This window comes from Leucoraja erinacea, chromosome 28 (assembly GCF_028641065.1).
Source record: "Leucoraja erinacea ecotype New England chromosome 28, Leri_hhj_1, whole genome shotgun sequence".
Classification (NCBI taxonomy): Eukaryota; Metazoa; Chordata; class Chondrichthyes; order Rajiformes; family Rajidae; genus Leucoraja; species Leucoraja erinaceus.
Window position 1 is genome coordinate 20958882 of NC_073404.1, and position 72089 is coordinate 21030970.

A 72089-nucleotide genomic window follows, 5' to 3' on the forward strand; every position below is an offset into this window, starting at 1 on the left:
CCGGCAGGTGACGTAATGTATTTTGGGTTGTCAAATACTAACTAGACTTACACAGTAAATGCCAGTGACCTCAATAATGTTGTTGTAACAGTGAGATCTGGGGTGCAATTCCATAGCTCTTTGAAAAGGGAAACACAGGTAGATATGGTGATTAAAAACACATTTGGTATGCTTGTCTTCATAGGCTTAGGCATTAAGTATAAGATTTTGGATGCCATGTTGCAGCTGCACAAAACATTGTTCAGGTCATACTTGGAGCATTGTGTGCAGTTCTGGTTACCTCACTGCAAGAAGTATTTGCTCGTATTAGAAAGAGTGCAGAAGAATTGAATGTTGTCTGGAATGGAAGGCTTTACTTATATGGAGAGACTTTGTTTATTCCCTCAGGCAATAGAAAGTGTTACTGAGCTTCAGGAAGGTGGTCAAAGCAAAGATTCAGCCTAAAAGTGGGGGTGAATGGCAGGGCAAGCAGACAGCCAATGCAGAAGTCACCTGTGGCTATTCCCGGGGGGGGGGGGGGGGGGGGGGGCTGGGGGATGATTCTATAGAGGTTTGTAAAATTTTGAGGGACACAAATAGGGTAGATAGAATGTAGGCACAAAATGCTGGAGTAACAGTGGGACAGGTAGCATCTCTGGAGAGAAGGAATGGGTGTCGTTTCCAGTCAAGACCCTTTTTTTTCCGTTGGCAAGGAAGTCAAAAATTAGAGTTCATAGGTCTATAATGTGAGAAGGGAAAGATGTAAAGGGGTTCTGTGGGTCAGATTTTCACAGAGAGGGTGGTGGGTATATGGAACTAGCCGCAACGAGAAGTGGTAGAGGCAGATACAATTACAATGTTTAAAAGGCATCTGGACAAGTAGTTGGATAGGGAAGATAGTTCCAAGGAGAGCAATCAGCCAAGGAGAGCAAATGGGATTAAACATCATATTCAGCATGGAAAAATTGGGCCTAAGGGCCCATTTCTGTGCTGACTCCATGATACTACATCTCCACATTTCACTTGCCAAAGTCAACCAATTAAGTATGACGGACACTTTAAAAAAAAATTGAGAATGATCCTAACAAGCCTATATTTTATATTTTGGGGAATTTACAACCCACAGTATAATCACTGAATGCTCCAATATTAGGTTTACGTCTAACAACCCTAACCTCCCCTTTCATCCCTCACCCCCTCTTTCTCCATCCACCCCTCAACAATACCGTGCCCCACCTGAACTTACACCTATTTCTCCCCTCTCCCTTCACATCTGTTCCTTCCTCAGGCTTCACAATTTGCAACTCTTCAATCAGTCTGTCACACACCTTCTGCTTTAATCTCTGCCCTTTGTTCCAACTATCTGCTATCAATAACCCCCTCCTCCCCCCTATCCTCTCTGCCAGCTTTCTTACCCCCCCCAACCCCCCCCCCCCCAATCAGTCTGAAGAAGGATCCCGAACCAAAACATCACCTATCCATGTTTTCCAGAGATGCTCCAGAGGTGCCGAGTTACTCCAACACATTGTATCCCTTTGTATAAACCAGCATCTGGAGTTTGTATCTTGTCTGACCATTTTAGATATCAATATGAAAATCAAATTGGGTTTGTAGTAAATACAAATCCTTGAAATAGTTAATTAGATCATGATTTTTTTTACAGATGGTAAAAGAATACCATTTTGTTTTGTTGACATTGAACAGGTTTAAATATTCACAGGTCTTGGACTTAATCTCATGTTATTACTTTCCATATATACATAAACCAGCATAAAAAATTGAATCAATTTATGACCTGCCAATGCATAGTTTTATTGGACCGATTTATGCTGGATTTAGCCTGTACCCAGACTCACTGTCTGTGGGCCCCACCCATTTGTGCATACTATGGCTCAATGGCGAGGACTAATCAAGCTGACTTTCCATAGCCAGGAGGCATGTAACATGGCTCAGTGAGGCCCCAGTGGCGAGTAGCCCATAGTGCTGAGGTCATACGCCCAAAACACTTTAACAGGACTTAAAGATTAGGGTAAATTTCATCCCCTGCTGAAACCCAAGGCTTTCTTCCCATTAGTTACAAACCTCTAGCATTCATAGATTTTAAGGCTGGGCATTTCTAAGTAATTATTTAAAATTGTTAAAATAAATAAATAATGACTTTAATTTAAGACACGTTTAATTCCAGGAAGTAATTTAAAACAATAAATAAGTAAAAGATATAGAAATGTTAACTTTTTTCCTTCTATTCTCCAGGATCAACCATTGAAATGAATCAATGAATCGACTCTGATCATGGCATAGGATTGCTGTTAGATTTGCAGAGTAGTGTTTGCACATTACTCCAAGATTGGTTTCACCACTGGACTGTATGCAAAATGCAGCAACAGGAATGGAGTCACCTCTCAACGTCTGCGATTTATAAAAGGTCAGCACTTTTTGTTTGATAACAGGTAAAATTGATGGTAAGAATGTAGAGTCCACATGGACTCTCAGAAGGTGGTTGATCAAGTCCTACACATAAGGCTGGTTGTCAAAATTAAGACCAAAGGAATTAAAGGGTCTCCTCCAGTCTAAATATGAAATTAGCATAAAGGCAGAAATCAGAAAATGATACAGTGGCTGCTTTTCTGATTGGAGGATAGCCGAAACTAATATTCCCCAGGAGTCAATGCTTGAGCCACTGCTTGTATATTTTATATGGCTTTTACATAACTGAACTGAACAAAATTCCTAAATCTGAAGTTAATGGAAAGCTTGGAAGTGTGGTAAAAAGTAAAGATTATAATTGACTACTAGAAAACATTGATAAGCCAGAGGAATAAGCAGGCAAATGGCAGTGAAATCCAATACAAGGAAATATGATGTGATGCATTTTTCTGAATATAGAGAAACAATATAGAATAAATGGTACAGTTCCAGAATGTGCAATTACAGTGGAACCTGGGTGTATGTATGCGCAGGTACACAAAATTGCTGGAGAAACTCAGCGGGTGCAGCAGCATCTATGGAGCGAAGGAAATAGGCAACGTTTCGGGCCGAAACCCTTCTTCAGACTGATGGGGCATATGCATGTATGTATGTGCAAATGCTTGGAAGTGTAGGTTCTATTAAAGGAGTGGTTAGTAAAGCATAAATTGCTGTTTTTTTTTCCCTTTTTCCTTCCGCCCACTATATTTAATATGTAAGAGAATATGTGATCCTGTTTGTAGTTTGTTTGTTTTTTGCACAAAGTCCGCGAGCATTGCCACTTTTCATTTCACTGCACATCTCGAATGTGTATGTGACGAATAAACTTGACTTGATATGAGATCCTGTGATTCATGAACAGAACTAGAAAGCACAAAACGACACCAATTATGCTCACACTACTACAGCAACGTGTCAAATTATATGAAATATTTCTGCCTTTCTTCACCAGACTGATTTCTTCAACAGAAATCAGTCTGGTGAAGAAAGGCAGAAATATTTGCATGGTCATGGGGAAAAGAATGGTGGGTTGAGACTGATGCGATTGCTCTTTTAAGATTGCATCTGTGATAAATGTAGTTAAATATGCTAATGATAAATCCAAAATCAAAGAGTAAAAACGTGTTCAGCCTGCATCATTACATATCGAACAGATTGTATCAACCAATTAAAATGCACCCATGCACACTGGAGCAGATCAGGATCAAAGATCCTATAGCAAGCAGGATAGTGCATTCGACGAAAAAGACGTAGTACGGTCATGGGCAGTTTCATGGGTAATTTTCGGCCCCATTTCCATAACCGGCTTCCGTTTCTGCAATCCTATATTTGCTTGGGTCATGGCGTCCACATCTACTAGTGTTGCATTCTGCTCTGCTGTAAATTGCTTCAAGATCTTTGGAAGCGACAACGCTGAGGCGGCGGCGGTACCAGCGGCAAGGCTACGGCCCAGCACCGCTCCTCACCCCAGCCCCAACCCCAACCCTACCCGGCCCGGCCTCCGCCAGTGCTCACCACCGATCAGCGGCCCGCCTGCCTCCCACCCATGCAAAGTTGTCACTGGTCTGTGCTTTGAGTCCGAAATAAGTTTATCATTATACATAAAAATCAGGAGGAATATTAATATATATATATTCTATGTTACTAAAAGTCTGTTCTTGACCAGTTTTGGCCATCTGTGCTGCGATTTCCGCGAGATCGCCGCCATCTACGGCCGTCATTTTTGGCCACCTTGCTCATAGCCCCCCTCTGCCACATGTGTGCTGAGGATTTTTCCCGTCGATTAAAAATGACAGATATATTAATGTTTTTACAACATTCCCCATTCTCTCTGCTGTCCCCGCTGGCGGCAGGGCGGAGGGACTATAAAACCAGGAAGTGGTGTGCCACACAGTCTCTTCAAGATGGAGGAAGGCAGATGGTCACGTTTCTCTGAGCTGTGAATAACACTGAACACATGTCTACTCAAATGTAAGTGCCCTTAGAGGTTCTAAAATGCTTGCAGAATGTGTCTATTGGTTTTAAAGCTTGCAAAAAAATGTCTATTGGTTCTAAAGCTTGTACAAAAATGTCTATTGGTTCTAAAGCTTGCAAAAAAATGCCTATTGGTTCTAAAGCTTGCAAAAAAATGCCTATTGGTTCTAAAGCTTGCAAAAAATGTCTATTGGTTCTAAAGCTTGCAAAAATGGTCTCTATTGGTTCTAAAGCTTGCAAAGAAATGTCTATTGGTTCTAAAATGGTCCATACTAGTGCTCCAGAAAGCGCTATTACTGCAAATGGTGGCTTGGTTGCTTTGGTTTGCAGTTGAAAGGCACTACTTACTACAAATGGCGGATTGGTTGCTTTGGCTTGAAGTTGAAAGGCACTACTTACTGCAAATGATGGCTTGGGTGTGGCTTGAAGTTGAAAGGCACTACTTACTGCAAATGGTGAGCTTGGGTGCATTGGCTTGAAGTTGAAAAGCATCACTTACTGCAAATGGTGGCATGAAGTTGAAAGGCACTACTTACTGCAAATGGTGGCTTGGTTGCTTTGGCTTGAAGTTGAAGCACTACTTACTGTAAATGGTGGCTTGGGAGCTTTGACTTGAAGTTGAAAGGCACTACTTCCTGCAAATTATGGCTTGGGTGTGGCTTGAAGTTGAAAGGCATTATTTACTGCAAATGGGGGGTGTGGGTACATTGGCTTGAAGTTGAAAGGCACTACTTACTGCAAATGGTGGCATGGAGTTGAAAGACACTACACCCAAAATGGTGGCTTGGGTGCTTTGGCTTGAAGTTGAAAGGCACTGCTTACTGCAAATGGTGGTTTGGGTGTGGCTTGGGTGTAGCTTGAAGTTGAAAGGCACCACTTACTGCAAATGGTGGCATGAAGTTGAAAGGCACTACTTACTGCAAATGGGGGCGTGGGTGTGGCTTGAAGTTGAAGCACTACTTACTGCAAATTGTGGCTTGAAGTTGAATTATAAAACAAGGAAATGTGGGTGTGGCTCAGTCTCTGCAAGATGGAGGAGGGAGAGGTCACGACTCGCTGTCATTAGTGGCTTTGCAACCTACTTCAAATGGTATGAAACTGCACGAATTTGGTGGCCTTATACCCTGCTTGAAATAAAATTTCAAGGATTAGCCGTGAGTCAACTACCAGCCCACCAGCCGTGAGTGAGTGAGTTGCCAGCACAACAGGCTTGATTGACTGAGACGCCAGCCCAAGAATCCATTTGGCACACAATTTGCATACTAGCCCTCTGGAAACCAGTCCCTTCAGCCCACAACACCCATACTAGCGCTCCAGACCCCCCCCCCCCCCCCCCCCCCCCCCCCCCCAAACTGGCCACCAATATTAGAATTGGTGGAGAGATGGAATATTGCGTTGGATGACCAGCCCTCCTGTGTGATGCTGGGACGCAACGGGTCCCACTTAGTCTATAGGTATATAAAATAATGAGATGCATAGGTATATATAGGTATATAAAATTATTAGATGCATAGGTAGGGTAAATAATCAGAATCCTGTTCCATGGTATCTGTATGAAAAATAAATGAACATGGGTTTAAGGTGACAGACAGCATCATCATTAAGGTTTAAGAGAAAAATGAGAGGTTCATTACTGGAGTGTGCTGCTCTGCTCAATAATCTTTGGTGCTGCCAGTGCAAGTGGTGATGTCAGATACAAATAATACATTTAAGATACAAAGTTGCCTTCACCTTCAGCAGACCTACTGTTGTAACAGTGATGACCATGAAACAACAAAACTGTTATCTTAACCAATCTAATTCATTATGCTCTTATGGAGAAGAAGGACTGAGCCTTACTGGGCTGCCGCAGATATGACTCCAGTCAGGTGGCAATGACCTTTAAAATGATATCATATCCTGTTCAATTGTACCAAAAAGCACTTTGATGGAATAGTAGAGTGACCACCCAGTAAAAACAAGGCACCACATTCAGAAACAGGAAACACGCTTTCTGCCTGGTCACAAGTCCTCCTTGTGGAGTCTGGTGTCTAAATAAGTGAGTTCAGTATTCTGAAAAATGCAAGGAATCATGGGATTTGTCAAAGGTCATTTGTGAAAAAGAAAAATGAAGAAATCACTGGCTGTATAAACTGTGTATAAATGGTTAACTATTCTACCAATTAATTAATCTAGAATTCTGTCAACTCAATAGCTTCCTTCTTGTTCTGCTGTTCACACACTACTTACACAGTCCCAGTTCAAAGGTAGACAAAAATGGTGGATAAACTCAGCGGGTGAGGCAGCATCTATGGAGCGAAGAAATAGGCGACGTTTCAGGTCGAGATCGCTGTTGAATTGCTACTGGACCATCCCCGTCCCCTCCTGTGTGTCCCATCCCTGTCCCGGGGGTGGCCGGAGATGTCCGGGGTGACCCTGAACTGACGGGACTCTGGCCCGGAGAACACAATTCACGATAGAGTTTAACATAAACATCTACCACAGCGGAATCAACGTTTCCCACTGTGATGGAAGGCAATAAAGTTCAGTCATCTTCCTCTTTGTTCACCCGTGGTCGGGACCTTTGAACCTCCGCAGTTGCCACTACGGACGGCCTAATGTACAGGCCCTGTCGCCGGGAAGGTTACATATTTACAAGTCAGGATAATGTGTGGCTTGGAGGGCCACACACTATCCTTGGAAAGTGGAACTTGGTGTTCCAATGGAACTTGGCGTTCCAATGCTTTTTCTGCCCTTTTTCTTTTGCTGTTCTTAATCTAGCATTTATTTCAAGAGGGCCTGTATACAAAAACAGGGATGTAATGCTGAGGCTCTAAGGCGCTGGTAAGGCCGCATTTGGAACATTATGAGCAATTTTGGGCACCATATCTGAGGAAGGATGGGCTGGGTCTGGAGAGGGTCCAGAGGAGGTTTAAAAGAATGATCCCAGGAATGAGTAGACCAATGATGAACGTTTGTCGGCACTGGGCCTGTACTCACTGGAGTTTAGAAGAATGAGGGGACCTCATTGAAACATACAGAATAGTGAAAGGCTTGGATTGAGTAGATGTGGAGAGGAAGTTTCCACTAGTGGGAGAATCTAGGATTAGAGGTCATGGCCTCAGAATTAAAGGAAGTTATTTTAGGAAGCAGCTGAGGATAAATTTCTTCAGTCAGAGGGTGGTGAATCTGTAGAATTATTTGCCACAAAAGGCTGTGGAGGCCAAGTCAGTGGATATTTTTCAAGGCAGAGATAGATAGATTCTTGATTAATACTGGTGTCAGAGGTCATGGGGAGAAGGCAGGAGAATGGGGTTAGGAGGAAGAGATAGATCTGCCATGATTCAATGGCGGAGTAGACTTGATGGGCCAAATGCCCTCATTCTACTCCTATCACTTATGACCTTAATCTTTGTAGTCTTATGTTCTTATTTTATGCCATCCATCAGTCTTCTATATTCAAGAGAAAATGTTTCAGCTATTCATTTACAAATCTTCTCCACCTTTATTTTATCACTTTACGCCACTTAATCGCTGTTCTAAAACATTAACCTTTTCTCTCTAGAACACATACAGGGCATTTAAATCTATGGTCACAAATTTAAGGAACAACAAAAAAAAGGACATAGAGGTGATCATCAGAAAACTATGTCATTGTGTATTGAAAGATCATAGAGTCACAGCTTGATACAGAAACAGACCTTTCATTCAACTGAGTCCACACCGACCATCAACTATCTATTTACACTAATCCTACACCAAGCCCATTTATAACCTGCAGATCTTTGGGATATCTGAAGAAACCAGAGCACCCAGAGAACATACAGGCTCCACACAATGTTCAAGATTGAACCCTGGTCTCTACACGACTATGAATTCTAGCATCAAAATGTTCACAAAATAATGAGAATGTAAATATTTTCTCTAGTTATTTAGAACTAAATACAGTCTGCTGCTGTCTGCAATTTAATTTAGTCAATCATATCTGAGTGAGCCAGTAGTCTGCAAATTAATGATGTTTGGTATACTCCACTTATTTGTTTCTGAAATGGCAGGTGAGTGAATCAAATCTGACAGTCTGGAGTGGGCTGAGTGTGACCTGATCTGGAAGGGAATTTAGGCTGATAGTGGATGGAATGCAAATTGAATATGATACAGTGCAGGAGCAAATGATGACTGAAACAGTCCAGATGTGAATAGTTTTCAATAAAGTCTGGAAGCAAATGATGTCAAGAGTCTGAAATTAAATTGAATCCAATATGATCCGATACAACTTATTCCAATTGTGTCTGGAATTGAATTTAGTCCAATAAAAGTTTGATGGTAAACTGATTCAAGAATGATTTGGAAATTAATCAAATACATTATGGTCTGGGATTGAAATCTGCTGCTTTTAATTTGGTAAATTAAGTGGCATTACAACAGGGAGTAGCCAGAGGTGACTAGCGCAGACAGGTGCTTGATAACTGTGAGGCTAATAGTTGTAAAAATGCATTGCTTGAACAGAGGCAGTAACAAAACACAATTTCCCCAAATCTGCTTCAAGAAATATCTGTAAATATCTGTTTTAAATTCTGTGCATAAGCATTAAAATTCCAGGTTAGCAAAATGATAACTCGGATCAGCAAGAGAGATGCATGCCAAGGGCATTTAAACTATAAAGTGATGTTTTTGTTGATTTTAAAAGGTAAATAAAAATAAATCACATTTTAAATCCAAATTGGTGGTAAAACTCCCAATAATTAATAACGTTTTTCAGGTAATTCACAACGAGAAAAAAAAAACATGTGATCTTGTAGCCAGCATTTGTAGACACTACTTGAAAAAGCGTATATACTTGATAAAACTGGCCTTCAATTGAAATAAAGACTATCAGAGAAATTTGAACTGACCCTAAGGAACATTTGATTGGGAAAGGCCTGAGGAATGAAGGAAACTAGCCAGAGACAGTTGAAGTTGAGCCTTAAGGAAGAGAAGTCTGCCATAATCATTTGCATGTGTAAGAAAAGAAGCCTGCCAGACAAAATAGGACTGCTGGATGATAATTGACCACATGATAAGACTCCTTACATTTATTTGTCTCATTAATCTGTCACACATTTTACCCTTTCTGTTTTCATGCTTAACTAGTCAAGGTACTGCACCTGGGGTCAAGAATGCACAGAGTTATTTGGTGAAATGGGGTGGGGTTGGAGAGCAGAGGATAATTGGCTGTGGTGTACCGAGCTGATACGGTTCACATCTTAATGTCATATGACCTGACTTATTCTCAGAATTTATTTTTGCATTATTACTTCCAGTTATGTAGCAAAAACTAGGAAAATTTGGACATTAGAAAATAGGGTAAGATGGAGAGTTCTTGGTCTCATAGATTAAGCCACCGGTCTGCATAGCTGAAGTGTCACATTTAGTTATTTGGTGAAATGAACTGAATTGAATACATTTTATTAGCAAAGTATGTATACATACAAGGAATTTGCCTTGGTGCTTTGCTCGCAAATAACAACATGATATCCAGTAGACAATTAAAAATAAAACATTATAATTTAAACATGTGAAATTCAATGTGAAGAATGAAATAAAATACCAGAGCAAAAGGAGGCTACAGACTTTTGGCTATGGGGTAGAGCTACTGCTTGTGGAAAAAAGCTGTCTTTATGTCTGGCTGTGGCGGGGCTTTGACAGTCTGGAGTCGCCTTCCAGAGGGAGGTGCTTCAAGCAGTCTGTAACCAGGGTAAAAGTGGTCAGAGATGATCTTACCCGCTCTCTTCCTGGCCCTTGCCATGATCAATTCGTCGATGGGGGGAAGGTTGCAGCCAACAACCTACTCGGCTGATCGAACGATGCACTGCAGCCTCCAGATGTCATGCTTGGTGGCTGAGCCAAACCAGACCATGATGGAGAAGGCGAGGACAGACTCTACGATGGTCGTATAAAACTGGACCATCATTGCTTGTGGTAGATTGTCTTTCCTCAACTGCAAGAGGAAGTACATCCTCGTTGAGCCTTTTTGACTATGTCATCGATGGTGGCCACCCTTTTTAAGGTCCCTGGAGATAATGGTTCCAAGGAACTTAAATTACTCCACAGATGGGACTGTGATGTTGTTGATGGTGAGTGGGGTGGGGTGAGGGGAGGGGGAGCTCTCCTAAAGTCTACAATCAATTCTACCGTCTCAAGAGCATTGACCTCCAGGTTGTTGCAATGGCATCAGGATACCAGCTGTGTCACTTCCTGTCTGTAGGCAGATTCCTATCCATCCTGGATCAGTCCAATCAGGGTTGAGTCGTCCGCTACATGAGAAGCTTGACAGAGGAGTCTGTGGAGGTGCAGTTGTTGGTGTAGAGAGAATAAAGGAGAGGGGTGAGTACACAGCCTTGCTGTGCTCCTATGCTGAGGGTCAGCATGGCTGAGATGTGGTTTCCCAGCCTCACATGCTGCTTCCTGTCTGTCAGGAAGTCGGTGATCCACTGGTAGAGGGGTTCAGGCACAATCAACTGGGAGAGTTTGGAGTGCAGTAGCTCTGGCACAATTGTGTTGAATGCAGAGCTAAAATCCACAAACAAAATTACATAGGACTCCTGGCGGTCTAGGTGCTGGAGGATGAAGTACAGGCCCTGGTTGACTGCGTCATCCACTGATCTATTTGCCTGGTATGCAAACTGTAGGGGGTTTGTGATATTTTTCAGGTGGGCCAGCACAAGTCTTTCAAGGTTCTTCATGATTACAGAGGTCAGTGCGGCAGGCCTGTAGTCATTAAGACCAGTAATCCTTAGCTTTTTGGGTACGGGAACAATAGTGGAGACTTTGAAGCAGGCAGGGACAGTGCAGGTTTACAGGGACCGATTGAAAATGTCTGTGTAGACTGGTGCCAGTTGTTTGGAACAGAGCTTGAGGGTAGAGGAGGAAACATTGTCCGGTCCTGGAGATTTCTGCCTTTTCTGTCTCCTGAATAGTGTTTCCACCTACTCAATTGCTATTGTTAGTGATGGAGAAGTGGTCAGACTGATGTTTGGCAGCAAGGAGGGTGTGGGTGGTGGACAAGGGCCCAGTCTTTGCCGATTGGAGTCAGGCTGTAAATGGCTGTGAAGTGGTGATTGGGGATGAGTGGGTTGGGGAGGAGTGGGTGGGGGAGGGGATATCGGGGTTATGTTTCTGTCTAAATGGGGTGAGAGAGCAGAGGATAATTGGCCATGGTGTACTGAGTTGATACAGTTCACATCTTAAAATCTTATGACCTGACATTCTCAGAAATGTATTACTTCCAGCAAACCCTAGAATAATGTGGACATTATAAAATGGGGTTAGATGGAAAGTTCTTTGGTAGATTAAGCCACAGGTCTTGCATAGCTAAAGTGTCACATTTAGTCAAACATAGAAATTAGGTGCAGGAGTAGGCCCCGGCATTACTAATAATATCAAAATAGGCTGCAATACTAATATTGCCTACATAAGGTAATTGCAAATTAAACAATATGCTTATTATTAATTTGTCATATCCATTCTATTTTCATGCTTAATTAGTCAATCTTTCGAGATACTGCAAGGAGGTTGTACATCATAATCATTAACTAGCAAATCAGTCTCTGTCATTCTTGTAAGTTCTCCCAACACTGATCCCGTTGAGGTTAATAGCTATGAATGTTGGCATTGATTCAAAGGTCTGAAGATCATAATGCATTTGAAATAGAGAGGCATAATAAGCGAGTTCGGTATTCCGATAGTCCATGCCCAGGTCATAGGTCACTCACTATAAACATTCTCGGTAACTGTGAATCTGCATGGGTGCAGAACTGCGTTTCGTCCGTGGTCGGGGTCGGGCCCGGGTCTCCGGCACTGCGGGCACTGTTGAGTTGCTGCTGGGCTGTCCACATCCCCTCCCGGGTGTCCCGTCTCTGTCCGGCGGTGTCTGGGGTGGTCCTGGGCTGGCGTGGGGCGGTGGGTGCCCTGGATTTGCAGCCAGCGCGGGAGGGAGGTGCTCGCTCCGGCTCCTGGGGGCCTGTTCCCCGGCAGGTTGGGGAGCGTCGGCTACACCTTTTGCCTTGTTCAGTGGCTGTCGGTTGGCCCCCTCAGTGCCGGTCCGAGCGGAGCGCCGGTCATCGGCCACTGTCCCGTCAGTCCGGGGCTGTTGGTTGGCCCGGAGCGGCAGGAAGAGTTGAGCTGGGGTTGGTGCTTCTCCATGCGGGCTGTAGGCCTGTGGGTCGCCGCTCCTCCGGGCCATTGTCCAGCCGGTCCAGGGCTGTGTGTTGGCCCAGCGGGGCAGGTGTAGTTGAGCTGGGGTTGCTGCCTTTTCTGCGCTGGCTGTGGGCCCTGGGGCCGCTGCTCTGGGCAGGTGTCCTATCGGTCCGGACGTCTCTGGCCACCCCTCGCTTGGGGAAGGGACACTCGAGGGGGAGGGGGGGCACGGTCCAGTGGCGGTTCGGCATAGCTTGCGACGCCGGGGACCCGGGTTTGATCCTGTCTGTTGGATGAGGCACGGGTCTGTGTGTGCGCAGCTGCTGAGAATGTCTCTCTGCCGGTCCAGTCTCGCCCCCCCTCCCTATCTCCCACTTGCATCTGCCCCCTCTATCTCGCAGTTATGCCACGCTCTCCCGCTACCTGGCACCCCCCATTCCTCAGATTAATTATATATTTATACATAAATCATGAATAAAGATAAGAATTTATACACAGTTTATATAGTCAGCTGTTCGTTATCTTTTTCTTTACAGCGAGTGACCTTTGACAAATCCCATGATCCCTAAGCGATTATAAGCGAGTTCGGTATTTCAAATGCGCATGCCCAGGTCATAGGAGACTTTAAACTAGAACGGTTGGGGGGAGGGACTCAAATAGAGAAAGCTAGTAGACAGTGTGTGAGGCAGGAGGCAGAGAAGGGAAGCACTCAGACCCAACATGTAGGGGGGGAAAGAAGAAAAAGATAATAAACAGAGAATAAGAGGTGGTGGGTTTCTTAAATGTTTGAGCAGAGAGACAGAGGGGTGTAAAATTAGGGTAGAAGCAATAGGTAGCAAGGTGAAAAGTTAAAGTGGCAGGCAGACAAATCCAGGGCAAAATTCAAAAAGGGCCACTTTTCAACATAATTGTATAAGAGTGTTGTAAAAACAAGCCTGAAGGCTTTGTGTCTCAATGCAAGGCGCATTCGTAATAAGGTGGATGAGTTGAATGTGCAGATAGCTATTAATGACTATGATATAGTTGGGATCACGGAGACATGGCTCCAGGGTGACCAAGGCTGGGAGCTGAACATCCAGGGATATTCAATATTCAGGAGGGATAGACAGAAAGGAAAGGAGGTGGGGTAGCGTTGCTGGTTAGAGAGGAGATTAACGCAATAGAAAGGAAGGACATTAGCTTGGAGGATGTGGAATCGATATGGGTAGAGCTGCAAAACACTAAGGGGCAGAAAACGCTAGTGGGAGTTATGTACAGGCCACCTAACAGTAGTAGTGGAGTTGGGGATGGCATCAAACAGGAAATTAGAAATGCATGCAACAAAGGTAAAACAGTTATAATGGGTGACTTCAATCTCAGAGGGGATAGAGCCTTCTCTGTTGCTGCTCCGACATTATGGAACACTCTACCTTTGCACATTAGACAGGCCCCTTCACTGTCCATTTTCAAAACTAGTCTTAAAACCCTTTTCTATTCCTTGGCTTTCGCCCCTGCATGAAACTTTGCTCCTGTTTTAGTGTTTCTATTATTGTTTTTTTATTGTTTTTACTGTCTTTTAATGTTTTTATTGTTTTGTTTTATGTTTATGATTAGTCATGTACAGCACTTTGTTGTAACAGTGGTTGTTTTTAAAGTGCTCTATAAATAACGTTCAGTTCAGTACATATAGATTGGGTGAATCAAATTGGCTGGGGTGCTGAGGAAGAGGATTTCTTGGAATGTATGCGGGATAGTTTTCTAAACCAACATGTAGAGGAACCAACGAGAGAGCAGGTTATTCTAGACTGGGTATTGAGTAATGAGGAAAGGTTAGTTAGCAGTCTTGTTGTGCGTGGCCCCTTGGGCAAGAGTGACCATAATATGGTTGAATTCTTCATTAGGATGGAGAGTGACATAATTAATTCAGAAACAAGAGTTCTGAACTTAAAGGAAGGTAACTTTGAGGGTATTAGACGGGAATTGGCCAAGATTGACTGGCAATTGATTCTTAATGGGTTGACGGTCGATGTGCAATGGAAGGCATTTAAAGACTGCATGGATGAACTACAACAATTGTTCATCCCAGTTTGGCAAAATAATAAATCAGGGAAGGTAGTGCATCCGTGGATAACAAGGGAAATCAGGGATAGTATCAAAACAAAAGATGAAGCTTACAAATTAGCCAGAAAAAGCAGCCTACCAGATGACTGGGAGAAATTCCGTGTCCAGCAGAGGAGGACAAAGGGCTTAATTAGGACAGGGAAAATAGATTATGAATGAAAACTGGCAGGGAACATAAAAACTGACTGCAAATGTTTTTATAGATATGTGAAGAGAAAAAGATTAGTTAAAACAAATGTAGTTCCCTTGCAGTCAGAAACAAGTGAATTGATCATGGGGAACAAGGACATGACAGACCCATTGAATAACTACTTTGGTCCTGTCTTCACTAAGGAAGACTTAAATAATCTGCCGGAAATAGCAAGGGACCGGGGGTCAAATGAGATGGAGGAACTGAGTGAAATCCAGGTTAGCCAGGAAGTGGTGTTGGGTAAATTGAATGGATTAAAGGCTGATAAATCCCCAGGGCCAGATAGGCTGCATCCCAGAGAAATAGTGGATGCATTAGTGATAATTTTTCAAAACTCTTTAGAGTCTGGAGTAGTTCCTGAGGATTGGAGGGTAGCTAATATAACCCCACTTTTTACAAAGGGAGGGAGAGAGAAAACGGGGAATTACAGACCAGTTAGTCTAACATCGGTAGTGGGGAAACTGCTAGTCAGTTATTAAAGATGGGATAGCAGCACATTTGGAAAGTGGTGAAATCATTGGACAAAGTCAGCATGGATTTATGAAAGGTAAATCATGTCTGACGAATCTTATAGAATTTTTCGAGGATGTAACTAGTAGAGTGGATAAGGGCGAACCAGTGGATGTGTTATATCTGGACTTTCAGAAGGCTTTCAACAAGGTCCCACATAAGAGATTAGTATACAAACTTAAAGCACACGGCATTGGGGGTTCAGTATTGATGTGGATAGAGAACTGGCTGGCAGACAGGAAGCAAAGAGTAGGAGTAAACGGGTCATTTTCAGAATGGCAGGCAGTGACTAGTGGGGTACCGCAAGGCTCAGTGCTGGGACCCCAGCTATTTACAATATATATTAATGATTTGGACGAGGGAATTGAGTGCAACATCTCCAAGTTTGCGGATGACACAAAGCTGGGGGGCAGTGTTAGCTGTGAGGAGGATGCTAGGAGGCTGCAAGGTGACTTGGATCGGCTGGATGAGTGGGCAAATGCATGGCAGATGCAGTATAATGTGGATAAATGTGAGGTTATCCACTTTGGTGGCAAAAACAGGAAAGTAGACTATTATCTGAATGGTGGCCGATTAGAAAAAGGGGAGATGCAACGAGACCTGGGTGTTATGGTACACCAGTCATTGGTGCAGCAGGCAGTGAAGAAAGCGAATGGTATGTTAGCATTCATAGCAAAAGGATTTGAGTATAGGAGCATGGAGGTTCTACTGCAGTTGTACAGGTTCTTGGTGAGATCACACCTGGAGTATTGCGTACAGTTTTGGTCTCCTAATCTGAGGAAGGACATTCTTGCCATAGAGGGAGTACAGAGAAGGTTCACCAGACTGATTCCTGGGATGTCAGGACTTTCATATGAAGAAAGACTGGATAGACTGGCTTGTACTACTCGAATTTAGAAGATTGAGAGGGGATCTTATAGAAACTTACAACATTCTTAAGGGGTTGGACAGGCTAGATGCAGGAAGATTGTTCCTGTTGTTGGGGAAGTCCAGAACAAGGGGTCACAGTTTAAGGATAAGGGGGAAATCTTTTAGGACTGAGATGAGAAAAACAGTTTTCACACAGAGAGTGGTGAATCTCTGGAATCCTCTGCCACAGAATGTAGTTGAGGCCAGTTCATTGGCTATATTTAAGAGGGAGTTAGATGTGGCCCTTGTGGCTAAAGGGATCAGGGGGTATGGAGAGAAGGCAGGTACAGGATACCGAGTTGGATGATCAGCCATGATCATATTGAATGGCGGTGCAGGCTCAAAGGGCCGAATGGCCTACTCCTGCACCTATTTTCTGTCTCTGTTTTTCTATAGATCATTCGCGATATACATTCTCGCCAGCTGAGCTGCTATGGGTATACAGACCTGCGTTTCATCCGTATTTTCCAGTCTTGCTTCTTCGAGGTAAGAAAATACTGCTTTTAAAACTATTAACTAGGTGTATTTATGGTTCATTTGTACAAAACTATGATGATTTTGTTGGTTTTATTGCTTTATGCTTCGGAGCGTATAACTGTTAGACCAGTGCTTCAAACTAACTGCAATGTTCAGTAGACATAATATTGCTTTGCAGTTAGTTTGAGACACTGGTATAACAGTCATACACTCATTGCAGTTATTGGTGTGCCTGGTAAGAACTTCGGCAATCAAACCTTTACAGTTTTTTGTGATGTACTTGGATTCGTTCACTCCTTGCGGTATATTAATGTAACTTTATCAATGGCAGTAGGTAGGACATTAGTACTATGTGCGGTGTTCATTCAGGTCGCTTGTGTGTTATTTTGTTGACTCAGCTGAAAATAAACAAACTGTTGAAACAGACCCTCGCTCTCGCTCTCCCTACTGCCGTTGCAGTGCCAACCCGTACATTTACATGCTGCTGGAAATTAAATCACATTCCTCCACTCTCTCTGTCACACTCCTCACGAACAGGCAACCCACTACACGAACAGCCACCCACTGCAAGCATTGCCGAACCGCCACTGGACTGTCTCTCCCCCCCCCCCCCCCGAGTATCCCATCTTTAATTATTTGATTTTGATAATCCTGCCCGCAGTCTCTGATGGGGCCGGTTTCACAAACTTAACCGTGACCGGCCGCGTTTAACCCGGGCTCTGGGAACTCAGCATCTGATGGGGATGAGGAGGTTTCCAGAGGGAAGGCAAGGACAACTTAGAATCCGGCAGCAGAGTGGCTCTGTTAATGGATTCATTCCACAGTGAGTTCAGTTCAGAACAAAGAACAAACGCCGGTAGATCCGCGGCCACTGGGTCAGGAGCTCGATCCAATTATTGACCAACAGGCGGTGGAATCCGTCTGTGACAGACACACAGTGAGACGTGTCCACAGGAGCGGGTGTTCACTCTGATCAATAACTCAGGGATGTGACCTTCACAATGTAAAACCATCTCATTCAAAACTGTCCCGGAGAGCTGCCTTGCCCGAGCACTGGGACAAGTCCGGGCAGGGTCCCACTGAAGCCAAGAACAACATTCTAGTCACTAAAAAAATATGCCTGCGGGCTGGATGATTTCGGGTTACGGGCCAATACAGTCGCTGCCTGCCTCAGATTAAATATTTTTTACACATAAATTATGAATAAAGATAAGAAAATGTTTCAAACACGTAATATTTTCTTATTCCAGTAGCAAACACATTAAGGATTAAATGAAAATAATACATTCTTTAACTTTTTGAATATCTCATAATTGCAGATTAATGAAGTGAACTAGAACTGGGACTGTAAGTAGTGTGTGAACAGCAGAACAAGAAAGGAAACGATTGAGTTGATAGAATTCTAGATTAATTCATTGGTAGAATAGTTAATAATTTATACACAGTTTATACAGCACTGCGTTGGTTTTTTTCCGAATTACCTTTGACAAATCCCATGATTCCTTTTGTTTATCGGAATACCGAACTCGCTTATTCCGAAGCAAAGCAGACATTGTATTGCAATGACCCAACGAGTTGGGGTCATTCACGTATCGGAATTTGTAGCAGTGTACAGAATGGCACGTATGTATACAGAATAGTTTTCAGAATGTCAACAAAAAAAAATCAGTGTTGGAGTTCACAATCAAGAGGAGAAAAGCATTATTATCAACACCACATGCAGGTGATCAAGTTGTTGACTTAGTGGGCCACACAAACCAGAAATGTTTAGCCTAGCACTGAAGAGCAACATCACTGGAGTTAAGTTCGATCCCCAGAGAATGAAGTGCTGCCCATGTTTAAGACAAAGTGGAAGAACAGATCAGCTCCCTCCCACAATTCCTATTCAACCTTGCCATCCTATCAAAGACAATAACATACAATTTGATCAATTCCCATAATTTGCACTACATTTTGCCATCTGATCATCTACAGAACATAGAATAATCAGTACATTTTACCTGCCTGCGCCATGATATCATCGTAATAGCACAATACAGCACAAGAATAGGCCTTTAGCTCACAATGTCTGTACCAAACACGATGTCAAAACCATCTCTTATCTACCTGTGCATAATCCATATTCCTCCATCCCCTGCATATCCATATGCCTATCCATAAGTCTCTTAAATGCCACAATCATATCTGCCTCATCCACCATGCTGGCAGTGCATTCCATACATTCACCACTATCTGTGTAAAATAAAATTGCCTCACATATCTCCTTTAACCTTGCTCCTCTCATCTTAAAGCTATGCCCTCTCGTATTCGATTTTCCATCCTGGGTAAAAGGATCTGACTGTCTACCTTATCTATGCCTCTCATAATTATATAATAATAATTTAGTCTTCACATCTTACATTTGCACCGAATTGTAGGAATAATCTTTTACCTGTCAGAGATGTTCCTCAAATGCACTAAAATAAATCAATTTTATGCAAAGTGACAGAACACAACAAATGGAATTTCAATTTATGCTCACTAAAAATTAAATTTCCTGATTGTTCAAAGCCTAATTAATCAAGGCAAAAGCAGACTATTTTTCAGTCAATGTAGAGAAAAAGATAAGAATAAAATATCAATTATAGCTCTATTTTTCTGATAGTAGGATTTTTAATTATTTACTTATCTCACAATCATAAATGTTGAGCACCTTAACAAAAGCTTAAAATATCATTCTTGATTGTATCTATTTTCTCCATTTGATTCTAATCTCCAATTGTAATATGTGACATACTCAGTACTAGTGCAAATTCTAATACTCTCTGGTCAATTGCTGCCTTGTGCATTTACTGCTTGTAAGACAGTTGCATCTCACAGTTGTAAGTCTGTTGTGAAACTAATGGGGCTGCCCTTAATCTAATTTCATAGAAACATAGAAACATAGAAATTAGGTGCAGGAGTAGGCCATTCGGCCCTCCGAGCCTGCACCGCCATTCAATATGATCATGGCTGATCATCCAACTCAGTATCCCGTACCTGCCTTCTCTCCATACCTCCTGATCCCCTTAGCCACAAGGGCCACATCTAACTCCCTCTTAAATATAGCCAATGAACTGGCCTCAACTACCCTCTGTGGCAGAGAGTTCCAGAGATTCACCACTCTCTGTGTGAAAAAAGTTCTTCTCATCTCGGTTTTAAGGTATTAGTATTTCTAATATGATATTCGTATGCAACTATCCACTTTTCTGATTCTTCTTAAGCAGCCCCAATCAGGTTTTGTGGGTTCTGAGGTACCTATTGATGTCAATGAAAACACAGACTCCTCCACAAATGGTACAAGAAGTGGCTAAAATGTTGGATGGGTAATTAATTTGTGAAATGTTATGTTTCTGATCCATGCATTGAGGTTCTCATTATCATTCCAAATTAGGTCCTTTTCCACCATCATGGAATGTTTTGAGAGGCTAGTTATGGAATGCTTTCAATCCAGTCCACCCAGTGGCCTTGACCCACTGCAGTTTGCCTAACGCCACAACAGGTCCATGGTAATGCCATCGCCCTAGCCTTGCATTTATCCCTAGAACACCTGGATAAGAGAGACATCTACATCATACTCCTATTCATAGACAACAGCTCTGCCTTTAATACCATTATACCATCCAAGCTTATCACCAAACTTGTGGGACTTGGTGTCAGCACTCATTACTACAACTGGATCATTGACTTCCTGACCAACAGACCCCAATCAGTGAGGACAGGGGACTAATTATCCTTAATCCTCAATCACGGGGGCTCTGCAACAATGCGTTCTCAGCTCCCTTCTTTACTCCTTGGAAAACCCACAACCATGCAGCCATGTACAAATTTAATTCAATTTTCAAATTCGCAGATGACACTACCATTGTGGGTCGAATATCAACTAATGATGAGACGGAGTACAGAAAGGATATTGAGAACCTCATGTCCTGGTGTTGAGACAACAACCTTTCTCTCAACGTCAGTAAGACAAAGAAGATAGTGATCGATTTCAGGAACACAGTTGGCAATGATGCAGCCGAAGTAGAGATAGTTGAAAACTTCATATTCCTCGTAGTCAATATCACCATCAATTTCTCCTGGACCACCCATATTGAAGAAACTACCAAGAAGGCACACTAATGCCTCTACTTCCTTAGAAGGCTTAGGAAGTTTGGCATGTCTCCTACAACTCTTACCAACTTCTACAGATGCCGCATATAAATAATTTTATTAGGATGCATCACAGCTTCATTTGGGAACAGCTCCATCCAAGACCACAAGAAATTGCAGTGGACTGTGAACGCAGCCCACACCATCATACAAACCAACCTCCCGTCTATTGACTCCATGAATACCTCATGCTGCCTCGGCAGGCCAACAGCATAATCAAGGACGAGTCGCTATCTGACTTCTTCCTCGTCTACCCTCTTCCTTTAGGGGAAAGGTATAGAAGTGTGAAATCGCACACCACCAGATTCAGGGACAGTTTCTTCCCAGCTGTTATCAGCCAACTGAATCATCCTACCACAACCAGAGAGCAGTGCTGAGCTACTATCTACCTCTTTGATGACCCACAGACTATCCTTGATCAGTCTTTGCTGGCTTTACCATGCACTAAACGTTATTCCCTTATCATATATCTATCAGTATTAAATTAATCGATTGTACTCATGTATTGTCTTTCTGCTGACTGGTGAGCACGCAACACAAGCTTTTCACTGTACTTTGGTACACCTGACAATAAACTAAACTGAGCTGAACTTTAAAGTCAATAGACCAAAGGATCCCAGGACTCAGTAGTAATGTGATTTTTTTTTTTTTAACAAAGCTTTGACCAAATCCTTGAATCATTTTCTACGGCTGCTTCATCATCTTGTCCTATGACAGAATTCAGAATATATGGTTTAGGAGTCTAGTGTTAGGCAAGTGAACAACATGGTCTGCTACAGGTAGTTAACTAGGTCCAGTATAGAACTGATGATCATTGATGCTCTTGAATATGTCTGGCTAGATTCCATGCTCGATACATTTGTCTTGTGATGTCAAGCCACTGAAAATTTAAGAGCACTTCTCATAATGCCATTTTCAGGACTGGGCTCATAACTTCAAGAGTTTGCACTTTTATTACCTAATCACACAACCTCACTTGTGTGCATCCATTTGGCATTTGATTTCAAACTGGATTCACTGGCTCCTTATAAAGCTTTTCACATTTCTCTCAGATTGGCCGCCAGCTGGACTGTGTAAAAAGCCTTTCTGGTCCTGTGATGTTTAAAGCAAATTTACAATTTACACTGTTTGTAAATCCCTCAGAGAATTGGAAAACAATTTGTATATTCCAAAGGTTTTGGCATCTTAAAGTTGTTTCTGTGTTCTTATGGAAATTCGGTACTCAGCCGTCATTAAAATCAAATCATATTAGTGTTTGCAAAACATGAATTTTAATATGTGACTAGATGCTACAGAAACTTTAAAAGTTTGAATAAAGTTGTTATTGCATGGAAATAATATCTGTAATTTGAAGAGACATTTTGTCAATGTTTAAAGTATGTTTAGCCTGAATCTGAGTAACCTCATGCCCCCTGGTTATATTTCTTAATGCCAATTTGGAAGATGTTTTTACAATGCAGATAGTTTTGGGTTTTTTTTCAGTTTCACAAGCCAAAGTTAAAGCCATGCACCAAACACAAGGGTCAGCATTCATTATCAGACTTTCAATACTGTCTTGGCTCAGATATACAGAATAGACGCTCGGCATTTCACCACTAAAGCTATAACTTGTAACTACACATCCTAACATTCCTGAGTCCAAAGCAAAATATTTAACTGCAGAAGTATTTATATATCAAATGGCTGACGAGAAGATTTCGAGCATACTTGAAGGCTTGGAGGTAGGACATGAGAACACATTGTATGTAGAGTGCTTCATATTTAAGATGGTTGGTTAATGAGAGACTAATTGTTGGAGAAAATGTTCTGCATGTGGAATGCATAAAACCCTGAGCATCGTATGTTCACTGAGAAATAAATATAATGAAAAGTTATATTCCTATAAAGATCCCCAGCGAAGAACACATTTTGCATATGTTTCAGTGCCATTGTGCTTAGCACTCAAATGCACCTGAAATATGTCCAACTTGACATTAGATGTATTTAACTTCTTATTAGTATTTAACTATCATAAAGGTTGTATGTTATGTTAATTTCCAAGAAGATCGAAATGAGTGTTGATACAATGAGGTTTTGAAGTTCTCATTAACCTACAGAATACTTACTATTGAATGCAGCAGTTGTTTTTCTTTTCACTCCAAAGAGAGAAAATGAAAGAAAGCATAAGGCCCCAAGCATTCACTAACAAATCAGACCATTTGCATTTATACATTACCATTCATTATCCAACATACTTAAAATTGAACTACAGACAATGAAGTATCTTTGAAATCCGGCACTGTTCTAGAAACATAGAAAATGGGTGCAGGAGTAGACCATTCATCCCTCTGAGCCAGCACCAACATTCAATATGATCATAGCTGATCATGCTAAATCAGTACCCAGTTCCTGCCTTCTCCCCATATCCCTTGATTCCATTAGCCCTAAAGCTATATCTAACTCTCTCTTGAAAACCTACAGTGAATTGGCCTTCACAGCCTTCTGTGGCAGAGAATTCCACAGATTCTCAACTCTCTGGGTGAATACGTTTTACCTCATCTCAGTCCTAAATGGCCTACCACTTATTCTTACACTGTGACCCCTGGTTCTGGACTCCCTCAACATCGGGAACATTTTTCCTGCATCTAGCCTGCCCAATCCCTTAAGAATTTTATGTTTCTATAAGATTCCCTCTCATCCTTCTAAATGGGCATAGGGCAAATGCACAGAGCCTTTTGCCCAGAATATGGGAATAAAAAACAAGAGGACATATGTTTAGGGTGAGAGGCAAAAAATGTAATAGGATCCTAATGTGCAAATTTTTCACACAAAAAGTGGAACGAGTTGCCTTAAGTTAGTTCTTAAAATTGGAGAATTCAATATTCATACCATTGGGTTGTAAGCTACCCAAGCAAAATATGAGTTGCTGTTCCTCTAGATTGCATGTGGCTTTACTCTGGCATTAGAGGAGACCCAGGACAGGAAGGTTAGTTTGGGAATGGGAAGGAGAGTTAAAATGGTTAGCATCCGGGAGATCCAACAGGTCTTGATGGACTGAGTATAAATGTTCAGCGAAACGGTTGCCTGATCTACACTTCAACCCGCCAATGTAATGGGGGCCACATCAGAAGTACTGAATATAGTAGATGGGATTTGAGGAGATGCATGTGAAACTCTGTTTCACCTGGATGGATGTGAGGGAGGATGTTTAGGAACAGGTGTTACAGGGGAAAATATCTGAGGAATGGGTGGTTTGGGCGGGAAGGGATAAGTGAACCAAGGAGTTGCGGAGAGGGTAGCTTCTGCAGAAAGGGGTAGGGATAGGAAGATGTGACTGGCAGTGGGATCACGATCAAGGTGTTGGAAGAAACCAGCAATAATGAAACAGAGGGTTGTATGATCATTAAAGCCATTGGCAAATTATGACCATCAGATCCAGCAATCTTCAACCTTCTTCCAGAAGGCTGCAGGTTTCTGCAACCACCTTGAATATCAATCTCAACCTTTAGAAACTCTCCTCCAAAAGTAAAAATTGAGTTTCCTTTTATACTTTGCAAGTTACATCTCCTATGAATACAGCCCCTCTTCTAAACCTCCACAGCTCCCATAGCAACATGCTCTGATGATGTAAATGATCATTCTTGTTCTCATCGGAGGTAATCTCTCCTATTCTATCCCGGACATAGTTTCCAATTGTACACTCCGGAGTGGATTTCATTATCATGTAACAGTAAAAAATTTGTGTCAGTATGTTTCAAACCTTCATTAATCATGTGTAGTTCAGTAATGGGGGTCTACATAATGGAGATGAACCAGTGGCTATCTGTCCATACTTAATTTACTACTCTGCTTGGAAGAATTTCTCGGCTTTAAACAAAAAAATAAACTGCTGGAGGAACAGAACAGGTTGATCTGTATCTGTGGAGGCAAAGGGATAATCAATGTTTATTTTAGGCCAAGACCCTGCATCAGGACTGAGCGTGTAGAGGAATGACAGTCAAAATAAAATAATGGGAGCGAAGATCAAAGCAGAGGAGGGGCAGGTAGGGAGCTGGCAAGTGACAGGTGAAACCAGGTGAGAAGGGTGGTGATGGTGCCAGGGGGGGGGGGGGGGGGGGGGGGGGGGGGGGGTGGAGGAGGGAAAGTGGCTGAAGTTTGACCTGGAGGAAGTGTTGCGAATGTGGTGAAGGATGAGGACAAGTGTTGCACCTCTTACAGCTATAGACGATAGTGCCCAGGGATGGAGAGCTAGGGAAGAGGAAACCAGAGAGTCACAGAGATACTGGTCCTTGTGGGAAGGAGTGGAGAAAATGTGACTTGTAATTGGATCCCGTAGCAGAAATAACAAAGTGTGATGTGCTGGATGCAAAGCCCGATGGGGTCAAATGTGAGGATCAAGTGGACTTTGTCTCTGTGTGTCTGGGTGGGCGGAGGGTGGATTATAATAAGGACAGAAGTCTGGGAAATGGAGGAAATACAAGTGAAGGCACCATAACCCACAGTAGAGGGGAAGCAATGTTTCCTGAAGAAGCAGGACGTTTCAGTTGTCCTGGAGCACATAGCTTCATCTTGAGAACAGGTGGAGATGGAGAAACTCAGAAAAAGGAAATCCTTATATTGAGTGACAGAGGATGTAGTCAAGATAATTGTGTAAGACAGTCGGTTGTAGTAAATGTTAACAGATAGTTTATCTCCTGAGATGGAAACAGAGATTCAAAAAAAGGAGAAAGATGACAGAAATGATCCAAGTTAATTTGAGGACGGGGTGGAATGGTAGTTTCCTGTGTGGTGTGGATCTTTTTGATCTCTTAGCTAATTGTGAATGCTTCAAGCTGCAAAAATATAAAAGTGAATGTAACAGGTCATTGTCAGAAAGGATTCTCATTTCATGTGGTAGTGACATCATGCTATTTCAATGAGGTCGTCAACGTTGATGAATGACTTGTGTCTGTCTGGAAAATGCTGCACGGATCTTAACAGCTTCAGTAGTTAATAAATGATGCATTATATGTAGAATTTATTTCCTCTGTTGATCTAGTTATGGCTGCTGCTATTAGAATATATAAATCTTCATTTACACATTGCACAACTTTCAATTCCAGATGTCTTGATTCACTATGTGCATGCTTAGGATTTGTGTTAGTCACTTTTCTGTTCGAAAATTAATTAAAAGCTGGTTATTCTTCACATCTTAAAATCCAGAAATATTTCCAGATTAGTTGTTCTGACATCATGAGCAATCTGTCCCTTTGGATTCGCCAAGTATAGCAAAATAAACTGCAATATATCATGAAAAATGTTACTCCAATCCAAAATCCATGCTCCAGGCTAGAGGCTCAGGATTATTCTGTGTTTGTTCCAGTCATAACATCCATTACCCACTACATCAGACCAAACACACATGGCCAATGCACCATTCACACTGAGAAAGATCCTTACAGCCATTGATGGAAATGGGTTTTAGGAACTAGGGGTACTCTAAGGTCCATGAGGCTGAGGTTGGGAAGGAAGGGGGGGTGGGGGTTTTTTTTAATGTGTGGTCATACCCATGTAAGAGTGCAAGAATGCATAACTTGTTTATTGTGTATTTATAATATAGTTTATTGTGTATTATATGTCATAGCTGCTTTCTTGCATCTCTCTTTCTCTCTCTCTATGTGTTGGCTGCAGCCATCATCTGCTTCGGTGAGGGAAGCAGGTCGGTGATTGATCACAAGGCCCCTCGGAGACTGTGTCTGATTGGCCGCCGAGTGACCAGCGCATTATGTGATTGGACGCTGTACCACTACTGTACAGCTGAATTGCAGAAACTAAATGGAGTTGATGGGAATGTGGGGAGCATAAAATAGCATTAGTTTAGGATCAATGTGAATAGATGTTTGATGGTTGAAGGGCCTGATTCTGTATTATATGACTTTATATGACTTTATATTATATGATTCTTTGGGGTGTTTATAGAAATTGAATCATGCAGTAAGGCCCACTGAGTCGACATGATCAGGCACACATTTACACTAACCCCACATTGCCATCAACTCCTCCCAAATTCAATCACACATTTACACTGTGGCCAATTAACTTACCAACCTGTATATCTTTGGAATGCGAGGAGAAACCAGAGCATCCAATTAAATATTAACCTTCATGTCTCTTCACAATGTGCTGTAATACCCTTCTCTCTTCTCGTACCCACTTTAAGATAATGCTATTTCGTATTTGACTCCTCATTCCCTCTGCTCAAATCGTACATTTTCTGCTCTGCACTTTACCTGCCATCGGGGGCAACTGGGGATAGACAAAACTGCTTGCCTTGCTAAAGATGTCCACATGATGTGAGGGAAAACTATCTGTCAGATTTGTTAGATTGACTGATCAACTGGAACTGTATCCTCACTCGGTCAGACTTCATGCACTACGATGATTACAGTGGAATTCTGCCACATCCCAACATTTGTTTTTAGTTGAAACTGGTTTGATCTAAAAAATGCCACATTACACACAGGTCAAGAATGTTTCAACAGGTGAAAAATCCTTATTTTGAAAGCAGTATTAACTTTGGAACTAAGAAATTAGATAAACCTTGGTATTTGCCCATATTTGGAAGCTGAGCGATTAAATGAACCAGCAGCTTCTTCATTTATCTTACTTCTATATTTAAATATATGCAGGTGGAATGAAATTCCCCTTTCTGTTAATAATGAGAAGCTTCTAGGGGATAAATTTAGGAGTTTTGCAGTATAATGTAAATCAGCCAGGTGCCGGTTGCAATATTTGTCTCAAGACAGTGTGTCAGAGTTGACCAATAGTTTCAGCAGTCCTTCATGTTTATGGAAGGAAGATCAACAGAGTACTGGAATTGTACCAGACATAGAAATTAGTTTTGGATGTAGGTAGCCTGAGAATGGAGTGGAGTTGAGTGTGATGGGATTCACAGAGAACGGCTTTGACCTTCCTAATATTCAGTTGGGGAAAGGAACATCTCTTCATCCTGCACTGAATAAAAGGAGGAAAGGGCAATCAAGTGAAATAATTGTGCAGTAAAGTCAGGTATTGTCAACTTACATAGAAGGATACTTGAGAAAACCAGAGCTAATGGCGCAGATGCGGTGGCAGGAAGAGAGGCTATTACAGGTGATTTCACAACCAAGACTGAAGAGATAAGAATGAAGTCAGAGAAGAGCAGATCCATCCAAATGGATATTGATGGAGAGCCATTGGATGAGGTTGTTATCGTTTGCCATATCAATGGCTGCAGAGAGCTTCAGAAAAACATTGTCTGGGAAGGGAGGTCAGATTTCCTTTGTCAAAAGGTTTGCGACAGAATGAATGCAGTAATCAATGATGTGCCCAGTTTCTGCAATGATATAATTCATCTGCCCATGTGTTATGAATTTGATTTCTTCATATAATCCAACATCCAATATTCTATACTTATGAAAACATCATATTATTTGAACACAATGAGTGATATGTCAATTAACACTACTACCGTCAGTGATAACACATTCTATAGCCTGTTTTGTCCTATTCATGGAGCACACGGAGAACCCTGTAAAATAATGTTCTTTGCCAATTTAAATATACAATATTTTATTGAGTGCTCTTGATTTTATTATTCGCTGAAGAAAAATAATACCGGGAAATGGTCCATTTATTAATTTTAGTTTGAACATTAAAAATGAAGCAAGAAACTAACATTACCTGATTAAGCTAAATAACAACAACAAATTTTCATAGATTTTACATATGGGGGACTCAGATAGTTACATATATATTTTTTCTAAAGTTTTTATAATCACAAACTACAGGCAGTCGTCGGGTTACAGAAGGAATCTGTTCCTGCGGACTGTCCACAAGCCCATTTTCCAGTATGTCAGAAACTGTGTTTTCAATAACTGGCTAAATCATATTGCTCTATATACATTTGTTATAATTCTTTCATTTCATTGAATAATTACCCGAACACTATCGATAATTAAATGACTGGAATGTAGACTGTATCCAGTCATTAATGAATATTATTTAACTGTTGATTATTCGTAAGACTAGCTTCAAAATGCTATCTAAATGTATTGGGGAATTTGTGTAAAGGCACAAATATATGTGGGAATTAATGTATCTAAATTTAAATATGTATATATGCATGCATATATAAATGTATGGGGGAATTTGTGTTATCTTTAATCCCGAGTATGGGAATCAAGGGCCAGAGGACATAGGTTAAGGTAAGAGAGGAAAGATTTAATAAGCACCTCAGGGGCAACTTCTTCACACAAAGGGTGGTGGTCTATGGAACAAGCTGCTAGAGGAGATAGTTGGCGGGTACTATCATAACATTTAAAATACATTTGGACAGGTACATGGATAGGAAAGGTTTGAAAGGAAATAAGCCAATCACAGGCAGGTGGGACCAGTGCTTTCAATGGGTAATTAGATAGGCATGTGAAAGATTTTTTTTCAAATCTAAAGGGAAAGACCATGGAAATGTGACAAATGTATAGCTATTTTTGGTTGATGATATAGACACAATGACCTAAATTGCCACCTTCTGTGTCATAACAATCTTATGATAAATGTACAAAACATATTTATGTCTAGACCAAAAATCAAACAATATAAAAGATTTTGTAAAACAAGATAATCTGGAAACTGGCAATATAGTTCCACAAGCATTGGAATGTGGATTTCACACAATTTCCAAGAAAGAAACTCAAAGTAAAATTCGTATTAATCAAGGAGGCTAGTTCGGCATTTCCTTTGGAAAGCAGGAACAGTAGTATTTTTAGGAAAATACACAATTTTCAGTTAGACTACATTTTCCATTTCTGACACCATAAACCTGAAACATGCTGCAATAGCATTCTCGTACCACATCCTATTAAACAAACCAGGGTTTCAGCATAAACCACAGTAAAGGACTGGCATTCTAACATGGAAATATGATCAGATTGAAGTCATGCAGATCAATTACAATGAGGCAGTATTGAAAACCATGGGTCATATGACATGAAATATATCTCCTCCACAGATTCTCTTCTGTTCCTGAGTACCCAAACAGCTCTCAAGTTGAAAATGCAGCTGCCCAACAAGATATTTAAATAAATCATAAGCCATTCAAGGGCAACATGTGGTAAAACCTGGTTATTTAACTCAATCATTCAGATTTCTCTGTAGGATGCAATGAAATTGCCCCAAAATAAGTTCACAAATGACAGTAGATACCTGCAGCCCCGCAGCAGCTGACAAATCCATCCTGATAGTTTCCCAAACGTTCATTCACATGTCCATAAGTCATGTGTTTGTAACCTGAGTAGGACCTGTATTAGCCCCATCGTACAATTAGAGTGTTGTGCTGCTGGAGATATATTGTTTAGATGTAGCAAGATGTTGAAGTTCCATGGCCCAATGCACATATGGTCTGTGAATTACTGAGGTATTCTATTGTGTACTATGATATGTGGGAGAATCATGTACTAGTGCAGATCACAACTCAAACACTATTGTACAATCTTGAAGACACATGACTTAGAAGTTACACACATATTTCTCCCACCACCCCATCACCATGTTCTTTTCCCTCCTCCTTATGTTCATCTCCTACCCGTCCCATCTGCAGTCACCCCTTCCCCTATTTCCCCATCTTCCCTCTAACCCCATCCCCTTCAATCCATATTCCTCCCTCAGCTTTACATTTCTCTTCTCCACTTTTTTCCTTCTGACATCGTCTTATCTCCTTTTTAGCCCTAGCCTTTGTCACAATCTCCACCATCTTTGCCAATTAACCAATCCCCTCTCCCCTTGCTCAGCTACATGCAACCATAAGTTTCCAGGAATTGTTCCACACCTACATTTTTTCCAGCTCTCTCCCGTCATTCCATCAGTCTGAATAAGGGTTACACTCGAAACATCATTTGTCCATTCTAACTGCAATTAATGAAGCTTGAATATGGCCAATATTCTCACTTTAGAAACATAGGAGCAGGAGGAGGCCATTCGGCACTTCGAGCCAGCACCGCCATTCATTGTGATCATGGCTGATCGTCCCCAATCTATAACCCGTGCCTGCCTTCTCCCCATACCCCTTGATACCACTAGCCCCTAGAGCTCTATCTAACTCTCTTTTAAATCCATCCAGTGATTTGGCCTCCACTGCCCTCTGTGGAGGCATTATTTAGCACTAATGATCAAAGATACTTTTTGCTTTTACACTATTATGCAGTGCACAGTATTTCCTCTTGCAACGGTCCAGAGGTAAAGTATTATTCTGAACTTTTTCCAAAAGATAATGGCTATCTGTTCATGAAGGAAATTGGGAAAAATACTTTGCTTTGGAAACTGTCCTAAATAGCATATCCAGTGCCAATGCTTATCTCGTCCCAGTGCTATAAAAATGAAGAGATGCGACACTAATTAAAATATTTTGAGGGCAATCAAACTTGGCAGTGTGATCGTAAGTGGCACTCAACAATGAAGTTGAGTAAAACAGAGTGCTGGGGTGCCACGTGTTTTACTCAAGATTCCAGCATCTGCAGTTCCTTGTGTCTCCAACAATGAAATTGATACAAGATACAAGATACAAGATACATTTAATTGTATGTATATCACTGTCAGAATATCACTAAAAGGAAAGCTATGATTGAATTGTAGCAGGTTAGAATGTTGGCAGATGACATTTTTACCTGAGTGTGATCATTGAGCTATGTTACTATAAGATTAGTAAGTGGGGCATTGCAATCTCCCAGCAAGCTTGATTTTCAAATATGCGCTAAAAATCCAGGCTTTATATATTGACTTTAAAAATAGAAAGTAACATGTTCTTGGCAGAAATGAGCCATTTTTTTGCAATGTTGGCATAACTGTTTTCGTTGGATGAATTAGTAGCAATAATGTAGAAAATCATTCTAAATATATACGTGGATATAGACACACACAGCAAAAATGTATCAAGCTGAACAGAAACAACAGGGTAGATCGGAATCTGCATTTCTTTCCACTTATATGTACAAACAGTATTCAGCTGGATGTCACTCAGTTCACCCAAAAGACTTGCATGTATCACATTAGGCATGATCATTTCACACTTTCCAATTCAGTGTGAAATGATCTTTGGAAAATTGAGTGAAAGAAACATGTTAAAGGAACATGAGACGAGGAGACAGGGTGGTCATGTATAGATGTGAGATATATCTTCAGCATTAGATAATATATAAAGGGGGCAATTCAGTACCCTCCATGAATCACATTGTAGTGATATTAAGATAGGACGATCATCATAGAAACATAGAAACATAGAAATTAGGTGCAGGAGTAGGCCATTCGGCCCTTCGAGCCTGCACCGCCATTCAATACACCGTAAAGATATAGATTCATTTTTTCTGGTTAATTAGTTATTATCTTGTCTCCTTTTCTTGGAAATGTCCAAATGGGTTTTAGATGTTGATAAATTGACAAAACTAAATCATCAAGATTTTAGATCAAGAAAACAAAACTGAAATTGCTAGAATCTAAAACACGAATATAAATGCTGGGAGAACTCAGAGAGTCAAGCAGTATACGTTGTAAGAGAAACACGACAATGTTTCGGGTCAGGGACCTTTTCTCAGAGACCTTTTCTCACTTGTTGGCATGGACTCAGTGGGCCGAAGGGCCTGTTTCCACGCTGTATCTCGAAACTAAACTAAACTAAACTAAACAAAAAACTATTGGTTTCTCTGGTGTAGAGGAATCCACATAGTGAATATCAAACGCAGTGGAGTAGATTGGAAGAAATGCAATTTGAATCATTGATTCATCCAGAATGTTTGATTGAGTTCCTGGATGGTTGGGAAGGAAGAGTGGATGGACTGGAGTTGCATCACTGATTCTATAGGAAAGTGCCGTAGCATGGGGAATGGTAGGTAGGGACTTTCAGCTGCAAATTATGTAATTGATTATAAAATATATGAAACCTCTGTCGATTGATAATCTGTCGTTGCACCAAATAATCAAAATTGAGGAAGTAGCATATATTTCCAATCTATATGTTCTCACGAGCCATCAGCATTCAGGGCATGGCAGTCATAGAATCACAGAGTTATACAGCGTGGAAAACAGGCTCTCCAGCCCAACTTGCCCACATCGACCAACATGTCCCATCTACACTAGTCCCACCTGCCAGCACTTGGTCCATAACCTTCAAAACCCATGCTATCCATGTACCTGTCCAAATGTCTCTTAAACATTATGATAGTACCTGCCTTAAGTACATCCTCCAGCAGTTTGTTCCACATACTCACCAGCTTTTGTGTAAAAAACCTAACCCTCAGGTTCCTATTAAATCTTTCCCCCCCTCACCTTAAACCTATGTCCTCTGATTCTCAATTCGCATACTCTGGGCAAAAGATTTGGAGCATTTACCCAATCTATTCCTCTCATGATCTTGTACACGTGTATAAGATCACCCCTCATCCTGCTGAATAAAGTCCTAGTCTGCTCAACCTCTTCCTATAGCTTTGGTACTCGAGTCCTGGCATCGTCCTCATTAATCTTCTCTGCCAGCACACGGTGAATGTAGTGTGTCTATCTACTAAATATACTGCAGTTACTCTTCCTGGGAACTTCAACAGCGCCTCTCAAAATTGCAGCCTCATCCACAAAGAGGAAAAGTATATAAGGTGCCTAGGTTTAGATTTAAGGTTATTATTGTCACGACTATTGAGGTACAGTGAAAAGCTTTGTTCGCCTGCTATCCAATCGTCAGATATGAATACAATCAAGCTAAACTTAAATAGACTAATTTGTAACTTTGTCAGTGCCCTCTATGTGGCAACTCTTTGCATACCTTGGGTATGCAAAACAAAGAATATCACTGTGACTTGTCACATGTGACAGTAAAGTATTATTCATTCATTCATTCATTCAAGTATAATAGGGAGAGTGAAGTGTAAGATACAAACTGTAGAAGATAGTTCTCAGCATTGTAGTGTAACAGTACCTGTGAAAAAGTCCAATGTCCACAATGAGGTAGGGTGGGCATTCAGGACTGTACTCTAGCTAATGGAAGGACCGTTCAGAAGCTTGATAACAATGGGGAAGACTTCCTGAGTCCGATGTTGCATGCCATCAAGTTTATGTACCTTCTACCCGACTGTGGCATGGAGAAAGGGGAATGACTAAGTGGAAAATGTCTTTGACTATGTTGGTTGCTTTCCCGAGGCAGCACGAAACACAATAAGATAAGATCAATGGTATGGAATCCAGTTCCTTAGTTTCTGAGGGTATAGATTTAATATGAGTGGGGGAAAGTTTAGTGGACATTTATTTAGAGGACATTTATGAGGGAAGTTTTTTTGATGGTAGGTGCCTGGAAAGAGCTGCCTGGGGAAGTGCTGGAAGTAGTATAATAGCAATGTTTAAGATGCATTTTTTATTTTTTTATTTATTTGTTTATTATGATACTGCCTGTAAGGGAAATTCATTTCGTTGTCTCAAATTGAGACAATGACAATAAATTTGAATACAATACAATGCAATACAATAAACAAGCAGTGATGGAGTGGGAGATTGCAACCTTCACGTGGTCCGTCCTGTTTCGACGAATGCAATCAACCTGGTGTGCACAAAAGATCAAATAGAACAAGTTGTCCTTTGACTTTAGGCTGTGCATGTCAGAGAAGGAGTGGTATAGGTCATGTGCAGGCAAATGTGCAGTTTAAATTGGTGTCCTGGTCAGCACAGACTTTGTGCACTGAAGAGACTGTTTCTGTACTATACTGTTGTATGTTGTATATGTCTTACATTGGAAAGAAAGATTTAACAACAAAAAATCAAGAACAAGAAAAACAATTTTTTGTTACCGTATAAAAGCTCCTACATCTAAAGCCAATTCATTTGTATTACCAGTGAATTGTGTTTTAAACAAATGTTTTCATTTTTACTACAGGTACCCAGTTTGCCAAACATTTATTGGTCTAAGAAATATTAATCCAGAGGTTAGGAATTCAAATCTCAACATGTGGTATTGTGAAATTGAATTTATTACATGTTGTAGTTTATGAGCTAGAAAGTAATATTCAATGCTGTTGATCTGTCACATTAAGTTTACCCCTGTCCCATTTAGGAAACCTCTGGAGACTTTGCGCCCCACCCAAGGTTTCCGTGCGGTTCCCGGAGGTTGTAGGTGGTTGCCGGAGGTTGCAGGTAGTGGAAGCAGGTAGGGAGACTGACAAAAACCTCCAGGAACCTCACGGAAACCTTGGGTGGGGCACAAAGTCTCCAGTGGTTTCTGTTCAGGTTTCCTAAGTGCGACAGGGGCATAATGTTTCTCCTAACAATGACAATTTACCCTGCCCTATAAGTAACCAATGTCAAATCTGGTGGGCACTCTGGGCAAATTTTCCTTTCAGTGGTAGAATAGGCTATTTGAACTTGTACTAATTTGCAGCTGGGTCAATTATAAATATTTTATTTTTTTCTGAAAGACAATCAAAATAAGCAGCTATAATTGATCACTTCAAATAAATGATCAGAAGGGAAAGCATTCAGTAATCATAATTTAGTTATCCCATCTAACATTCTTTCATACACACTCTGAAACTCATATCCAATTCGAAAACATTTTAATTTACCAATCAACAGTCACTTTTGTCTACTATCATTTTTTGTTTGGAAAGTAATAAATGTCCTATTTATGCTAATATTAGTAAATACAATAATAATAGCACTAATACTGGTAATAGTGACCATGGAACTATAAAATTATTTAATTAACTAATGCTAAGGAAAATCTGGAGTACTGGCATGACTCCAGGACAGAGGACTGTGGCTGTGCCTTAAAACCACTCAATTATATTAAATGGCATACATCAATAATGAAAAGCCATATGAACCACACGGTATCTACTACGCACCAAATACAGACACCTTCAACAATTCCTCTTTCTGATACGAGGCTGTTTCTCTTTCTCTCTCTCTCGCTCTCTCTCTTTCTCTCCCCCCCTTTTCTACCCCCCCCCTCTCTTCTCTCCCTCTTCTCTCTCCCCCTCTCTCTCCCCCCTCTCTCTCTCCCCTCTCTCTCACTCTCTCTCTCTCTATTCCCCTCTCTCCCCCCTCTCTCTCCCCCCCCCCCTCTCCTCCCCCTCTCTCATTGCCACTTTCATTTCACTGCACACCTCGTATGTGTATGTGACAAATAAACTTGACTTGACTTGACTCTCTCCCCCTCTCTCTCTCCCCCCTTCTCCTCCCTCCCCCTTCCTCCCTCCCCCCCCCCCCCCCCCTCCCTCACCCTTCTTCTCTCCAGAGATGCTCTGTCCCCCCCCCCCCCCTCCGAAACATCACCCATTCCTTCTCTCCAGAGATGCTGCCTGTCCCGCTGAGTTACTCCAGCATGTTGTGTCCACCTTTGATTTAAACCAGCATCTGCAGTTCTTTCCTACACATTATGCAACTGCATGCTCTGGGGATAGACACAAAATGCTTTTCATCCATAGTTGTAAGGAATACGTAATAAGTGATAGTTCTTTAATCAGCATTGACACCAAAGTGCTTTACATTGAATATAAGAGAAATTAGCACGTCAACACAAATGTCCCCCCCAGCAGAATCAAAAGTTTCCACTCTGGGGAAAGGCGGATAGACTCAAAATCGGGCTGCCAGTCCGAAATTTCAGGGCCCTCTTGCCGTGAAGATGGAACTCTGGCATCGGGTGAAACATTCCTCAGCGGCTTGGAAAGTCTGGAGCGTGAACTTTCAGGTCAAGATCCTCATCTGACCAAGAGTCAGGGAGGGGACACTGGAAGTATGGGGAAAGTACAGAACAACACAACTCCACAACTTATTGTTTCTCTCCTCCCTTCCCACCCAAACCACCGACTCCCCAGGTACTTTCCCTTGCAACTGCAACACCTGTCCTTACACCTCCTCCCTCATCTCCATCCAGAGACCCCAGCAGTTTTTACAGGTGAGACAGAGGTTCACATGCACCTCCTCTAACCTCATCTACTGCATCCGGTAACCATTTTAACTAATCTTCCCATTCCCATTCTGACCTTTCCGTCCTGATCCTTATTCCATTGCCTGAGTGAGGCCACACTCAAACTGGAGAAATCGCACATCATATTCCACGTCGGTAGCTTACAACCCAACAGTATAAACATTGAAGGTACACAAAAAAGCTGGAGAAACTCAGCGGGTGCAGCAGCATCTATGGAGCGAAGGAAATAGGTAACGTTTCGGGCCGAAACCCTTCTTCAGACTGATCGGGGGCGGGGGTGGGCGGGGACAAGAAAGGAAAAAGGAGGAGGAGCCCGAAGGCTGGGGGATGGGAAGAGACAGCAGGGGGACTGAGGAAGGGGAGGAGACAGCAAGGACTAACAAAATTGGGAGAATTCGATGTTCATGCCCCCAGGATGCAGACTCCCCAAACGGAATATGGGGTGCTGTTCCTCCAATTTCCGGTGCTGCTCGCTGTGGCCATGGAGGAGACACATTGAATTCTCCAATTTTAGGTAACTCTTCAATGGTGGGGAGATCAGTACTCATGATGGATTAACCAATGTCCATCATTTTCTGCTGCCCCCTTCATTCCTCAGCATTCCAATCTAGGCCATGATGCAACCAGTCAGCATGCTTTCCACTGCACACTACAGGTGCACAACCTTTTATCCGAAGATCCAAATAACGAAAACCTCCGAATAGCGACATTTTTTCAGTCCTTGAAAAAAGGTCCTTGAAAACGTTCACCGAGGGCGGCCCGCAGGGGTGACAGCGGAACCTCCGGTCGGTCCTCGAAGAAAGGGGAACTAAATCCCCATCCATAAAAGAGAAGGTGAGGGTATATTGCGCGGGAGGGTTAATAATTGACAATATGCTGCTGTCTGCCCGCTGAGTTTAAAAAATTCCCACGGTAGTAACTCACTTCAATTGTGAGTCTTGCGTGGGAGATCAGCAGTACTCATGCAGATGTCGCTCCCTTCATTCACCCCACCTAATGTCCATGTGTGTGATTCCCTCCCCTCTCCAGCTGCCATTGCCCCTTTGCACTGTCTTCACTCAGCATTCCGGAATCTAGGCCACTGATGATCCCAGAGACCCCAGCCAGCAGCAGCAACCATGCTTTCCAGAGGAAAACTGCTATACACATTGTGGACCGGAGTGGCATCGGGAGCTGTGGATCGGGGCCCAGTATTTCGCAACTCCAGAGGGGCAGAAGGTGAACTGAGTGGAGGGTGCGCAAGGGTAAAACCAGCCCCCTTGAGGTGGTGCGCGCGTTCATCGGGCTGTGGGCGAACTGCCATTCTTAAACATCTGAGGAAGTATTGTTGTTTGATCGCCCCCTGCTATCCCACAGGGAGACGTTGGCACAGGTCATAATCCTAGAAGTAAACCTAGTGAGAATTTTCTGAAGTATTCAGTACACCAAATAAATGGCTGTAATCACATTCCAATGTAAATTAGATCACATTTATTTTTCTAGGCAAAATTACCTTTGGCCGGTATATAGGGTGACATATATGAAATATAAGTTGTACCTAGCTGCAGGGCCACTTCTATTACTATTATGCATTAATGACTTTGATGTCAGGGATGGTGGTGGGGGTACAGAGCACCATTTTAAAATTTGCTAAAGACACAAAACTTAAAATTATTCTAAATGAAGGAAGATAGTGATCAAGTCATAGAGCATGGAAACTGGTCATTTGGCCATTCAGGAATTTCTCCAGAATTGAAAATGTGTAAGAGAATATTACAGTGGAGATATTGAACATATTGGGAGTGGGAGATCAGGTTAAGGAGTGTAAAGTTATCAGAACCACAGGAAAAACTTCACAATGTATCAATAATTGTTACACTTGGAAATACGCAGAGATTGTACTGCAGAATTCTTCCCAAAACACAATAATCAAAATTATGAGAAGTTGTAAGACTATATCCTCAAGGATTTGAACAAACGGTGGTCATCATCCAAAAGCACTTAATTGGAACAATATGCCTCAAGAATCCAATCTTCAAAAATGTTCACATGTGAGACAGACATTTTTCAAGCCCATATTATTATGCTATTCTATTCTTTTTATTTTTCAGTTTATTCCAAAAGGAGAAAAAAAAGTTGGCCAGCCTTCTCTTTGGTAGAGCCAAGTAAGCCTGATACATTCTGTAGAGCACTGGGGATGACTTCCTTCTGCTGAAATGTGCAATGGAGTTACCCAAATGGGACCTCCGTTTAGCATAATTTCAAAAGGTAGCATCTCATATTCCGTCAGCATCCAGAATTCAGTCAGTACAACACTGGAGGATCACACTAGATTTTTATGCTCATCTTGAACAAATGTGAAAGTGCTTTCCTTTGGGCTACCGCTGAATACCCTGTTGAAGGACATTCGAGAAGAAAAGGGATAAGAATTCTGGTCAAGGGGACAGTTCCTTCCAACACCCTCACAATTTAATGCTCCTATGTCCACCTGACAGAACAAAAATACAGTAAGCTCTCATTTTAATGGACCTCTTTATAATGGATTTCAGTCATAGCAGACTGGCCTACCAAGGGCTGTCCAAGCCATCCTTTACTGTACTCGAACCACCTCCCCTTCTGCCTTCAGGGCTGGCTGCCCATGCCACCTTTGCCTCATGGTACCCACCCTGTCACTTACGGTGCTGGCTGCCCGTGCCACCCAGGTCTCGTGCCGCCTCCCCTGCTGCTTATAGCACAAGCTGCCTACGCCACCCACGGCTCACGCCACCTCCCCGGACGCTCTTATCCCAGGCTGCTCACACAGCGCCACCAGCTCACCTGGATTCCAGGTCCAGTTCCAGACTGAGGGTCAAAAAGGATTCTCCTCCCAAAGCGTCACCTATCCATGTTCTTCAGAGTAGCTGCCTCCTCACCTGTCAATTTACTCCAGAACGTTGTGTCCTTTTATGTATTAACCACCAATTGCAGTATTTAGTTTCTGATACACTGATAATACCTTCCTCAATTATAGCATACAATCGGCTATGATCTGTTATAATGAGGGTTTACTCTATCTGGAAATGTTTAACAAAAGTGGTCACTGTGATGTCGTAACTGCTGCAGGAAGCACTTTAGCTGCAGATCTATTCTACAAAGTCATGGGGGTCCTATAGTTGATTTTTGAGTCTTAATCCTGCAACTGGAATTTACAGAAAATTTCAATGGAAATGCTCACCAGTCGGAAGAGCAGACATGTGGACTTGAACAGGTGGCATGTTTCTTTATGGTCAAGGGCAAATTCAGTCACCCATGAGAATTTATAGCCTTAATATAAAAACCCCAATGCTGCCCAAAATGTGCAACCTGTAGATAATCATCACTGTCAGGCAATTTTGATCCTGACTTTACCAATCTTTGTCAATCAGGCTGATTAATAATTAACAGAGACACGGGATCCTGACCTGAAACATCACCGATCCATGTGTTCCAGAGATGCTGCCTGACCCACTAAGTTACTCCAGCACTTTGTATTTTTTTCAATAATTAATAGATTGCTCATTGAGGAAATTACAGGAAAATATTGTTTTTAATTATCTGCATTTATGTACAGTGGGTTATAAAGCATGATTGTAGGTTCAATGTCATTCACACCATTTCTGTTCCAACTGGAAGAAAAACATATGTTGTATCATTCAGGTATCTATGGCCAGCCATAACTGTGGCTTCTTGCCTATGAAGAAATAAGTTGATTATAATTATGAGGTTATAATAGTTACTTGTTCTTAATTGCCTTTATTAGTCGTTCATAGAATGAAGCATGCATCACAATAAAATGTTTTTACTTTAACTTCAGGTGGTCAAATACTGCCCAAAATCTGAGAGTGTAATAATGGGTCATGTTGAATACTGAATGTGTAGGAAGGAACTGCGGATGCTGGTTTAAATCGAAGATAGACACAAAAAGCTGGAGTAACTCAGCGGGACAGGCAGCATCTCTGGCGAGATGGAATGGGTGATATTTCAGGTCGAGACCCTTCTTCACACTGGTTAGGGATAAGGGAAACAAGAGATACAGACGATGATGTAGAGAGATAAAGAACAATGAATGAAAGATATGCAAAAATGTAACAATGATAAAGGAAACGGGTTATTGTTGGCTGTTTGTTAGGTGAAAACGAGAAGCTAGTGCGACTTAGGTGTGGCAGGGATAGAGAAAGAGGGAATGCCGGGGCTACCTGAAGTTAGAGAAACCAAGATTCATACCACTGGGCTGAAAGCTGCCCAAGCGGAATGTGAGATGCTGTTCCTCCAATTTGCGTTTAGCCTCATTCTGACAATGGAGGAGACCGAGGACAGAAAGGTTTGTGTGGGAATGGGAAGGAGAATTAAAGTGTTTAGCAACCTGGAGATCAGGTAGGTTCAGGCGGACTGAGCGAAGTTGTTCAGCGAAAGAATCGCCCAGTCTACGTTTGGTCTCACAGATGTATAAGAGTCCACATCTTGAACAACGGATACAGTAGATGAGGTTGGAGGAGGTGCAAGTGAACCTCTGCCAAACCTGAAAGGACTGCCGGGGTCCCTGGACAGAGTCCAATACTGAAAGTTGGATTAGGAGTCATTCTCAACTGATTCAAGATTAGGCAAGGCAAGGGTGTAGTCAACAAGCATGTTGGAGTCTTGAAGATAATTCAGGCTGAATTTACAGCATATCAGTTCAACAGTGGATTATGTGACTCCACTTAGTCATTCAGGATGCTATTGCTTACCTTGGCAAATATACAATGGTAAATAAATAAACAAATAAATAAATCTCTAAATTTATAAATCTTTGCACTGATGCCACCTTTTAATCATTTTACAGGCGTCCCTAGTAAGATTAGCACCAATACCCAATGCTTATACACATTGGATGGAAAGGTCCTTCTTATTCCTGGTGTAAGATTTCATCATATTTAAACTGTCCAATAATATGAACAATGTATCAGCATTAAAATGAACAAAACCAAAATTCTATCAATTCTTTAAACTCTTTATGACTGCCACTGCACAATTCCCAAATTCCTATAATAAGGTCAATTGGTCATAAGTGATAGGAGCAGAATTAGGTCATTTGGTCCATCAAGTCTACTCCGCCATTCAATTATGGGTGATCTATCTCTCCCTCCTAACCCCATTCGCCTACCTTCTCCCCATTACCCCTGACACCCATACTAAGCAAGAATCTATATCTGCCTTAAAAATATCCATTGACTTGGCCTCCACAGCCTAACGTGGCATATAATTCCACAGATTCACAATCCTCTGACTAAATAAATTCATCCTCATCTCCTTCTTAAAGGAACGTCCTTTAATTTAGAGGCTATGACCTCTCATCCTAGACTCTCCCACTGGTGGAAACATCCTCTCCACATCCACTCTATCCAAGCCTTTCACTATTTGGTATGATTCAATGAGGTCCCCCCTGATAAGAAATATATAGAACTCAAACCACCATAAATTAGGTTAAACTGATGCCAAAAAAAAAGCATTATTTCAGTGTTCCCCAGAGAACATTTGTATTCTTTACAAGCTTATTATAATTCATTTAAATTAACAATCCATCTCCAGTCCACTCAACTGTTGCAGTTAATAGGAAATATGGAATCAAATTTTTACCAATAAATTCCAACATCCTTTTGAGTTTTACCTTAATAAAATCTTTCTTAAATTTACATTCTGCAATTTTCCTTAATTCATTTTTTTAACCAAAGGTTAACCCAGAAATTTAAGTTCAAAATATATGAATAAAATAGTTGATAAAGCCTATCGCAATGGTATGCTGCCACAATGGTGAAAATGTCATTTATTGCATATGCCTCAGAAGTAAATGTCAGCAACGATGATTTCATATATCACTTTCAAAATACATGTCCTTTTTGACACAATAGTAGTGAGGTATTATTTTGAACTTTAATTTTATTGCTTGGAGTTTGAGAAGTCATTCTACACTCACAAAATTGCTTAATAGCTTTGTGGTAAGAGAAATATATGACATTTTTATTTTGGAAAAGCCACACAATAAAACAGATTTTGTTTTCCTCTCAGTACTAATCTGTAAACATAACAAGTGAATAATCAGTGATTTTATTGAGCATTAACAGTTAATTTTGTATTATGGTTTTGTTGTCAGATCACACATTGTAGACTTCATATCTTAATCTCTGAGATTTCGATCATTAGAGCACTGAAATTCTGATAAGATTCTGTATTTCAATTCTATTAACCAGTTTAACACTTTCATCATATCAGCTTCTGCAGTTCTCAAAAAACAACTTCAAGCTAAACCATTTAATGAGTCTCCGATGATCAGTTTCTTTCCAATTAGCATGCTAATCCATTTTATCTATTGCAATTCACGCAATCAATAATTAATATTACTTAACTCAGGATTATCGTCAACATGTCTTATATGTGCAATAACGTTCTCCATACTAACATTTCTGATTAGAGAGAAATGGTTCAATAATGGCAATAAAAATATGGAAATTATTTATTAAATTTTCCCACAAATGTAAACTGACAAGTGCACCATTTTACTTTTGGCAATGCCATTTCCAATTTATCAATGTTATCTGCAAAAATGAGCTGCCTTTGCATTCTTTCTCAGCTGTATACATAAAGATAATATTCTATTTGAAATACCAAAGGAGAATTCAATGTCTACTCCAAACTTTGAGCGGCTTTGACCTCATCATTTATTTCAAACAAATTCCGTTTCTACTATGTACCTCTGGGATAACTCACACTACAAGGTGCAAGTTTTGTGACTGTGAATTATGTCACATAAAAATACAGTACTTGTACAAACATGTTCTTTTATAGGCTATTGACCATAGTATCTCCACATCTTGGAGCAATTGGGTGGTTTACTTTGGCAGTTCATGAGGGTGCTCCTCCCAGTCTGGTTCCTGTATGTGATAATAGAAGCAATGGTAAAACAGCTGCAAGTCCTTCCTGTCTGCACCCTGCACCTTGGCCTTCCTGAAAAATATGTAGCTCCCTTTTAAATGGTTCCCTTCTAGCTCAATCAAACATATTTATTTAATGTTCCAGTGTAATGATTGTTTGTGTGCGAGTGTTTCTCACTGATAAGTGTTATGGAGCATACAACACACTAGTCCTATTGTAACTTTTGTTTCACAAAACTATGCAAAGTGTAAAGAAAAATAAACCACAAATCAAAATGCACAATCTCGGCTTAGATTGTAAAAGCATTAGAAAATCTATTCTCACCCAGTAGGTTATCATTTATAGGAATTTAAATGACAGATGGCAATTCATCAATGGAAATACACCTTACAAGATCGCTCGGGTTTCTGAAACTAAAACTTAAAAGAAAGGTAATAGCTTTCTCATTGTAAACTAATTTGTGCGCTGGTGCTTCAGAGATCTCTGTGTACAATCTGCAATCGGAGATGTGAAAAAGAAACTAACCGGGATGGAAATTGAATGAACGAAAATATCGTAACTGAAGCAGAAAATTATGTGATATAAAATCAGAGATCAAAAAGAAGAATTGCGAGACACAGCCAGCCAAAATTGTGTAAATAGTGTCAATTGTACATTTCGGGTCGTTACTGGGGCAGTCGGTACTGGGAAAACCCGTCCTCAAGAGGGAAGCTGCCGAGCCCACCAGGCCCAGTCCCTGCTCGTCCCCGAGAACCAGAGAGGAGGGGAGAGAGTCAAGAGTGGTGGCAGTTGATGCAAAGAAAGAGCCGATAAGAGGAACTGGAGTCCTATCTTCGGCACCCACAAGGTCGGCTGAGGGAGACACCTCTTGGGGCACAAAGGCTGAACAGTGGCCATGTGAGGAGAGGGTTGACAGTTCGCTGGTTGATGTGAGAAGCCAGACCGAGGCGACGGCTGGAGGTCCTGTAGCAGCCTGGAGCTCGACGTAATCGGGCTCCGCTCCAAGAGACCAAGCGCATGGACCAGATGTAGTCTACAGCGACACAACGTGGTGAAGCAGTGGTGAAGGATGCTTACAACTGTGCTTATCCAGACTGACCCTGTAACGCCACCAGGATAATGAGCTTTTGTGGCTAGCTGCACTTAATGCAACTTGGACTTTGAAAATAGCACAAATACCTGCCAACTCTTGGACTTAGTGGACTATTTCTATACACTTTGTACTTAATCTAAGATTGTACTTGCGTATAATAATACTTTACTGAACTGCATGCAGAACAGAATTTCACTGTACCTGTACATGCGACAGTAACGAACCACTGAACCATTAATTTATGACAGTGGTGAAAATCAATAACGAGGACTAAGCTATTTTCATCTCTCTCTCTCTCTCTCTACCATGAAGGCTGTCATAAGTGGAAACTTATTTGAACAGGGTAATTTGAAGTAGTTTCATTCAGCCAGCATTCAGCCTTGATATCAACAGCACTCTAGCCCACTGCTGGGGTGAATATAATGAACCAGATTCCCTTCCGTGAATATTGCTTGCCTTGGGACACAATCTCTTATATTGGGACAATCCCAGAAAAATGAGAGATGAGCATGTTTTAATACTGCTTTAACAAGTATATCTCAAATCTAAATCCTCTATGATTAAGTGAGATTTGTTTTCTATTCTAAACCCAAATTCCATTTAAACCTTAAAAAGCTGCAATCAGACTAAAATCATTGTAACTCTTTCTGCATCTTTCACACAAAATTTGGCGTGTTCATTTCCATTCAAACAATATAGAAAGCACTTAACTGAATTAAAATGCCACATTTGCAATAATTAACAGGGATTGCTAAAGGGTCATATTACACCTTTGAACAGTGGCATCTAGAACTGCAATGACAGCAGTCTGAGTGCATTGCAGTAAACCAAGCATGGCAGAGCGCCAACTTAGGATAAGAGGCAAAAGCTGCTTTTGTAGCACTCAGGCGGGCGGTATGGTGGCACAGTGGTGGAGTTACTGCCTTACAGTGCTTGCAGCACCGGAGACCTGGGTTCGATCCCAATTATGGGTACTCTCTGTATGGAGTTTGTACGTTCTCCTCGTGATTGGGTGTTTTTTCTCCGAGATCTTCAGTTTCCTCTCACACTTCAAAGACGTACAGGTTTGTAGGTTAATTGGATTGGTATGTGTAAATTGTCCCGAGTGTGTGTACGATAGTGTTAATGTGCGGGGATCGCTGGTCAGTGCGGACTCGGTGGGCTGAAGGGACTGTTTCTGCACTGTATCTCTAAACTAAAATAAACTAAACTAAATGGTGTTGGGCTGCATCAGTTTCGATGTTTTGGAAGCTGAGGCATTGAACATCTAAACTGAATCATGATTGGTTCTGCCTGAAGACTTGCTCACCACTTCAGGGCTATAAAAGATAAGCTCCAAACTATGTGCAAGGCCCCATTAAAAATGAGACTTAAGGGCCTGTCCCACTTGGGCCGTCATTTCCACGACATGCCGGTAGTGACTGACACGTGACGGTGGCGCCCGTCATCATGCGTCCGCACAGCCATCTGGAGCGCGTGACGTCATTTGAAGATAGACACAAAATGATCGGAGACACAAAATGCTGGAATAACTCAGTGGGACCAGCAGCATCTCTGAAGAAGGAATGGATGATGAATCTGAAGAAGGGTCTCGACCCAAAACTTCACCCATTGCTTCTCTCCAGAAATGCTGCCGGTCTCGCTGAGTTATTCCAGCATTTTGTGTCTATCTCCGATCGTCTTGGCCCCGTTCTGGGAGTAGGAGTGGGGGCAGATCCGCATCCACAACGGCCATGAGCCCCAGGCTGAGCTCTGCGATCATTTGCTTGCTTCTGTTGCTGTTGGAGGTGAGACGTTGCGCCTGTCTTGGGCGCTGTCCCACTTTGGCCGCCAGTTACGCGACAGGCCGGTGGCGTGCGAAGATTTAGTCCACACTCCTCCACGCCACTCCACATTCTTCTGCACCACTCCATGCGCCCGTCCCGCATGCTAGCAGGTCGTGTAAATGGCGCGCGAATGACGGACATGTGGGACAGGTCCTTCAGACACCTCCATGCTCTCAAACATTGTGCGTGGGCTTTCCAGTGGGTCTGTCAATGCATGAAATATTACAGTAGTCATTCACACAAGATGTAAGGCAATTAATAGCATAGTAAATTTCGGCAGAATTTCTGGCAGTTTCTGAGCTGCCAGCCCGCCAGGCTTGAGTTACTGAGCTGCCTGGTCTCAGTGACTGAGCTGCCAAGTCTCAGTGACTGAGCTGCCAAGTCTCAGTGACTGAGCTGTCAGCCCAAGAATCCATTTGGCCCACAATGTCCAAACTAGCCCTCTGGAAGCCAGTCCCTTCAGCCCACAACACCCATGCTAGCGCTCCAGAAAGCCCCCCCCCCCCCTCTCCACACTGACCAGTAGTATTGGAATTGGTGGAGGGGTGAAATATTGCATTGAGGGACCAGCCCTCCCGTGTGAAGCTGGGACCCAACGGGTCCCACAGTCTAGTGTATATTAAAACCAACTGTTTAATGACAACATACAGTAGGATCTAAAAATGTCACACTGTCACTGTCAGGTGGTCATGGTCATCTTATTAACACTTCCCAGGCAATAACATTTTTAAGCTCACGTTTTTGTTTTTTTTAATTTTATTTTTGTTTTTTAATATAACAGTAAACTTACAATAAACTTACAGTAAAATTCCTGCTTATTCCACAAAATGTTTACAAAGTTCGGTTATAGCGAATGTTTTTCACGGTGTTCATTTTCACATTTATGCATTTTTTCTTCAATCACTACGGTATTTAACAATAACATTTTATATCCTTTAGAGAAGGAATTGCGAATTGTGGAATTTTATACACCCGTCATCATCTTTGGCTTTAATCAAATTAATTAAAACTCTCTTCCATCTTCCTCTAGTCGTGGGGCTGGGGGATTGGGAGGGGCCTCACAAGTGAAATAGCCTAGGGCCTCTCTTCATCTAAATCCGGCTCTGATCGGGAACATTTATCCTGCATCTATCCTGTCCAATCCTTTAAGAATTTTATATGTTTATATAAGATCCCTGCTCATCCTTCTAAATTCCAGTGAATATGAGCCCAGTCGATCCATTCTTTCACGATATGTCAGTCCCGCCATCCTGGGAATTAACCTGTGAACCTACGCTGCACTCCCTCAATAACAAGAATGTCCTTCCTCAAATTAGGACACCAAAATTGCACACAATACTCCAGTTGCGGTCTCACCAGGGGCCTTGTACAACTGCAGTAGGACCTCCGTGCTCCTAAACTCAAATCCTCTTGCAATGAAGGCCAACATGTCATTAGCTATCTTCACTGCCTGTTGTACCTGCATGCTTACTTTCAGTGACTGATGTACAAGCACCCCAAGGTCTCGTTGCACCCCCTCTTTTCCTAATCTGCACCATTCAGATAATAATCTGCCTTCCTTTTCTTGCCACCAAAGTGTATAATCTCACATTTATCCACATTATTCTGCATCTGCCATGCATCTGCCCACTCACCTACCCTATCCAAGTCACCCTGCAACCTCATAGCATCCTCCTCGCAGCTCACACTGCCACCCATCTTTGCGTCATCCGCAAACTTGGAGATGTTATATTTAATTCTCTCGTCTAAATTGTTAATGTATATAGTAAATAACTTGTGTCCCAGCACCGAGCCTTCTGACACCCCATTAGTCACTGCCTGCCATTCTGAAAAGGACCTGTAAATTCCTACTCTTTGCTTCCTGTCTGCCAACCAGTTCTCTATCCATGTCAATACCCTACCCCCCATTACTATGTGCTCTAATTTTGCACACTGATCTAATGTGTGGGACCTTGTCAAAGGCTTTTTGAAAGTCCAGAGAGTCCAAGTCAACTAATTCCATATTTTGAAGACGAATGAAAAACAAATAACTTCAGACAATTATGACAGAATTGGACAGTGGTGTATAAAAGGCTGAAAGATCAATGATTTAAATAATTATCTTGAAAAATGCAGGCAATCCATTCTCTTTTGACATGGTTGCAAACTCTCTCCAACTTCAACATTTAATTGCTCTTGGCAAATAACTCTGACCTAATCCACAGCTCTCAGCTACATAAAGGTCCAATACTGAGCAAACTGCAATACGTGCAAATTCATTCGACACAGGATCACTGCAGTAGACAGCGGCTATAAATACTACAGAATCCAGGGTGTATATGTAGTCTACTTAGCCAATTCAGACGTCTGATGATTCTCAGAAAACTGAGCTGGAAGACAGAACAATCTGTAATTACAGAGCTGTCCTAATCCTCGCAAATATTCAATTAAACCTCATTAAATTAAAAAAAAAAATCAGTTTAACTTGATTTAACTGGGTTTTACAAGCTTTGTTTAGTTCATGCTTGGTTATTCCACATGGATTCTGAAAATAAATTGGCAGGTGTTTTTCATACATTTGTGGAGAAATTCCAATGCCGCTAAATGGGCTTGTTAGATAGGTGCAGCAGTACCATATCAATGTCTACATTGGATGTTGGCTCTCAGCTAAAAATTTCAGTTGCATATCTCCATTGCCACAAATATTCCTGAAACTCCTTTAAAGGCAAGTATAGATGTTGATGATTGCAGGCTTAATCAGACGTATGCTCTCGCAGAAGCGCTAATAATGGAGCAGGTCGCAGAACCCAGTGGGTTAGAAGGGGCAAAGTGAGGGGATTGATTGAAACATAGAAACATAGAATATAGGTGCAGAAGCAGGTCAGTCGGCCCTTCGAGCTAGCACCGCCATTCAATATGATCATGGCTAACCATCCAAAATCAGTACCCCGTTCCTGCTTTTTCCCCATATCCCTTGATTCCTTTAGTCCTAAGAGCTATATCTAACTCTCTCTTGAAAACATACAATGAGTTTTGCCTCCACTGCCTTCTGTGGCAGATAATTCCACCGATTCACAACTCTCTGGGTGAAAAGGGTTTTCCTCATCTCAGTCCTAAATGGCCTACCCCCTATTCTTAAACTGTGACTGCTGGTTCTGGACTCCCCCAACATGGGTAATATTTTTCCTGCATCTAGTCTGACCAATCCTTTAAGAAGGGCGATCATGGTGAGGCCTCTGTGACCCAGAGGGTAGATATTAGCGAGTCTGCTTAGATCAACGTTTTTTTGCAGTTTTTTCACGTCTTTCTCCCCTCTACTTAATCTGGAACTGGTTATTCATAAGAACACCTTCCGATTCATACATTTCCATTTTTTCTCATTGACAATACAAATGATTTCTATTAGGTATCACTAAAAAGTGGGGAAAAAAATATTAAATAAGATTTGTTTTCCAATCCCATAACTCGGTATATTGTGGAGTGTAAGACCACTTTAGCCTGTAAGATTATCATTGAATCTTCTCGGACCTATGTGAACAAGAAGCCTGAACATCTGTTGAACATTTACACAAACAGGAAAGTCAAGAACAAAGATGATAAATGCACCAATAGAGACAATGGATTTGTTGAAAGCATTGAGACAGGCTCTGAGCCATTATCGCTGAGAAGTGTGATGGAAACGATTTGGCAGGCACAGACTTGTTTATGTAACGGACCATGCCAGGATTTCCCACAGAGTAAGGACACGGAAACTATCAGCATCTATGAACCATCCACCCTTGTTTAATTTATTCTAGACTCCAAAGATTTCACAATTATCATACTTACCTTCTTTCAATCCCTGTCCCACAGCATGATAGTGATTCATTTTACTCATTGAAGAAAATTAATGAATGTTTTTTTTTTTAATGGTTTAAGCCAAACTCCTCAATTTTTGACATCAACATTGGAAAAAATAAATCTATTTACAATGAGATGAATTGGAAAGTTGTAACTAAATTGGGATACTTTGTGTTTCATTCATTAGAAAATGACAAAAGCAATACAAATCTTGTAAGATTGTGTTTCAATAGCAGTCAATGTGACTCTTTCAAACAGTAATGGGCATTTTTTTAGGCGACTGCAGGAGACTATGCGGTCACCACATGGTCGCCACATGTTCGCGGGCGGTTGCCGGGTAGTCGCCTTCATGGTTGTGAGGAGTTCCCGCGTTATGGGAACTAGTCGCGGCCTCATTACTCCAAGGGGAGTAAGGGGAGACCGTGGCTGACAAGGGAAGTCAGGGACAGTATAAAAATAAAAGAGAAGAAGTACAACGTAGCAAAGGTGAGTGGGAAGACAGAGGATTGGGTAATGTTTAAAGTGCAACAGAAGATAACTAAAAAGGCAATACGGGGAGAAAAGGTGAGCTATAAAGATACGCTAGCCAAGAATATAAAGGAGGGTAGTAAAAGCTTCTTTAGGTATGTGAAGAGGAAAAAATTAGTTAAGACAAAACTTGGACCCTTGAAGACTGAAAAAGGTGAATTTATTATGGGGAACAAGGAAATACCCGATGAGTTGACAGGTACTTTGGATCCGTCTTCATTTAGGAGGACATAAACAATCTTCCTGATGTATTAGTGGCCAGAGGATCTGGGGTGACAGAGGAACAGTAGGAAATTCACATTAGGCAGGAAATGGTGTTGGGTAGCCTGATGGGACTGAAGGCTGATAAATCCCCAGGGCCTGATGGTCTGCATCCCAAGGTACTCAAGGAAGTGGCTCTAGAAATCATGGAAGCATTGGTGATCATTTTCCAATGTTCTATAGATTCAGCAGTTCCTACAACTCGTAGGTTGTAGCCGGTGCTGACCGGTGAATTTCATTGGCTCATTGGGAAAATAACAGGCGCCAGCAGTCGCCTAAAAAATTGCCTAAGTGGGACAGGCCCATAAGGATATAAGGAGAACAAAGTGCACATTAAATGGTGAATTTAGAGTTATAATCTCAGTGCTTGACTAAAAGGGGCTAGTCTAGTTACTCCCACTACCACATGATGAGTCCATCCTATTGGCAAGTGAAGCATATGCCAGAGTTCATAAGTTGCAACTTAAATTAACTTATTTTCTATCTTCCCAGTACTGATGAAGGGTCAGCAGGAAATGGTAACTGTGTTTCTCTTTTCACAGATACGGTCTCAATTGCTGAATGTTTCCAGCATGTTTTATTTTTTCATCTCAGTCAATGTCTTACTAGACAACACATGTAACTCCCCACAAACAGAAGCCACAGAATGATTGTGATCTGCATTGCAGGTCACAATAATGAGCACCTGGGCCAGACTCTTGACTATTTATTCTACCAGAAAATCCAGAGACTGAATTGATGAACATTATATTCTTGGACTAGATGTTTCAGCATATTTCAAGAAAAATGAAACAGAACAACTAAAATCCAACTAATATCCAAGAAGGGTTTCGGCCCGAAACGTCGCCTATTTCCTTCGCTCCATAGATGCTGCTGCACCCGCTGAGTTTCTCCAGCAATTTTGTGTAACTAAAATCTAACGGTCTGTGCCAACAAAAAACATGACTTCCAGGAAAGATGATGGGTGGAAAGAGCACAGATATCTAACATCTGATTGATAACCATGATTTGCATTGATTCTTCAGCATTGACTAAAATAAACATTTATAGTCAAAACACCCATGGATCCACTTTGCTGAGCTACAAGAATGAAGGGGAATTATCAAGGACAAAAAAAATAGTCAGCTCCTACTGAAAGAAATACTTCAATTATGTCAATTGATGGTGTTTCTTTGATGCCAGTGTTATTGACTCCAAACCACATCACACTATCCACTACAAATTCAGTGCTACTTTAGCCCAGCAAAGAAGCTGTTAAGATTTTCCAACAATTGAATAATCACTAGTCTTTTCAATCTGCCAAATCTCCTGCTGAATTGCTAAGGGATTACTACGGAATTACTTGGTAGGAAATTTGCATATGGTGTAAATTCATAACCCTCCTCTGCCCCTTTTGGGAAGAGGAGAAAATATCAACATAGTCACGATTACGTAGACACAAAGAACTGAAGATGCTGGTTTACATAAAAAGTGCAGGAGTAGCTCAGCGGGTCAGGCAGCATCTCTCCAGAACATGGATAGGCGATGTTTCATATTGGATCCCTTCTTGAGACTAATTGTAGAAGTGGGGGGAGAAAGCTGGAAGAGAGGAGGGGCAGGGCAAAGTCTGGCGAGTGGCAGGTGGATACAGGTGAGGGGGGATTTTATTTGGCATGTGGTTGGACAGGGGCCAGAGATGGAAAGCCAAAAAATGTGAGATAAGGAGATAAGGATAGAAGACTCAAGAAACATGAAAGCAGAGGAAGGAATATAGGTGGAGGGGGAGAGGAGGAGGGGGTTGCATTAACAATCTAAATAATCTTCTTTCAGATACAGCTGAGTGTTGACACAAATAATAGATGCTTCAATGATGTGAGGATGCTTGGGAGAGTGCTTCCAAGGTCTTGGAATATTCTGAACAGGCTGACAAAAAAACACTGCCACCAGGAGGAAACATATTTAAGCATTGAATGGCCATGGGATCCCTTTTGAACAACAGCCAGGAATTGCTGGCTGGAGGTTGCTAGGGAGGTAGTTGTAAGAATATCAATTAAGTCTATAAAATGACTGCACTTTGGGAAGACAAATATCTGTGCCTGCTCTATCTGCTTCTGTGAACTGAAGGATATAAAGTTTAAATCATTTCTTCTGCAGAATGGGGTTCAAGTAATCTTCTTATTGCAGTAGTAAGCAGCAGACTGTGAAATGTGCAGAAAAAAAATAGCATAAGCCTGGATTGATCATGAGGTTGGAAAGCTAAATCTGACTATAACCCTGATCTCTATATGCAAAACATTCCACACACATATGTTAGATTATACTGTATGTTAGAAGGTCACAATTCTCATTAAGGACAAAGAATGCACTTATACAATGGTTACAATGGTTCTTTATTTGTCACATGTACAATGTAGTGACATTCATTTTTGTACATAGTTCAGTAAACGTATCACTATACATAAGCACTCAGATATAGTACAATTGTATAGCAGACAGATTACAGAGTCGAAGATAGATAGAAAATGCTGGAGTAACTCAGCGGGACAGGCAGCATCTCTGGAGAGAAGAAATAAGTGGTGTTTCGGGACAAGACCCTTCTTCAGACTAGTCAGGAGAAAGGGAAATGAGAGATATAAACAGTAATGTAGAGAGATACAGAACAAATGAATGAAAGATATGCAAAAAAGTAAAGATGATAAAGGAAATAGGCCATTGTTAGCTGTTTGCTAGTTGAGAACAGGAACCTGGTGCGATTTTGGATCGGGGAGGGATGGAGAGAGAGGGGGTTACTTGAAGTTAGAGAAATCAATACTCATACCACTGGGTTGTAAGCTGCCCAAGCAAAATATGAAATGCTGTTCCTCCAATTTGCGATTAGCCTCACTCTGACAAGGAAGTAGGCCTAGGTCAGAAAGATCAGTGTGTGAATAGGATAGGGAATTAAAGTGTTTGGCAACCGGGAGATAAGGTGGGCTACGTTTGGTCTCACCGATGTATAAGAACATCTTGAACAATGGACACAGTAGATGAGGTTGGAGGAGGTGCAAGTGAACCTCTGCTTAACCTGAAAGGACTGTTGGGGCCCCTGGACAAAGTCGAGGGAGAAGGTATAGGGACAGGTTTGCATCTCCTGTGATTGCAGGGGAAGGTAAATAATAATTATAATAATAATAATACTTTATTGATCCCCTTAGGGAAATAAGGTATATTCTCTAACTTCAAGTAACCCCTGCACTCCCTCTCTCTCCATTCTTCCCAGGATCCCGTTCTGTACCTGTACACTGTACATGCATCTTAACTTCCTGTTTCATATATAATGGTAGTTTCATTTATACAGCAGCATTCTCTATATTCGCCATTTAAACGATAACCTGCTTTTCCATTCTTCCTAAATACCATCCTTAGTTAGTCACACAGATTGATCATCCTTCTTGCAATTTAGTGCAAGATAAACATAGAAACATAGAAAATAGGTGCAGCAGTAGGCCATTCTGCCCTTCGAGCCAGCACCGACATTCAATGTGATCATGGCTGATCATCCATAATCAGTACCCCGTTCCTGCTTTCTCCCCATATCCCTTGATTCCACTGGCCCCAAGAGCTCTATCTAACTCTCTTTTGAATGCATCCAGTGAATCGGCCCCCACTGCCTTCTGAGGCAGAGAATTACACAAATTCACAACTCTTTGGATGAAAAAGTCTTTCCTCATCTAAGTTCAAAATGGCCTACCCCTTATTCTTAAACTATGGCTCCTGGTTCTGGACTCCCCCAACATCGAGAACATGTTTCCTGCATCTAGCGTGTCCAATCCCTTAATAATTTTATATGTTTCTATAAGATTCCCTCTCATCCTTCTAAATTCCAATGAATACAAGCCCAGTCGCTCCATTCTTTCATCATATGAGAGTCCCGCCATCCCGGGAATTAACCTCGAGAACCTATGCTGTACTCCCTCAATAGCAAGAATGTCCTTCCTCAAATTAGGAGACTAAAATCGCACACAATTCTCCCGGTTTCCTAATCTGACACTATTCAGAAAAGAATCTGCCTTCTTGTCCTTACCACCAAAGTGGATAACTTCACATTTATCCACATTATACTGCATATGCACACTTAACCAACCTATCCAAGTCACCTTAAGTCCGATTAAAGATAGTACAATGGTCGCCGATGAGGGAGATGAGATGTTACATCTGCACTCTAGCTGGTGAGAGTAAGATTCAGTTGCCAGGTAACAGCCAGGAAGAAACTGTCCCTGAACCTCTGGGTGGCGCCAGCAATGGCTGCCTCGCCAACAATCTGTCTGTCCCTTCCTTTTTTTGTTGTTTGTTAGTATGTTTTAAATGTATGTTTTAGTGTTCTTTAGCTTGTTTTATGTTGGGGGTAGGGTTGGGGGAAACTTTTTCTAATCTCTTACCTCGACGGTGTTGCGATTTTTTCCCCTATCATATCTCTGTCGGCACTGCCGCCTAACATCGAGGAGTTGGCGGCCTTTGCTGGAGACCGACTTCGGGAGCTCCATTGCGGGAGCTGGCGAACTTACCATTGTGGAGCCTGCAATCCCTTTGCCAGAGATTGATCTCTGAGCTTTATTGTGGAGCTTGCGGTCTCTGGTCAGAGACCGATTTCGGGAACTCCATCGCAGGAGCTTTGACCGCCCCAATGTGGGAGCTTCGATCACCCCGATGCGGGAGCTTCAACTGCCCCGACGCGGGGGCTTCGATCGCTGGGTACGGGAGCTTTGATCACCCCACTGCGGATGGTTCGACTGCCCTGACCACAGGAGAATAAAGAGGAAGAGGATTGGACTTTATTGCCTTCCATCACAGCAAGGATCTAAGCGAATCTGCTGTGGTGTATGTTTGTTGTCTCGTCTATTGAGATCCATATTTTGTTGCATGCAACTTCATCTTAATTTTCTGCACAATGTTGAAGTTGCTGTTGTGGCGGTTTCATAAATTTTCCATAATGATGACTTGGTTGGTATATGTTCCTCTGTGTATTTCTTTAACCTCTGAGAGATTTGTTTTCCAATTACCACAGTGGAATTCCAGCATCAATGAATGCCTTGCACAGATCACTCAAAAACTCAGATTTGCGATTGGAGCCAGCCATAAATATAGTGAGGAAACAAGCTTGGGTATTTCGCTTGGGTAGTCTACACCCCAGCGGTATTAACATTGACTTCTCTAATTTTAGATATCCCTTATCTTCTCCCTCCTCCCCTTCCCAGCTCTCCTTCTAGTCCTACAATCTCCGCCTCCTTTCTTTTTCCCGCCCCCCCACATCAGTCTGCAGAAGGGTGTCGACACGAAATGTTGCCTATTCCTTCTCTCCATAGATGCTGCCTCACCCGCTAAGTATCTCCAGCATTTTTTGTCTAACTTTGATTTTTCCAGCATCTACAGTTCTTTCTTAAATAGATCTTGGAGAAGGCTGAACAAGCAACAAGCAGGCACCGGCACGAATGAATGAATGACCGACGGTGGCGCCCCCAGTTTCGCCCTGGTGGTGGAAGTTTTCTTGTAAGTTATACTATGTTAACACTTTAAGAATAACATTAATAGTAACGTGTTAACATAGAAAATGTAATTGTAATCATGGTACAACTAGAGAAAAATAGGACCACCTTTTGGAAAAACAGCAAAAAAAAGCCTGATTTAGGCACTCGATTGTGAAAAAGACTTTATCCTGGTGAAATCATCAAAAAAGGCATGAAAAAGCACATGGCAAAATCCTGGCTCAATTAATGAAAATGTTCACAAATCTGACAAAACTATCTTTCGCTGATGACATAATTAATGGATCTGCATGTCTGCCGTCTTGCTCGAGTGACAAATCCCCCCCCCCCCCTCCCCCACGTTATTCAAAACGAGCAAGTCGGGCTCTGAAATGAAGCCACCAAAATCGCAGTCCTTTGGTTGACACCCGCTCCCCGCTGCCGCTCCCCCCCCCCCCCCCCTCCCCCCCCTCCCCCCCTCGCCCCCCCCTTCCTCCCCCCCCCCCCCCCCTCTCCTCTCTCCTCCTCCCGCCCTCCACTCCCCTCCTCTCCCTCTCCCTCCCCCCCCCCCTCTCGCCCCTCCTCCGGCCTCTCTCTGCCCCCCCTCTCTCCCGTGGAGTCTAAAATCGACATATCTGAAACATTTCAGGCTTTATTTCTCGACTTATTAATGACAATGTTTAAAAATACTAAATTTATAGTGGGTTTTTCCTGTTAAAAATCATTCCTCACAGCTTCCAACACACTTCAATACAAAGTTGCAAGACAGGAACACTGGCAGCAACACTGAACTTTTCAGCTCAATGGCATCTCACACCAAGTGCAAATTTGCAACAATGTTGCCATCATAGCTCCTGGCAGGACAGGAGAGGGAGGGTCAATTGGTATTGCAATTGGGAAGATGCTATTGGGATTTTTTTTTTCAACTCCAGTGCTGGGGGAGGCTCACGAGCTATGATCTTTGCTAGGTAAGATTCAAGTAGTGCTCGAATCTTACCTTCGGCACCGGGTTCAGTTGGAGGGCCACGCCTCCCGTGAGGGCTACGGTTAGGGGATGGGTGCGTTGGGGGAGTCTGCACTTGGTCTAGTAATACAATAAAAATAGAATCTGCATTGGTTACTGGAATGGAATTTGTCAGTGAAAGAACTATTATAGGATTGTAATTAAAGGAGAACCAGTGGAGTCATAGAGTCATACAGCATGGAAACAGGTCCTTCTGCCCAACTTGCCCACACTAACCAAAGTGCCCTATCTATACCAGTCCCACCTGCCTGCGTTTGGCACATATCTTTCTATACTTCTCCTATCCATGTACCTGTCCAAATGTTGCTTAAACATTGTGATAGTACCAGTTTCAACAACGTCCTCTGGCAGCTGGGATGTTGTTCATTAGGAATTTCATAAGGCAATTTACAAGATGCAATATTAAAGATTTCTGCAGAATATAAGAGCTCATGGTATTTAGGGTAACATCTTACCACGGACAGAGAAAGCCATATAACTGAAAAAAAGGACAGAATAAATGGATCATTTTCAGGCTGGTGAAATGGCAAACTGAAAAGGGGTGTACAATAATGAAAAATCAATTATCAAAGCTGCAGTCTAGTTCATCAATGAAGTGAGCCACGACATTTGGCTCATCTGACTATCTTAGCAACATTCATACATAGCAATTATCAACTAAGAGATCTGTAAGTTGATATTATCTGAAGTGATTTGAGAGTGAAACAGAGATAAATAATATTAAAACATGATTTACAACAGTGGTATTATCATTGATATTGTTGGCAGAACATATTATACATAATCGCAATAAACTATAAAGTTAAAGCTTTGAATCGTCAATGTTGTTATAATTTGCAACCTCCAAGTTAGAAACAGAAAGGTTGGGTAAACTCAGGTCCTTCAGATTGGCAAGCAAGCCAGGAGTTTGCAATTCAACACAGTTAATAGCAACTAGAAGCCATTCTAAATCGAATAAACCTGTTGCTAGGCGGCAACAGGATAATCTGCTTGACGGTAGAGAAAAATAATAAGCACAGAATGTCCTAAAAAAACCTTAAAAACTCAACTAGACAGGACAGCATGACTGTTGAAATTAAATCAGCAGACAGCAGCCAACAAGGACAGATTATAAGATTGGAAGAGACCTTTCAAGAGAAGGATTGCAGGAAAAGCTTGCAACCTTGTACGCAATTAACATTACAGAAGGAATAAGAGTACGTAAGAGATCTTAAATCAAATGGTTCAGTATTTACTAATGTACTAACCTAAAAATCCCAGGATAGGTAAGGGAAGCACGAGGTTGAAAGCGAAGGCAGAAATTGGTATGATATGGTACTTTATTTGTCACGTGTACCGAGGTACAGTGAAATTCATGTTTATATACAGTTCAGATTGCAGAGGAAGAAAGAATAATGAAAAAGTGCATCTAGGGTTTGACAGAACCAAAAGCATGAACAGGGATCATACTAAGTATATAAGCCATTTTTCATAATTGAAAGGGAGATCCGGCAGCAGAACGGAAAAAATAATAATAATAATAATAAGTTTATTTATATAGCACATTTATAGTCAATTTTAATTGACCCCAAAGTGCTTTACATAATTTAAAAATCAGTTCCATACAAAGCATAAAGATGGGTTAACAAAATCATAAAATGCATAAACAGGACACAACATGTAACATAAACATCCATATAATCTCCATGCACACAACACCCATGGAATAAATGGAACTCCATAGATGGAGTAGTTGATTAGTCTAGGAACTAAATAAGCTGATGATAAACTAGAATATAGGAATATCTGTCTGCCACCTCCTATCCAACATTGTAATAGATGCTCCGTGGAGGCAAATGGGCTAAAAGGAGGGTACTGATTTGAGATACCAAATATCCCACTTCAAATGGAAGGGCTTACAGAACAAATAACATCAACAATATCAGAACAACATCTAAATATTTTGATGGACAAAAATATACGATATTTCTGAAAACAAAGTATGCATTGGTACTCATGGGTGTGACAAGTAGGAGCAAAGAAAAGTGATTCACTTAGGTGTTTGGTGCCTGAGGTGTTTTGTAGTTTGCTTGCAGCTATACAAAGAGGAATGATTATTGTGTTGCCACTTTCACAGCACTGTAAACGCAATAAATGGCTCCATCAATCACAAAACAAATTCACATGACTAAAATGCACATTCGCTGCATCCAGCATTACGGATAATTTCAATATTCATATATATAAGAAATTATTGTTTTATTTTGCAAGACGTGGACATGGAAATTTCATTTAGTAATGAAAATATCAGTATTTTATGTAGGGAAAGATCAAGCCAACAGTGACTGCAGGACATGGATTTTGAAGTTACAGTCACGAAAGTCTAGGTAACTGTAATGCATTTTGTCGGTGGTACACTCTGCAACCACAGTACACTGATGGAGGGAATACATGTTAAAGATAATGGATAGGGTACCAATCACACCATCTGGTTTGACCTGGATGGTATTTAATGTTGTTGCAGCTCCTCATCCAGGCAAAAGAAGAGTATTACACAAGCTCCCCAATTGTGATTTGGAGTTGGTGAAAATGTTTTAAGGGTCAAGAACTTGCCTCAGGAAACCCAGTTTCTGACCTGCTCTTAGAGCCACAGAATAAATGGTTCAATAGTGACCACAGAATGGGTAGGGGACCTCATGATGATAATGCTAGTGAATGTAATGAATAGGTAGTTAGACCCTCAGCTATATGCGATAATGATTGCTGGCACTTCTCTGATATCAGTATTGGGAACTGCAGATGCTGGTTTACAAAAAAAAAACAAAGTGTAAGAGTATCTCAGTGGGTCAGGCAGTAACTTTGGACAACATGGATAGACGACGATTCGGAACTTTTCTTATTGTCTATGCCTGAATGTTGTTTAGATGTGGCTTTTTGTCGGCTTGTACTGCTTCACTTGCTGAAGAGCTGAAAATAGAATTAAGAATTGTACAAACATCTGGTAACATCCCATCTCTGACATCATTGTGGAAGGAGGATCACTGCTGAAATAACTGAAGATAGAGAGTTAGACTTAGTATGCACCACTAAGAAACTTATTAAGTGAAATCATGAGACTGAGATGATTCACTTTCAGCAGCTATAATCAACTTCCTTTCTGTCGGTTATGACTTCAATCATTGGACTGTTTCCCCTTAATGCCCATTTATTAAATTTTACCAGAGTTCCGTGATATCATACTCGGTCAAATGCAGCCATGAAGTAAAATCCAGTCACTCTCACCTTATTTCTGGAATTCAGTCTTTTGCTTTATGTTTGTGGTATGGGTTTGCGGTGCGTGGCCAGGTTATTGATGAATAAGAGCTGCTTGATAGTACTGTTAATAATATCTTTCATTACTTTGCTGATGATTGTCAGTAGACGGATTAGGCTGTGATCAGCCTGATTGGATTTGTTATGCTTTTTGTCAAGAGTTCAGTCAAGAGTTGTTCCTACAATATTTTTGCAAAATTAAACAAAATAGTTTTCAAGTGAAGGTAATGAAAGCTTCTATCAGAACTGCTAAGGTCTCACTGGATAAACAATGTCTGTAGCAGCCAACACGGAGTATTTTTTACCTATTTTGGGAATCAGAGGAATTTAATGACATTGGGCACATAAGGTTTCCTTGCACGATTTATATGAAGCTTCAGGATACAGCAGTATGTATAGAACTGAGGATTGTGTAAGGGTAAAAAGACCCTAATGGAAGTTATCTACAGGTCCCCAAACAGTAGCCTGGATATAGGGTGCAAGTTGAATCAAGAGTTAAAATTGGCATGTCGCAAAGGTAATGCTACGGTTGTTATGGGAGATTTCAACATAACAGGTAGATTGGGAAAATCAGGTTGGTACTGGACCCCAAGAAATTGAGTTTGTGGAGTGCGTCCAAGATGGATTCTTAGAGCAGCTTGTACAATAGCCTACCAGGGAGAAGGCAATTCTGGATTTAGTGTTGTGTCATGAACTGGAACTTGGGGTAAAGGTGATAAAGCAGAATTAAGTTAAAAATATAAGAAGATATTAAATTGGCTTCAGGGATAGCTTACAGCTTATATTTAGTCTCAAATTAGGCTTGCCTCAGGTTGCGGTGTGTGAGATAATAAATACTATAACATTGTCTCCCAAGTGACGAGAGAAGAAGCAGAGAAGGAGCTATATTAATCTATTTGATGTAAAATGCCTGGCACCAAGTGTCCTATGTTTATGAGGGACGAGGTGACAGAGAGGAATCAGAGAAGTAACTAGATCTCTTTGATGTATGTGAAAAATAAAATGTCGTAAACCAAATGGCCAATGTTTTTAATATACCTTGTACCATGTGACAAAATGCCTTTGATGTGATGCATTCTGTAGAAACCGTTATTTTACTGTACCTCAGACCATGACTAATGTCTGTGGAATGTGCCAAGGTGACAAAAAAACACTATATAATGCAATGTAATTCTGTTGTTCAGAGAGGTGGATGAGGACGGTGAAGTGTCTGTAATTGCTCACTTGACTTAGAGTTCTCTCTCCCTTCCATCGGCCGATAATAAGTAAAGTTTTGAACTGGTCTACCAAACAGTTTGTGTGTTGTCTGTTTAATAAGAAGCAAACCTGTTAAGTTGTTATAAAAGTAACTTTTTCAAAGGAGCCATCTGGAGGTAGTGACCATAATATGATAAGTTTTAAATCACAATTTGAGAGGGAGAAGGGAAAATCGGAAGTGTCAGTATTACAGTAGAACAAAGGGGACTATGGAGCCATGAGGGAGGAGCTGGCCAATGTTGACTGGAAAGATACCCTAGTAGGGATGACAGTGGAACAACAATGGCAGGTATTTCTGGGAATAATACAGAATGTGCAGGATCAGTTCATTCCAAAGTGGAAGAAAGATTCTAAGGGGAGTAAGGGGCGACCATGGTTGTCAAGCGAAGTCAAGCTATGATAAAAAATAAAAGTGAAGAAGTATAACACAGCAAATACGAGCGGGAAGCCAGAGGATTGGAAAACTTTTAAAGAGCAACCGAAGATAATTAAAAAGGCAATGCAGGGTGAAAAGATGAGGTACGAAGGTAAGCTAGCTAAGTATATACAGGAGGATAGTAAAAGCTTCTTTAGTTATGTGAAGAGGAAAGAATTAGTTAAGACCAAAGTTGGACCCTTGAGGACAGAAACAGGCGATTTTATTTATGAACCAACCTGAGGGCTCCAGTCGCGGAGCCTGCGGACTCGCCATCGAGTTGGCCGACTTCGGAACGGGAAGAGCTGTGGTGGCGCACGGCTGCGACCCGACTTTGGAGCTTCGGAAATGGACAGGAACATTGGGAGCTCGCAGGTCCGTAGTGGGAGACTGCTTTTCGGAGCTCCCTCAATGGCAACGTCTCCCGTCTGAATCGCGGGGTTTAAAGGACTCGGAGCGGGGCATAACATCGCCCGGTACGGCTTAAACGGCTGGAGACTTACCATCGCCCACCGGGGGCTTTAACATCGTGAGCCCCAGTTGCCTCGATTTTGCAGTTGGACTGCTGAACCGTGGGAGAAGAACAAAGGGAAGAGATAAGACTTTTGCCTTCCAACACAGCGAGGAGGTGTTGGAGGTTTACTGTAATGGATGTTTGTGTAAATTGTGTTAAGTGTGGGTCTTGGATTTTTTTGTAACGTTAAGATTGTAGAAATGCAATTTCGTTCAAACCGCTGTTTGAATGACAATAAAAGGCATTCTATTCTATTCTATTTTATATGTGATCCATTAGATGCACTAATACCTTTGCCCTGTCGTATCTTTCTATATTATCCTGTTATGTGTTTGCTGGTGTTAAGAAAATATAAAAACTGTTCACATAGTCCCATTTTAATCCAGGACTGTAGCCAACAAGAATGATTTTGTCAAGATTTACCCTTCATGAATACAGAGGTGTGAATGAGAAAGTCAGATTTCTAAATTAAATAATTAAGAAATAATTTCCATAGGACTTTATGCAGCTAAAGTGATGGCACCATTTAAAAATATATGACACCTACCAAAACAGGCCTAAGAGTGCACAATATTCTCCAACTTCTCCACCCTCAAGATGACCAGAATCCATTGTGCTATAAAAGCATGATGGAGATTAAAACATAAACGTCAAAACATTCCAAGAATTGAACAGAGTACAAAGACATTAATGATATATTCGTTTTGGTATGTTTTAATGTATAAACCGTCCAGGACAGATTATTCAGAAATATAGATCACAAGTAATTTTAATCCAAATAGTCTCTGAAAGTGTTTCATTCTAATAACGCCAACTTGTTACTGAACTGTGATGTTTGATTATTGTTACAATACATATGACCATATTATTTCACTCTACTAATTTAATAAACAAATATTTATCAGGAAACTAATGGGACCTTGACTCCTGGCACTTACTGACTCTATTGGTAGGCAGTGATATCATGCTTTGGTATCGCAGCAGTGAAAGTAGATTGAGAGCAGAGGCTGCGATATAGACTGAAAAACAGTCACTTCATCAGCAACTAAGGATGCCAACATCCACAAAGAGTTGCCAGCTGGCATGTCTGTTTTAGACCCCTTTAGTGTGCTTGGTAACAGTGAAGTGTTTCAAAACTAAAAACAGCTTGAAATATAGATGTGTAACACTATCATAATCACATGCATATGAAGGGAATGTTTCTGTAAATTATGGTTGTCAGCTAGCAGCGAATTTAGTTTGGAATTTCTGTTGTTTGGCCATGGTGTCAGGCTTTGGTCTGAGAAATGATTATGGAGTAAAGCCTAGCCAAGAAGAATATTATTTTCATGATTTTGACTATATGGATAAGGAGAGCCCTCTGTTGAGTCATTGTCATTTGTCATATAAATAGCTATGTAAAGAACAGCACTGAGGGACATCTATGCGTTTTGTTTAAAATACCTTCAAATCAGATCAGAAAGCACAAAAATGTATTGATTTGGGAGAACATACCCTCTAATCCACATCATAAGAGTGCAGCCTCATGTGGGAGTAATAATTATGAAGGCAGCGATTTTGTATGAATGATTTCAAGCTACATATAAATTTCTCTTAAAGACACTAAACTTTGCATTTCACATTGAAATATGTGTGCCTGTATAATGGTTTATAGTGTTTGTAATTTTTCAGTTTATATTTTTTTGTATTGTTGTATACTCTCAGAACAATATTGACTTCTCGAGTAAATCATGTTGGCCATTACTTCTAGTGAAATCATACTAAATATGAAAATTGGAACAGACAACTACAGTACAGACTAATGTTTGCTTAGGGTCAATGTGCAACTAATTTCATTGTCTATCATACAACACATTTCTACCCTTCCCAATCTTACAACTCCAACAAATGATTGTCATTCAACAGTCATAACATAAATAGAATGAGCACAAACCATTGTGTTCTGCATTGACAACCATTTTGGAACCAACTTCGCTGGCATCAAATATCTCACAGCTAATGTCTCTTACTCATGTGGAGAGGAACTCGAGTAGATATACAGTTAACTACTAATACATTGCAGACAAAGACAATGCCAGGACACCAACCTGTAGGACTTGAATCCAATAAAGAAACAAATTTAATTTTCACATATGCGTTTTGATCTCCAAAGTATCAAAATGCACCACTAAATTCACATGGATCTATTAGGGATGGTCAGCATGTTTTGTGCAGGGGAAGTATCGTCTCACAAATTTGATTGAGATTTTTGAGGTGACGAGCTTGATTGATAAGGGTTGGGGAGTGAATGTTGTCCACATGGACTTTATTTAGTAAAGCATGTGAAACGGTCCATCTTGGTAGGCTGATCCAGATGCATAGTATAACTTAGTTTAAGTTTAAAGATACAACGGAAACAGGCCCTTTGGTCTACCATTCATATTGACCATCACTCACCGATTCACACTAGTTCTGTTATCCCACCTTCTCGTCCACTCCCTATAAATTAGGGACAAATTATAGAGGCCAATTAACCTAAGAACACACGTCTTTGGGATGTGGGAGGAAACTGGAGCACCCAGAGGACTCCCATACGGGGTCAGGGAGAATGTTCAAACTCTGTACAGATTGTACCAGATGTCAGGATTGAATCCGGGTCTCTTGCACGGTGAAGCTTATTAAGTTAGATAGAATAAATAATGAATTGGTAAGTTGAATGCAAAAGTGGCTTGGCCATAGAAGATAGAGGCTAATATGAAGGGCCATTTTTCTGACTAGATGTCTGTGATCAGTGGAGCTTCGTAACTATCAATGGCTTACATTATCTGGATGAAAACGTAGGTGGTTAGATTATTAAGTTTGCAGACAACACAAAAAATCTGTGACTGGATAATTAGGAAGGTTATCAAAGGATATGACAGGATATGGATCAGTTGGAAATTTAGTCAATGAAATGGCAGATGGAAATGAACCTGGATAAATGTGAGGTGAGGCATTTTGGGATGTCAAATGCAAATGGAAAGCACACAGTAAATTACAGGACCCTTAAGAGCACCAATGTACAGAGGGATCTTGAGGTACAAGTACATAGCTTCCTAAAAAAGGCAATACAAGTGGATAGAGTGGCATGCTTGCCTTCATCGGTCAGGGAATTAAGCAGAAAGGTTGCAAGTCATGTTGCAGCTTTGACCACATTGGAGTATTGTGTGCAATTCTAGTCGCCACACAATAGGCAGGATAAGGAGAGGGTGCAGAAGAGGTTTATCAGGATGTTGCCTGGAATGTATTAGAGATTGGGCAAACTTGAATTGTTTTCCCTGGAATTTTGGAATCTGAGGGGTGATCTGATAGAAGTATATAAAATTATGAGAGCCATTGATAGGATAGATAGGGTCTTTTTTTCCTATGGTGGAAAAGTCTTAGGGAGTGTATATATAGGTTTAAGGTAAGAGGGGAAAGGTTTAGAGGTGATATATGTCAAGGTTTTTTTTCCATGGACTAAAAAGTGCGGCCTGGGAAGATGGCAGAAACAGACACAAAAGCAATGTTTAAGAGACATTTAGACAAACATTAACAAGTTTATGGAACATGGGCAAGCAAGGTGGGATTAGTTGAATTGCATCCTGGTTGGTGCACCAAATGGCCTGTTCCTGTGCTATGTTCTATGTTGACCAATGCAACATACCCAATAAATCATCCAATAGGAAAATCCATTATTCAGGACACGTAATAACATTCATATATTCCTCAGCCCCACAAATTTAACATACCATTGTTAGTTCATCAGGATTTGGGATTGTTTGCTTCAACTCTGGATCCTGAGGTGATTAATGAGGCCAACATTTGAACTGTAGAGTTTACTACAGATGAAGACAGAGATGCCCAACAGGATAGATGGGTGGAAAACTGTGAGGTGGTATGCTCCTTCCACTGTCTCTGCAGGACTTTGAGGGTCACTGGTGCATGGGCTTAGAGTTATCAATGCTAAACCAAATGCACCGCTTAAACTTTAAGTCTTAGGCCAACACTTCCAAGGAGTCAGAGGGAAAGTTGCATTTTTTCAAGGAATCTTTGAAAACATCCTTCTGTAATATTTTCTCATAAGTGTCTGTTGCAGAATCCAAAGACTGAGCCATTGGGACAGACCCCAGACCACCAGTGCCACTGTTTGGTCAAGACTGAGCTGTCAGGATGAAGCCCTAGACAGCTAGCACCTCAACTAAGGCTAGGTCTGAGTGGCCAGGGTAAGCTTCAGATGCCGAACCTTCTTGCCCACAAACAATGAGGGATTGTGCTCACACATAGAAGTAAAGAATGAGCCATCAGGATAACCCAGAGACTGCCAGCGCCACCTCTTCAAGACCAAGCTGAACCCCTACGATAAACCTGAGATTGCCGTGCTTCTTCTTGGAGCAAGGGTGAACTGCAGGGAGAAGCCTGAGATTGCCAGGCCTCCTCCTTCAAAGACATAACTGAGCTGCCGGGATAAGCCCGAGATCGCAAGCGCTCACCGTACATCTGCCCTGACTGTGAGCGACAGTGCCCTATGCAGTCCTGGAATTTCTTACCACTACAAATAAAATACATGGTGTGGTCACTGCCGAAACCAATGTCATCCCTGTAACCACAGGGCATCTTAGACCATGGGCCGAGGTGCTTTTTCATTTCATTTTGAGACCCAAATCACGTATCTACCTGTATTTATAACATATTGTACAAAAATATTATTGAAATCATACTTGAAACTCATCAAGAACAAAACCTGAACATATTTTTAAAATATGAGAAAAACCTCCAATTTTCCGAGTAGTAATTGTGCAATCAAAGCACGTTTGACGCCAATTGACAAATCACGCACTTTGTTTCATGCTAGCTAGGCAGCAAGCGCACTGGGATCATGGCTGCTTCCTAATAACATCACGACAATAGCAAGGTTTCAAGGAAGAAAGGTTACGCACCACTTGCTGATAATTTTATTTTACAACTGATTTATCTTTGTAAAGTTACGATGTTGTGAACTGTGAAATAAAAATGATAAATAAAAATGTAGAGCTCGGATTAGGATTAGGGTTAGGGTTAGCGTTTGTGTCAGGGTCAGGGTTATGATTAGGCATTTTCCTCTCAGTGGAAGAGGGTTAGGGTTAGGGCAGGGGTTGGCAACCTATGGCCCACGGGCCAGATCCTGCCCGTAACCCGAAAACATCCAGCCTGTAGTCATATTTTATTCTGAGGACTTCGGTGACGGAGTCGGTGCAATGGGGGTGCTGAAGGCGGCCCTGGGGCGAGCTGAGCAGCTGGGGGGGAAGAGATGGGGTCTCGCAGCGGCGGTGGGGCTTCGCGGCGGTGGTGGAGCCTTGCCGAATTTCAAAATCCACGAAGAGGAGAGGAGTTAGGGAGGGAGGGAGGGAATGACTGATGGTAGGGGAAAGGAGAGGGAGGGAGAGGAAACCGAAGATCAATTACGATAATTAAAAATCATTTGGACATGCTTGGTTATGAAAGATTTGGACGGTTATGGAAGAGGCACAGGCAAGTGGGACTAACTTGTTTAGGCAACTTGGTCAGCATGTACGAGTCGGGCCTAAAGGCCTGTTCTCATATTGTAGAGTTCTAGGACTCCAAATTCCGGTTGATTTGTCAAGCATGATTTTTCTTTCATCGATGCATATTGACTTTGTACAATTCTGCTGTCACTCTTCTGTGTGTGCTCTGTTATTACATTTTTCTAATGGACCACCATTATCCCACCAATGACACCAGGTTAAGTGAAGTAAAATTCAACATTTCCACCCCTGTTTTAATATTGGGTTTCATTACTGTCCACATGGGACTCTTCCAAACTCTAAAGAATGATTTCACTATTTCTGGAGCTAATTCATTAAATATAGCTTTTTGAGCCCCGGGAATTTATCAGTCTTTAATTTATTCAATTTCTCCAACATCACTTTCCTACTAGTAATGACTAGTGGGTCCCATTCTCACAAGGGAGGCCTGGTCCTCCAAGGCGATATTCCACCTCTCAAACAATTCCAAAATTTCCACCACTCACGCATAGCCCCCAGCTGCGCAGGCGCGGGTGACAGGTTCCCGTTGTGACGCTGAGGAGTTCTGTTAAATCCTGCTATGGAAAGATTGAGACAGCCAATGTCACTAATTCTATTAAATGTCTAACCTTAAGATTTGAGCTTGCATGTGCAAAAAGCCTACTAACACAAATAGCAGGACCACTACCCTTGACAACTTGCAGACATGCAGAATGACTGACCGCAGAGAACTGATTTTAGCAAAGAATGGAAAACAAACAACTTCATAATTGGAGGTGATCAACTTTAAGTAACTTTGCTGATAACCAACTTTAAACAAAGGGTGAAAAACAACCCCATATTTGAAGAAGAACCAATGACATCAGGCTAATCGATGACTGATGTAAAGGACTATGTGGAAGAAATGTAATTGGATAAGAAGGGGGAAGGAAAGCTTTGTTCAAAAAGGTATATAAGGTAATGCCTGAAGAAGAGGAATAGCGACTCTTTGCAGGTTTACTTGGTCTACGGCAGGGTGAATTGATGTAAAGACTCTGCTCAATAAAAACAAATGTTTTTGGGAACCCAGTGGTCTGGTCGATTATTGTCTCAACAACCGATGAAAAAAAGGCTTGAATCCTCAACGCCCCTGATCCCCCCTCCTCCCCTCACTCGCTCCCCCCCCCCCCCCACTCTGCCCCTTGCCCTTCCCCCCTACGCACTCGCTCCATACCCCCCTCAAACCAGCCCCCCCCATCCAATCTTAGCGGCTCTCTGGCGGCACAGCCATTCCCTCCCATTGGGTTCCCATTGTGACGTAGAACACGCAGGTATTACTGTGCAGGTGCAGCTGACGGGCACGGCAAGTGAAAAGGGGCTTAAAATGTGAATAACTCTTAAAATATAACAACTATTTAAACGCTAAAGAGATTTATTCAGTCCATTCTTTCTTGTTGCATATCTTGTTGCATTCTGCAGCCTGGGGAGGGGCAAGGCTTCAGGCCGGGCTGTCAGGGCGCCAGTGGGGGAGGGGGGAGCATCCTGCAGCCGGGGAGGGGGACGGATTCAGGCGATGGCCAGTGGGAGGGGGGGACTTTCTGAAGGGCTAGTATGGGTGTTGTGGGCCAAAGGGACTGGTTTCCAGAGGGCTAGTATGGACATTGTGGGCCCACAGTTCACTCACTCATGGCTGGTGCTCACAGTTCACTCACTCATGGCTGGTGCTCACAGTTCACTCACTCACGGCTGGTGGACTCACAGTTCACTCACTCACGGCTGGTGGACTCATCCATCACACACACACACACACACATCCTCCATCACACAAACACACACACCCTCCATCACACACACACACCCACCCTCCATCACACACACACACACATCCGGGACATATGACAATAAAACTCTCTTGACTATACTCACGCCCGACATCCGGACTGAGCGCGACTTCCGGACTGAGCGCGACCTCCGGACTGAGCGCGACCTCCGGACTGAGCGCGACCTCCGGACTGAGCGCGACCTCCGGACTGAGCGCGACCTCCGGACTGAGCGCGACCTCTGGACTGAGCGCAATCTCCAGACTGAGCACGACCCGGAAGTGGCGGCGCTGCCCAAGCAGCTGCGGCTCACCTGCAGTCAGTCTGTCTTTTCTTTTTTTTTCTTTTGTCCAGTTGTTTAGTTTATTTTGGTTGTGTATGTGTGGGTGGCGGGAGAGAAACTGTTTTTAGTCTCCTCCTTCAGGGGGATGCGACCTTTTCTTGTCGTAATCCCGTCTTCGTCTCCGTCTGCGCTGAGGCCTAATCGCAGAGCTGGCGACCTGCAACTGGGACCGACCTCAAGGCTCCGGAAGCAGAGCCGGGACTTACTTACCAACGCGAGGCTGGCCGACTTTGGGGCTGTGGTGTCATTGCGGCGGCAGCGACCTGACTTCGGAGCCTCGGAGGTTCGACCGCAGGCCCAGTGGACGACATCGTTGGGAGCTCGCAGGTCCCAGGTTGGTGACCGGTTCTCCGGAACTCCCGCAATGACAGCTTTGTCTGCTGGACTGGAGGGTGGCACCTTCGGCAGCTTCGACTGCCCCGGGCCGCGGAGTTTGAACCAGCCCGTTCGCGGAGCTCGGATGCGGCCACTGGACTTACCATCACCCAGCGGGGTCCCAACATCGGAAGCCTGAATCGCCTCAACGCAGAGGGAGAACAAGGAGGGAAGAGACAAGGACTTTAAGACTTTTGCCTTCCATCAAAGTGAGGAGGTGCCTGGTAGACTCACTGTAGTGGATGTTAAACTGTGTTAAGTGTGTGTTTTGTTATTTTATTCTATGTTATGACTGCAAGGTATACAATTTCGTTCAGACTGAAATGTCTGAATGACAATAAAGGATACTTTACTTTACTTCCGGACTCAGCACGGCTGGTGGGCTCACAGTTCACTCACTCAAGGCTGATGGGCTCATAGTTCACTCACTCATGGCTGGTGGGCTCACATTTCAGTCACTCACGGCTGGTGGACTCACAGTTCTGGACTCAACTCTCACTCACGGCTTCCGGGCTGACCGATTCACGCCCGGCCTCCGCGGCTTTATTCTCCTGGCCCCCGGAAGGGGCGTTACCTTCATGGTGACTGACAGGGGAGAAGACCAATCTGCTGATCTCACGATTTTTTAAACCTTCATAACTTTTCTAATATTTCATCGATTGGGTCAGAACTTGGTGGCTTGGAGCAGAGGAGAAAGGCGAGTAAAGAGGCGAAAAAATCCTAGCGATATAGGGTAGCGTTTTTGAGCAGATTTA